The following is a 60133-nucleotide window of genomic DNA, read 5'->3' as shown; positions in this document are numbered from 1 at the left end:
TGTACCTGACGTCACAACAGCCATGTTGGTTGACAAGAACAAAAGTGTTTCTCTCCGCTGAGAACTAAACTGTTTTTAATCCAAATTCCACCAAATGTTTTTGTATTGTTTTGTTCACCAACATGGCCACCTTGTCACGTGGTTGCAAACCGAGAACAGACCATTTCCGAGTTGCCTCAAGCCTCTGTTACAAAGCGAGGCTATTGATATGAAAATGATTTTTTATTCTCAAGCAAATAAAACTCATTTTCACAAGGAAGATTCTTGCACTTAGCCTCGTTTAGAAATTGAAAGTTTTTGGAAATTAGAACTGGCCTGTTGAGGTATCGTTCCATTCTTCTTAAAAGGCCAATTCATACTTGGTTCCGAGGCTGGAATAAAACAATAAAAATAAAGTATTATTGTTTTATACCCATTGGCCTTGGAGCTAAGATTGAATTTTAATACTTCCAAACTGGCCTATTCCCAAGTATAACGAAGCTGTGAAACGATCCTGTTTAATAGCCCTTACTCTTGGTTTGCAACCACGTTTTAGGGCGGCCCTATTGGTGGTCAATGCAGTTATTATCTGTAAAAGAAATTTTATTCGCAAAATTCGCAAGGAAAGAGACAAAGGTTAGCAGCCGAGGGAAACGCTTTTGTTCTTGATCACCAAAATGGCCGCCGTGACGTCACCTGCAATAAGTAAATCCTTCATGACTTCATTGGTTATGGTCCATTAGCATACGAATTCACGTCAAGAAGGCATTGCGTAAAAAAAGAATCGAGCTAGTTTATCGTTGTGAAATATGGATTTTTAGCTCGTTATGTAATCTTGTATATAAGTTAAACGGCAGAATTTCTGGGTGGCAAAAGTGCCAATGCATAACATTAGGTAAAGAGTATCTAGTATATCGGGGGAAAAGTTTAGAAACAACTTGCTGTCCTATGTGGTATCAATGCTCCAGTTGGTATTTTTATAGTTTGCTTAGAGGATGATGAACATATGCTAATGAGACAAATATTGTAAGCAAGGATTCATAATCTGTAAAATGAATTCACCACTTTGGAATTGAGAGCGAAACTGAGCCGAGTTAACTTTCGCAAAGACTTCTGGCACTGTTACTAGGGACAGAGAAAAAAATTGGCCAATAGATGACCGTAGCTATCCCAGAAACAACTGCGGGACGCAATTTGGCTCCAGTTCCCTTTTCGTTTTAAAGTTGCGCATCATTTCAGTGTGACCTTAAATGATTGTAAAATAGTTGTTCCACTAAATGAGTAAAAGACGTAAGTGCTTTGTTCCTTTAAAAACCGGAGCTTAGAATTTTTATAAAAAAAAAAGTTTAAAACTTTGCAATGTTCAAATTCGTTAAATGAAAAAACAAATAAATAAATGATAATAATCAGAGTTTTACAATCCTGTGGTCCATTAGTCCTTTCTCTTTTTTTAAGGCCCTTTTTTCGTGCTATTTTTATGCAGTTTTTGGACTTAATCGCGCATGCTAACTATTGTAGCTGCGATTTATTGGCGATTTTGTTGCAGTGGTTGCTGTTGGGCGCATGTCAGACTAACTATTCAAGGTTTGGCGCGCGGTCGTGACAAACTAACATCGACTTACGTTCGGTTGGACTCCTTATGAAGCCCATACGATACACCAATCACTTGGTTTCCTAACCCTGAACACTTGAGGTTACGTTTACACGTCACCGCACGATTTTTCAACCAGCTTAAAAATTTGCCCGGACACTTAATTCACACGGAACTGGCCCGCGTTGTTCAAACGTTGGATAGCGATGTCCACCGGAAAAATCGCTTTCCAGCGGATAAGCATTAGCGAAACCAATTGCGTTATTCAATGGATAGAGATTTATCCGGTGGATAGCTTAATCTACCTTTTGAACAACCAGGGCCGGTTCAATATTTTCGCTCTGCCCACACGGAACTGACGAACCAGGATGAACTTTAACTTCTGCATATTCAAAATGGCGTCTCCCACCTGAGTTACCACGCAACCACGCCTTTACAGTACAAACATCTTAGGATTCACACGGCGTAAGCAAAAACCTTGATTTCGCAACGTAGACAATTGAATTCTGCAAAGCTGATTGGACTACGTGAAAATCAACTTTGTAAGACAACAACACGACACCGAAATAAACCAAAACAGAGCGGGGTTGTGGCTGTCGACAGCTGTTTCGCCATTCTTGTGGCTCATCAGTACGGCGCAACAAACAAAAAAGCTCTGCTGAAAATTACCCGCTCACTCTGATTTGTGCCCTGACATTGAACTCCAACTCGCAAAGAAAATACAGGTTGGCCAAACCAACCTTAAACCAAACAGTCTTTGGCATATTCGTTTGCGGTCCTTTGTAGTTCATATCTGTTTATTTCGAAACGACAATTCGTCATGAAATCGCCTTAAGATAACAGACCCTCCTCCCCCTTCCCCTTCAATACAGTAAACACCAGCTAAGTGCGTACCTTCTCTGAAGTCTGGCAAAATAGGTTCTTTCATTTTGGGGTACTTATTGGCAATTTAGGCTAAGTAGGTTCTTAATCAGTAAGGTTCTTAATTTTTATGAAGGAGATAATTAATTTAATTTCAAAATAATTAATTTATAATAGACAATTATTTATTCGCAATCTTATAATTATAACCTTAACAAAACTGATTACCGAATTTATATACAATTTAGTACACTATGTTCTTCCAGGAGGTTCTTAAGGTGACTCGACCCAGTTTTTTTTGGGGGGTACCATCCTAATTTGAAGCTCTCTGGTATCCCCACCTTTACTTTTATCGTAAGTCTAACACATAGAATGGATAACATATAGATCAATCTACAATATAACATAAAATTTTTGGCGATCGGACTAAACGTCACGTGGTTATAATGCCACGCCCCTTTGAGGTCTGAGTCGAAAATCTGCTGTTGCCAGCATTTTTTCGTGAAAATCTCTCGGCTACACATAGTGCGCATTAGTGCCTTGCGCTGAACAGAGTTTCACCAAAATCGCAAAGACCCAATTCGAGAAATTCAGCGGTTTCCAAATTTAGGTCATAATTTATGCGAAAATGATAAGCAAACTTTACACGGATTATATCTAATAAACTATGAGATTCATCTCTTTATTTTGGGCATCGTTATAACAGATGGGTCCTTGCAAGTCAGCAAAACGCTTTAGGGCCTTGTAAATGCGCGCGATTTCGAGCAAAGCAAACATATAGAAATCATAGTTTTCGCTATTTGTTGACGTTTGTAGACCGAGATATTCCCGTCACGAGTTGGTTTAATTATTGGCTTGCATTAAACCTATGAAAAAATGATATTTTTTTAATAGTAAGTAGATTTAGTGTGTAGCACTTCTTGATTTTTTTGCAAAGGCACAAGAAGCACGAGAATTGATTAAAAATTGTGACTTAAACCTCTATGTATCACGCGATGGCCTGTCTCACTGTACCAAAATTATTATATCTCGGTGAGCATTCGGAAGTCAGCCAAGCGCGGTCATTGCACGCGTGCTGAACAAGAATGCTGTATAATGACAGACTAGAAACAATAGACAACTCCCAAAGCACAAACTCAGCCAAAACGCTAAAAATCTTCAATGTTTACTCAAGTTTGGGCTTATAGAAGATAATGTCACAGTTTTTCAATGACCATGAAATTCAGAGTCCGGGTAGTTAGTTAATCAATTGTGGCCCTGAAAAAATTTGAAGGAAAAAAAACTACGAATTTTTAACAAAATGCTTTTTTCGTGAGAAGGACTCTTAAACGCTGACAAACGTCAACAAATAGCGAAAACTATAATTTCTATATGTTTGTTTTGCTCGAAATCGCGCGCATTTACAAGGCCCTAAAGCGTTTTGCTGACTTGCAAGGACCCATCTGTTATAACGATGCCCAAAATAAAGAGATGAATCTCATAGTTTATTAGATATAATCCGTGTAAAGTTTGCTTATCATTTTCGCATAAATTATGACCTAAATTTGGAAACCGCTGAATTTCTCGAATTGGGTCTTTGCGATTTTGGTGAAACTCTGTTCAGCGCAAGGCACTAATGCGCACTATGTGTAGCCGAGAGATTTTCACGAAAAAATGCCGGCAACAGCAGATTTTCGACTCAGACCTCAAAGGGGCGTGGCATTATAACCACGTGACATTTACTCCGATCGCCAAAAATTTTATGTTATATTGTAGATTGATCTATATGTTATCCATTCTATGTGTTAGACTTACGATAAAAGTAAAGGTGGGGATACCAGAGAGCTTCAAAGTAGGATGGTACCCCCCCAAAAAAACTGGGTCAAGTCACCTTAATCCACAGGCCTTATAAGCGGGTGTTTACTGTATCGCAGCGTTATACATACAGCTAATTCTCTAAGGTCGTGAGTGGACATTTGAGGCATCTGTTTCGAAATAGTTCCTTTAATCAATATAATTACGCGTTGAATTGATAATTTGAATTATTATACATTGTAGTCACCATCTGTTTTCTCATTGGCTAAAAGCCTACAGTTAATTCTGGGAAACAGCGCAACCTACAGATTATTCACTAATCTGTACCTACAGATTAGTGAATAATCTGTAGGTTGCGCGCACAATGCATGATTTTCAAGAGCAATGTCAAGTTCGCGGACAGCGAAGTGAGAATGGCTTCTATAATAAAAAAAATAAGAATGGCTTGTATAATAAAACAATTATTAGATTCGGTTTTTGTGATATCCGGAATAATCAAGGTCTCGGTTAGTGTTATCAGCCGAAGCCGAACCGGATATCACAAAAACCTCATCCAATAATTGTTTATAATACATCTCTAATATAACTAAGCTTATTTTGAAAATGTGACTGCATTTAAGTTCTTGTAGTTTCATCATTTTTTGTCTCCAAAGTATTCATGATAAAAACTAGAAATGGGATCATTGCTGCAATGTTCGGTAATTACGTTTTCAAACAGCCAGCTAATTTCATTTCACTATTACTAAAAAATTAATTTCATAATCCTACTATCTGTTCTGTTCACCGATACTCTATTTGGTGTTTGGTTGAAGATTAATGCTCGAGTCAGCTGCTTGACACTGCTTTGGGCTTAACTTGCAGATTAACTTGCTCTTTGTGAGGAAACGGCAGGGGAGAAATGAGGCGAGAGATTTGCCCCTTCAGCCATCAGGGCCTCTATTTCAGGCACTGTACGTGGAACGCAAGTCATAAGCTCCATACCGTCTGACGTCACAACAATGTCATCTTCAATACGAACCTAAACGAAAGATAAATATGAGAGTATTTGCACATGTATCCTGCGCGAAAGAACGAACCAAGTCCGTCTACAAAACAGGGTCCCGTTTCTCGAAAGGCCCGGAAACTTTTCGGGCCCGAAGGCAAATTTTAAAATCCAAACCAGATGAATAGTAACACAGTTCCTAGCCCACAAACGAGTCAATTTTGCTTGGTAAACTTATAGTTTCATTGCATTACTCTCAAAATTATTGAAACTTTGCTCTTGAATGCAAAAACAAAAAACGCAAAACAGCTTTCCGGGCCCGAAAAGTTACCGCGGGAATTTAAGAGAAACAGGCGCCAGGGGGCCCGTTTCTCGAAGGTCCCGATAATTAACGGGCCCGGTAAGCTGTCTCCGTTTACAGCAAAGATTGAGATTTCAATAGTTTTACATCTAACATGATAAAACTATCAGTTGATGAAACAAAATGGAGTAGTTTGCTATCCAGGACCGGCGCTTATATTCTTTATATTTCGAATTGAATATTTGATTCCGGGACCCGAAAAGTTACTGGGTCTTTCGAGAAACGGGCCCCAGGACCGAAATCGCCTTTTATGGGTCCCCACCCATGTATCAGGATTTGAGGACGCGCTATGATTAACCTGTTAAAAAAGCCATTGTGGATTTGCCAATCAGGATGAAGGGAACTTCGAAACGCATTTTCGTATTTCGTTGAGTTCGTTGGGGGCCCAGAACTAGGATACCCGCTTTTTGGCTGAAGTCACTTAAAAAGTCTGTCCCTGTTAAGCATTTGCTACTTAAGCAGTTAATCAGTTCTTTAAACTGATTGCGTAGCGTTATTTTAATAGATTAACACGATCTGACCATGAAACGAACCAATCAGAATTCGAGTAAGTATACAGAGTGGCGCAAAGTGTGGAGAACTCGTACGGTAACGACTCGTGAATTTTTTGGTTGTTTGTAAAAGTAGCGGAGACTTTCAACCAATTACAAACGTAGCAATGGAAAACCAAAGCATCAGGAATTCATTAAAAACCACTCTATAACATAAAAACCAAGAGAAATTCAGGTATTTTGCCGTCCCTGTAATTTACTTTTGGACGAAAGGAACATTTATAAGTACTCACCCCTCCAAAATTCCGGAATCGTTGCAGCATTTCTTGGTTAAAGAACCGCGCAGTTTCAGGGTTTTCTAAAGCTGGGTTTAAGGTCTAAACACGAAAGAAAAATTAAAAAATAGCAATGAGATTAATCAAATAATCGCACAAACATGAAGCCTAGGTAAAGATGATACTTACAGCGTCGATAAAATAAATCCCTGGTTCAATGGTGAGTACCATGCTCTCTTGAAGGACACGGGTAGTCCTAAGTGAGCGGAGGCCTGGTTCTTTTATCCGCTTGGTACCCTGGCAAGGAGCAAAAGCAAATCAATTTAAAGCCTGTGGTATGACCTTTCCCGCCCCCTACCCTCTTGGGGCTGTATGTCTATTCCCATCAACTCCAGCGAAGTACCGAAGTGAGCTTAGGTTGAACTTAAGGACGAAGCACTCATTCATATACATACATAAAACGATTACGGACACTCAGTTAATGCGGAAATCAGCTGAATCCCCGGACGAAGATCAATTCACGGCTCACAGGTGTCTGCAATAACGGGAGATAACTGTATTTATTATATAGATAATGATGAAATACCAGGATTTTTCCTTTTACTGAAAAATCATATCTTCATAGCGCGCAGTGAAGATACTAATTTTATCTTTCACGTGTGAGGATATTGGTGTCGCCACGGTTACTAACATAAATTTTGACTTTTTGGAACAGAAAACATAAGTATTATTGTCTTTATTTCTCCTTTATAACTTTATATCCGAGTTTCATAACATTTTTGTGACAGGCATTTTGCGTTAGGTGACCACTTTAACTGCACTATTTTGCTGTTTCGAAAATGACTAACAAAAAAACTTGTGTTTTAGGTAGGAATTTCATCAGTATACATAAAATAAACAGAACATTACATGGCCGCTTGGGGATACGAATTTTATCTTCTCTTGCTGAAAGTATCTCTCACGAGTGAGAGATACTTTCAGCATCTCGAAGATAAAATTCGTATCCCCAAGCAGCCATGTAATATCTTCTACTTAACTCTAATAGACCACTCACTCCAATCACCGTGAGTTAAAAGACAAAACTTAATAAGGTACCTCGGGATATCCACCAACATCATGAACATCGCATCCCATAAAATGGCCAAGACCGTGAGGCATAAAAACGGCCCCAAGGTAACATTTCATCATCTCGTCAACGTCCCCGTGTAAGAGTCCCATGTCCCTTAAACACGTCAGCTGGACGCGCTCTGCTAAACGGTGCATGTCGGTCCATTTGACACCTGCGAGAATATAAAGAGACGACGAATAAACCTAAGTCCACAGAACTTTGTACAATATTATAATTATACTTTGCTGTGTTTAAGACGTTAAATTCAGGAGTCAATGCATGCATCTCCCGGTAATAGACGCGCCTATTACCGCGAGTTAACGACCTCAATTAGAAAAGAAGTCCTCAATAACGAAGGTTTATTTCCGGCTGTCAAACCTTGTAACGTATTTCTGTCAGAGATTTAGCCGCAGTCTGTTTTATCTCTGTTTCCGTAATAGCGAAATGTCCGCAAGGCGAGAGTTGTTTTGCCGGCTTTCTACAATTTTCTTCTTTGACAGTCGGTGAAATATAACAAACTATTCCAATTTCCGAGATAATTTCCTCTTTTCTGCGAGACAAAGCCTACTTTATGGTCCTTTCACGTAGGATGTCTCGCGAAGCAACTCGTAAAGCGAGGGTGCTCTTCTCATGAAGCTGCAAGCGCCTATAAAAGGCGGGAGTTTTGGCGCGAAACTCACACCCTTCTGTGACTTTTGATTGGACGTATCATTTTTCACACACATAAAAAAGCATCGCTCGCGATTCTGATTGGCTAGAACTCATTTACGTATGAAAATTTACGACTTGGCTTTTCAATGACTATATCTTAAAAAATAAGATATTTTTAAAAAACATAGTACAATTTTAATTCTTTGGATGGAAATCGTTTAGTGTGACCATTAAAAGTGAGACCTCTTTAGTGGTACATTCACACTGTGCTAAATAACACATACTATGCATGCCGGCCGGCACTTACCAGGCTTAACAGCCGCCATTACAGCTCTACTGGCCCTGTACACGGCTTCATAAATGTTGCGTTGATCCTCTGTGAACTTGCCATTGGCTGGGAATGAACACGTGATGTCAGATGTGTAGCAGTAGTATTCTCCGCCCATGTCAAACAAGCTAAAGCAGAAGCAAACCCGTTTTACCATCGACAAACGGCTGGATCACTGACTGTATAATGTTATCACATGCTCAGCTGTTGAAGAAATTCAGGAATACTCACCACATGTCGCCATCATTGATCTTCTTGTCATTTGGTGCTCCAGCATGGCCATAATGAAGAGTAGCACAGTTGTGGCCACTGAAATACAACATGAACAAAAACAAAAAAAATTGCTGTGAAACCACTCGCCTTGACATGACTTGAGTTTTGAACATTCGGACGTCATTCAATCTACATGTGTAAAGACTACGGAAAATTGCTGTCGATTTGTTAAACTGAATTAGAATGGCAAAAATGCACTAAAGATGTTCATTTTAATGATGTGTAAGTCTTTCAGAGGGGTTAAGAAAGAACTGACTGTACTAAGATAAAACCAAAATAAGATACAGTCGAACCTCCCGTAAGCGACCACCCAAAATGCAAAGACTGAAGGGTCACGTACGGGAAGTGGTCATTTACAAGAATGAAACCACGCGGGGATCTCTTCCGAGAAGAGGTCCAAGCACATATACTTTATGGAAGATAATTTAGGATATGTGTAGTTCCATGTTGTAACTAAAGTTCTTCGTATATTCTAAGTCACAGTGCGCACACAAGCGAAAATAGAGATCAGAGAATGCGTCAAGTGGTCGCTTACAAGAGGTTAAAAACAATGGAAAATCATTAACCGTCATGCCCAAAAAGTGGTCGCGGTCGCTTACAGGAGGTGGTCGTTTACTAGAGGTTCCAACTATAAGGATTTGACTAAGAAAGTTTGCGTGTTTTAGATTGGCGGTCGCCTATGGAAAGTGGTCGCTTACGATAGGTGGTCGCACAGGAAGGTTCGACTATAATTACGAATGCAGCTCGTATACTCATTTGAGCACACTCAAAAGCAGGACTCTCATTCATGAAGAAACGACCTCTGAAAGCAAACAAGCTACAAGCATACGAAAGATGGCAAGGAAGACAGTCCACTATAATTTTAATATTCATGTGTACTTTCCCCCGACAACCACGTTACCATTCACCTAAAAATTTTGGACCGTTACACCATTTCTGGGAAACTGCCCACCTACCCCTCCCCTAAGACAACACTTTGCCCTAAGTGTGAAGTAAGTGTTAATGTTGGCCAAAGGGAGGGGTAGGTGGGCAGTTTCCCAGAATCGTATAATTCAAGACAGTCTTAAATTCTGGATTCCACAAAGTGGATTCCGACAGTGTTAGCAGGATTCCGGAATCCTTGAACTAAATTCCGGATTCAAATCCCAGGATTCCGATTCTGCAAGCAAATATTTTCCTGATTTTGGAATCCGGATTACCTATATTGTTATCGCCTTTTGGTGTAGTGTACTCCCCTATTAGAATTTGAAATGATTGTAAGTGTACCGGTTAAATTGTATTGCCTGGGACGCAGATGAGTACCTCCGAAAGTTCACTTGACTGTCTGAGTATAACATACCTTCCAGCAATGCATGTATATGCCACATGTCGACAACCACCTTGGGAATAACAGTAATGATGAAACAAACTGAAAAGAAACAGAAATTGATGTTGAATGAAACTCTCACACAGCTTTTCTTGGGTGGACTGAAACGCACTTGCGTGACAACACATATGGCCCTAGCACAGGCTGAAGTGTAAGAATAAAATGTATTTTTTAAAACAATTATCAAAATCATCGACAAAAAAACGCCAAGTGCGTTTTCCCTACAAAAATAAAAAAAAGAAGAAAGGCAATTTAAAAATACAGGGATTAAAAGATTTACGGACATTTTGGAACTGAACCTTACAAATTTGTTAAAAAATTGATAACATTATTGCAATAGTTAAAAAAACTTCAACTCTTGAACAAAACTAGTGTTACAAATCATGGCCATTCGTGCACATGCAAGAAAAAAACCGTTTTTCTGCAGTGTTCAGTCCCGCAATTAAATAAGCATCGTCTGTTGCTGGTCAACGTGAATGCCCGTGAACACAAGCTTAGGACAGCAGAAAAAGGTGGACGAGGCGAAAGTGGGGCTGCCGGATTTTATGAAAGAGTTACGTTGTTGCGTATTATATTTAAGATTTGGCCACAGCGAACTCTATATCAAACTGCACTGATGGAAAGGCTTAGTAGGAGAACGAATTTTCAAACCAAGTTTGTGCTGGGTATGAAGGTTTTGTCAGTCAGTGTCACGGGCGGCTCAAGAAAAGGCAGTTCTTCCAAAAGGAGTCAAACCTAAGATCTTCTGGTATTCTGGCCAGAGGGCCGTCACTAAGGGCGCGCGGGGGCCGGGGATTTCCCTTAGCTATTATGAGCATGACTCCCGGCTACTTTGAGTGGAAAATATAACATAAAGGCCTTCCTAGCTGTTCAATTTTCAATTTGCCGCTTACTGATTGCATATACCCGGCAAATGGAAATCGTAGTGACAACCCTTTTCTGGTAACTTGTCCAGGAGCTCTACGACTGAGCTAAAGTATACTCATATGCCATTGAATTAGTTGTCATGTGACGAACATCCTGGAAAATCCTCGAGTAGAATGTCACTAGGTACACTGTAGCATATTAACAAAGACGAACTCTGGGACCATAGGTCGACGTAACTTTTAGCCTGCGAGCAAGCTCTCCTATTCAGGCGAGCCTCGCGAGAACGCGCGAGCGAGGGGCCTTTCCTATGCCCCTCGCGGCTTCGCCGCTCGCTTGCGCGTTCTCGCGAGACTCGCTTCGCTCGCCCAAATAGGAGAGCTTGCTCGCAGGCTACGTAACTTTCGGCAAGCTAAGGCAATTTAACCTTATTTTGCAAGTACGCATGACAGCGAATTTCCAAGTGTTTGGTTGACTTTTTAGATCATCACTTGTCAGGCTATGCATATCGAGAAATCTTTAACTACTAGACGACAGGAAAGACTTAGAATTCTGAGAACACAACTGACTTCAAATTCCACAGTTGTAGTTGTAGCCGTAGTGATACTGACTCGTGACGTACTGAGACAAGTTTTTGCTAACGATACATTTACCTCTCCAATTCAAACTCTGTCATTCCTGGTCGAATGCGCCTCATCACCTAAGTAAAATGCGCAAAAGATAAGTAATTTCATGACTGTAGATGTCAAAATACGGTGTGGATTTTTTTGTCTGTTGTAATAGCCTATGTGGTAGAGTTAGAAGGGAAGGGCCCGGATTGGGAGTTCTGCAAAGGCGTGCGCTTACATGAAGTGTAAGCGAGAGAAGGAGAAGGAATGTCGCCTAAATTTTCCCTTTCCCTTCCCCTGTAAATGTCTGCAAAGCAGGCTAATTTATGAACAGATAAACTGAGGTAAAACTGATATTTTATTCTTATCTCGAGGCTAGCTTTGTTGATTACGATATTAGTTTCATTAGTTTAATTATATTCTAGTTTAATATTGTACATGATTGCCACTTGTCTAGGTATTTATGATTTTTTCTTTTAGTTGTTTTTTATTTCTTATTTATTGTGAATTTAGGTAGCCCTTCAGTGAGGGAAGTTGTTTTCTGTTCAGGGCTTTCCGGTCAATACTAAGTGTGTATTTTGTATTGCCAAACTATTAAAGTAAAGTAAGAGGCAATTTATTCAATTCTGGAAAGGCACATTTGCTGTAAATGGGTCAATGGTTTGTATCCTTGCTTTTTTGGCTTTGTTCCGGGGTGGGTATGTTCCAGGTCAGAATAAATTCACGTTAAAATGTTTTAAACTAGTTTGATTCTTAATTGCCTTTGTCTCCTAGCCCTAATTACTTATGACTTTTGGTTAGGGAACAAAGAAAATTAAGAATCAACCAAGGTTAAATAATTTTAACCTGAATGTAATTTTGACTAGTCTGACTAGTAACAGGTACACACTGCCTTTACCTTTTACTTATAATTTTTAGTATTTTTTTTTCACTGTGCAGACATTTTTCAACACCTTCATATGCCTGCTTTCATTATGTAGGCTTTAATACACATCCTGATACCCACATAAACACCTCGACATTTCCTCTGCATACAAACATGGGGACTCCAAAAATGCCCCCTAGGGTTTTGGCCTCTGGACCAAACCCTGTGGGGCAACAAATTACAGTAAGGCATATGAGAACTGTGTCCAAAATTTTTACCTCCTTGTGAGCTTCACTGCTTACTCTGTTTGTAAAGCGAATCACCTCTATCTCTTCAGGAGTCTTGAACACACGACTACAAAGACAACAAGAAGTACATTAGAAAGAGATGTGTGCAATGTGAATTTTTTATGTTATTTTCCAAAGAAAAAACAAAAAGGCCCCATGGTTTTCTGTATTTCCTGATAAGGGGACAACTTTTGTTTTTGTTTTTGTTTTTTAAAGTTTTCTATTTCCAATATAGTAAGTTCTATATTCATACTTTAGTAGCAGTGAACAGGACTCATAGAAAAAGTTTCAGCATACTAGCCTAGAGGCTAACACCAGAACCTTTATTAAAAACAAACAGAAATTATCACTTTCCATTCCAGTAACAGTGAGGAACACGCAAATAACAAAAACAACCAAACACACAAAAAGAAAAAACAAGTCATCTTACACTGTCAAATATCTTTGAAGAAACCATGGGAAAATTCAAACCATGTTCCTTCACAGATCTAATCCCATTTTTCAGTCCAATGTGTAATTAAACACCAAGTTTTGTCTTTTTTTTCTACTACACACTCTATCTTTCAAAGCTTTGGCTAGGCAGGCTGTATACAGCCACCCCCTTCACCCAAACTAAATCAGGGAGAGACTTTCCCTCTTCCTGATTTTTTTAGGGGAGCGGGTGGCTGTACACAGGCTATGGTGAGGTGCCTGGAAAGCCTTTAGTTCTGGTGAGCCCTTCCCTGCAAGCATAAAATATTACCTTGGATTTTTGTAATGTCAGTACCGCCTGGGTCACTTTTCGGATGAATAAGAACATGCGCCGCTGGAAACTAGAGCCATCGCAGAGCTCTACCGCCGGCATGCTTGCAAAGTTGAACATGAGTCAACTTCACAGGCATGCATGCCGGGGGTAAAGACTGGGATGAGCAATGTTGCCAACCACTTCTGTTCTCATATTGGAACATTATCCAGGCAGTACCAGTGGCCATGTCGCAGGTGCATTGGCAGCATAATATTATGAGAACCAGGCTTAAGACGGACACCTTTGGGAATGGCACAAAGTGTTTGTCTAAAAGTAATGTCCGTCTTATAGAGAGTCAAATAAAGGGAATAAAGAAAGGCAGGACCAATTCTTGGTGTCCGTTTTAGAGAGTTGTCAATCTTATAGAGGTGTCTACTAAGTGAGAGTCGATTGTATATCAAAATCACAGCAATGAAATATCTCACCATTCTGTAATCTCAGGATGCAAACTCTTGTTGTCTAATTTGAATCTAGAAACATAATAATTAATACACTTTAATACGAAATACAGATCTGGACAGGACTTGTTTAAATGAAGTGGTCTAGTACATGTGTATCCACCACAACAAAAACTAAACCTAACACAGGATAAACACCATCACTTCTAGATCACATTATACAGTGTGGGGGTCAAGCTTCAGGAGAATAATCATGCTCACTTGCTGATTCCATCAAATGCTGCCTCCCTACAGTATTGGCCAGAGTCAGTATTGAGACCTCGCTAAAAGAAAAAAAATTCCTGTGAGCAAAAAGGAAATTGCGTCTGCAGCATTATTTTATTTTAAGGATTCTTTGAGTACATGATAAGTGGCTGGGGCCACACTTAATGGCAAAGATACATATAGGCGTGGGTAATATTATTTGTTGCCTGGTCATTTAAAGACTTTTAATTTCAAAACAGAGACCCCAAAACTAAACAAGAACACACCAGCGTGAGAAGGACAGAAGGTGCTTTCTTTGTCAGTACATCAGCAATCTAAAAAAGAAAGAAAGAAAAGAGTTAGTAAGTTTATAAGTTGTTTAAAAACTGCAAAGTAAGCTCAAGTTAAAGAAAAAAATTTTCTTAAGATATTTATTAAGTCTAGAAAATGACCGCAATTAAACTTCTGGTATAGTTTTTTTTAATTACGCTGTTCCAAATAATTAAAACAACACCAGTGATCTCTATAAAGTTATAAAAGTTTTTGTTATTTAGACATTCTGATAAACCAAGCCAGTGGTGAGATTGGAGATGTCATTAAAATAAAAATTATTATGACCTTGGTTTTTGCTAATCAATTTAAAAATATTTACCTGGATGTGCACATGTAAACAGAAGGACTATTAAAATTTATTACCTCATCAGTAAAGAAAACTTCATCCACTCCATACTTCTTTTTAAAATGCTCAAGCTCATGGATTCTGAGATGAAAAATCACCAATGAACATGAGACTTAACTTGCAACCGAAACGGTAGAAGTTTGCAGATAACAAATGTCATAATTGGCCTTAATAAAACTGTTCATGTAATGTCCATTTGGAAAAACAGCTTGACTGTGCTGGCCTTTGTCCTTGCAACTTATTAAGACCTACACCTGTAGAAGAACTGTTTCACTGGACCTTGTGTGTAGGACGCAGTGTGCAAAGAAAGTAGTGTCCGATAACCCAGGACTAGTGGAGTTTGCTATTGGGCTAGTGAATTCTGTTCTTAACTTGCCCAAAGGGCAAGTGAAGTTTTTTGAGGAATTCAAATTACATAAGAACTGTGTAATCAATCCTCATCATCAAAAAGCTTTTGGGGCTAGCTGAAGTGACTTTTGGGCTAGCACATCCCAGCTACAGCTTTCCCAAATGGAAAGCTGTAAAACTGACCTTCTTTGCAACCTTACTGTCATCTACCTGCCTCTTTTAGTTAGTCTGGATAGCTGGCGGGATTGTTATGATTCACGTGGGGACTATTATTTTTCCTTATGTGTGGGGTAATTTTTTGGCTGCAGAACTGCAAGGGATTTTCCTAATCAATACAAGTGGACAAGTTAAAGAAAACCAAAAACTTACTTTCCCATCCAGATGGCATACCCTGGAGGAAGACGTGGAAAGAACAAGATTGAACGTGCAGTGTCTACTTCTACAGCTCCAAAACAGTCACCCTCTAATACACCAAATGTCCAATGAAAATATGATTCCTGTAGAAAAAAAGGAGATGAAGCTGGTATTACAAATCAATTAGACATATATAGCATTTGGGTATTAGCAGTTAGAGTGGTTTTCACTTGACTGTCGAAAGTAATTGAGGAATTAGTTTGGTTTTGGTTTTACTACGCCCTTTGGTTGGCTAGTGTATTTACTCTGGTTTTGGTTTTACGACAGTCAAGTGAAAACCACTCTAACAAGATCATTTTTCAGCCTTTAGGAGACAATACAGTCAACTCTGTAAGTAGCAGACACCTTAACATAATATAAGATGGAACCTCTGCATTTCTTCGGTCTTTTCTTTGACTCTATAATGTGGACACCTCCGTAAGATGAACCAAGAAAATCATTTTTTGCCATTCGGGGGAGCTGAAGCTAGCGTTCACTAGCCCAAACATCATTTCAACTAGTTCCAGGTGCTTTTTGACAAGCAGAATTGACTTCATAGTTCTTCTGTTATTCGAATATTTGCTCGAAAAACATCACTTGCCCGTCGGGCAAGTTAAGAACAGAATTCACTAGCCCGATAGCAAAATCCACTAGCCCCGGGCTATTGGACACCACTTTCTTTGCGTGCTGACTTATGGGATGTTCCAAACCAAGCCCACCTTAGAGAATGTTAATTTAAGAATTGTAAAACGGACGCTGTTATTATAAGAATCTTAACCGACATTTCGGCAATGCTGCCTTCTTCAGGGTATACAAGACTAAATGCTGTTAAGATTCTTATAATAACAGCGTCCGTTTTACAATTTTTAAATTAACATTTTTAAGTACTACGCTGTGCAGGTTTTTCAATCTTTATTACCCACCTTAGAGAAGTTGACTGTATTTTTATAAGGCTTAATGATTCAAAAGTCTTACACCAGTGACAACAATTAAGAGGTATGCGGCGATGTGAGGGGGTGGGGGGAGGAAGAGAAGGGGCTTATTCTTTCAAACATCATTGACTGGGGACTTAATAGAGAGGGGGGCCAACTAGAGAGGTGAGTTAATCTAATTTGACGGAAACAGTGCTAAATGCAAAGAAAAAGGGGGAGCCTAACTGCAGCCATGGCACTTTGTTACTGTTCTAGATCAGAGGGGAATGACCATCTATAGTGAAGATTTGAGAGAGGGTACTGGCTTATTAGAGAAGGAAGGATTTAATTCAGGGGAGAGGGCTCAATATAGGATTTATTTCATCTACCCAGCAGACCCCAGTCAACAAGTACAAACCTCCTGGCTCATACATTTAGTCCGGCTCATATACATTTGGTCTGGGAAAAATGAAGAGCAATTCTTGAATGAAATTCTCGGCAAGCTGGTCCTAAAGCACTGAACATGCCCAGAAGATGTTACAGGTCAAAATTAAATTCAGGTTAATTTTCTTTTTTATTTTAACCTAGGTTAACCTAATTGTCTCCTAGCCAGAGAAAAAGGGAATTGAGAATCAACCTACAAGTTAAAAAATCTTAACCAGAATTTAGTTTTGACCTGCAACATATATAAAAATAGTGAGCAAAAGAAAAGTCGCCAGGGCTTGTCAAGTGCTAATAAATACCTTGAAATAGCATTTAAGGATTATTTTTTATTTACCTGACGGAAAAGTACATCCCTATCAGTACAGTATAGCTGTTTTTGTTCTCCTCCTTGCAGAAGAACTATGGCTCCAGAAGGAACATCTTTTGCATTCTTTAGCCGCTCACAAAGACGCCTTCTATTGGTTGAATGGAGACTAACTGGAACAGCCAGCGTGTGGCTTCCAAGTTGATAGCAGGATCTGAGAATATATCAGTTGAAGAATATTTTAATGTTTACCCTCACTGATGTCGCAATAAAACCTACAAAATGTACATTAATTAATTAATACATTAATTTTGGTGAGCAGAAAAAATTTCCAACTTATCCACTCTTAAAACTGTTTGCAAAAAGTAACATTACTGATGATCATTAACATGTGGACAGGCCTATACAAAAATAATATGTCTTTACCGATACATACGTGCCCATTCTTTCTTTTTTTTTTCTTTACTTTATTTTCAATCATGATCAGCTCTGATTTAAAATTGCCTTTAATTTTCATTGGTTAATGGAACTTATTTAGTTATCTAGTCCCTGCAGTGTCTGGAATTTGAATGTTTGACACAGCCCAATGAATGCCTTTGAATCAGGTCTCATAATCCTTTCTAAGGTCTTACAGTGTAAGTATCGGCCTGTTTCTATGGCGAGTTTCTGATTGGTTAATAGCAATTTTTTACAGTTCAAGATTCTGTGATGCAGTGCTGTCAACTCTCCCAGATAATCTGGGACACTCCAGATTTTGAAGCATATCTCCCAGTCTCTAGATTAGAGTCTGAAATCTCCTGAATAATCGCCAAAGTTTGCCATTTCTTGTAGAATCGACTCTCTGACGATGAAATTTCAAATATTTTGCGTAGTTTGAGCTATTTTATTAACATTGAACATTTCCTTATAAACTCCCATATGACATTGAATTACAAGCAATAATGTGATTGGTGGCAAGTAAACCAATCAGGTCAAATGTTACAATTGCAACAACATCTTTTTAACCCATTTTTGGAGAAATTACATCATGTGTCATGCATTATGACATCATCTACCAATTCTCAATATTTGAAGACTTAAGGGTTGACAGCCCTGGTGATGAGTATTGGTGACCTGGCAAAGATAATCATCTGTGACATTTGTAATTGTCTATTGTTTTGAACTTTTAGGATGTTCTCATTCTGTTATTTTGAACTTTTAGGATGTTCTCATTCTGTTATTTTGGTCAGAATCTCTTTTAATGTTGTTACTCATTTCACTCATCTAATGTTACAGCTTGATATTCTTAAGCCTTTGCCATATTGTGTCTTTAATTCCTCATGAGTCCATATAGGTCCCCTTCTCTTCTCTCTATTTCCTTTCTAATCATAACTATATCAAATTCTCAATCTGATTGGCTATCAGCTGCCCTAATTTCAGCATAAGTCAGAACTATAACAGAATTCTCAAATCTGATTGGCTATTAGCTGTCCTGATTTCAGCACTAATAGGACAGTGTAATAGGACAGTACACATCATGCCTGTATTTGGACAGTATTTGACATCACATGCACTTAAATGTTTTTTTTGCTTCACTGTTAGCAAAAAAACTCTCTCACTTTCTTGTCTTTTGATCTAAAAAAGCCTAAAATAACACAAATTTTGCTGTAGTTATGATTAATTTATAACACAACTTCATGGTGTCCAATTCAATCTGTAATCATATTTGTGATTAAACAAATCGGATGATTTTATTTACCGGTATGACTCGTATGATTACAAACCACAATAGACTCCTCTCAGTCCGAAAATATTAATCAAAAAATCTAATTGGTCAGAACACTCAACACATCATCCCTAAGTAACTGGACAGTACGCGCCAAAAAAAGCTTAAAATATCACAAATTTTGTCATAGTTATGATTGATTGGTAACAGAACTTCGTGTCATCCAGTTTGGTCTGTAATTATTATATGCCGTTGTCTTATTTTGTAAATCACTCGTATAATTAGACACTCATGATCAGTCCTATTACTAATATAAATAATATCCTCTCTATTAACTTCAAAGGTAGAAAGAGTTACTCAGGCTAGAATAACCGTCTTTCCCGTGAAGCTTTACAGTGGTGATCATTGTGTTTTATTAGAGACCTTTAGATTCTAAGACGAGTGCGACTACGAGTACGAGATTTTCTCAATACTAAGTAGTGCTCGCGCGTGAGTCAGCGTCATTTTGGCGGGAAAATGTGGCAGCCGTCGTCACTCTACTACAAGTTTTAGCGAGAATGTCGAAGTGGCGGGAACAAGTTATCAAATGTTAGAAGTTTTATCATTTTGCGATCAGGAGAGCGCGTAACCTCCTTCACTAAAGATAACAATGCTAACTTTTCCAGTGAAAAATGGTAAAATGAAGAATTCCGGGGAGTCTATATTTTGAAAATACGCAAAAAACTTTAAGTCAAATCTCGTACTCGTGGTCGCCCTCGTCCTCAAATCTAAAGGTCTCTATTTTCTATCTGAGGGATGTGATCAGGGACCCCACCCTACGAAGTAATCTTTACATGGCCATCCTGTGGCATACAATTAGCACCAAAAATCGAAGGAAGGTAAAATTTAGCAACAAAATTACAATTTAAAAAAAACGGAATGAAATACAGTTACAATACGTGAAAAAAGGTTGACTGATAAACAAAAAGGCGCATGAGAAGTGACCAAGACTGCTGGTACTAGTGGGAGATGAAGCGATCGAGTAACACTGCGTTAAATTTTCACTCCAACGACATCTTCCGTTTCCCGAGAGCAGTATGTTTAAATACTTACGGTACATTTGCTGCACTCATCCTTTGAAAGATTTCGAAAGCGGGCAATCAGATACGATGCACAGGCCAAACAAACGATGTCCTTTCCGGGACGGAGCAAGAACTGCTTGTATGAGGTGACGCTCGGGCGTGATCGTATTTTATCGGTTCTTATCGTCATTACTTCGAGTCTAGTCTCCAGTCTCTTTATTTCGCTCCTAAGTACTTGGAACATGGAATAGCTTTGTAAATTTGCAATTTATTGCAAATTATGAGTAAGTTCTCCTTACGGTCTTTGTCTTCAGTTGATAGATAGGTTTTATAATCTTTCTTGGCCATGGCTGATGATATAGATGACCTATTAGACGAATGTGAAACGAAGTTTTGCGGGAATTCAAAATCTTCATCACAGAATCATCCGAACAAAACAAACTCAAGATCGTCAAAGAAGGCGACACGAAACGAGAAAATTGGAACGAAAAGGTTTGTAGTTTTTTTTAATAGAACTGGTATACTTAAGCCATATCTATTACGTTTACTTTTTTATAAGGGCAGCTCTGCAATTCTTGGGGTCTTTTTAGTTCACAGACCAAAAATGTTGAACGCGATGAACTCAATGACATGATCAACGAGTGCATGGACGATGGGCCTGAAATTCCGGAAGTTCATGAGAAGGTAGAAGCATATGTTACGTATAGTTTACTTTGGCCAGCTTTTTAAAGGTAAAGAAAATATTCCTCTGAAAGAAATGTCAAGAATGTTTTTACACGTGGACATGACTCTTTTGGTTCAAAATTAAATAAAAATACATTCGTAACAGTGGTTGCCAAGGCGCCAACAGTTACATTAGAAAAACAGAATTGAAAATTAGTTTACTAAGCGAGCGTTTGATCAGAAAAGCTACGAGGTAATTATCCCGTTTTCTTTTCTTTTTTTTTTTTGTTTGTTGGGTGGGGGGAATTATTTTTACGGTGGAAGCCCTTGAGATTACCAAATTACTGCCCCCCCTCCCCCCCTTCCCCCCTCCTGCCCCCATCACAACCCCTAAATCAAAGCAAACTTTGAAAAAGAATCCTAGGTGATGTGCAATAGTACTAGATTCTCCTTCCAAAATTGCCAAATATTTGTCTGTGAAATGAAAGGAGAATTTGGCATTGTATCAAGAATCACTAAAGGCCTTATTCTTAATCATATTTATTTATTATTTGCAAGAATCATCCACCCTTCTCTCTCAACTGCTACCTGTACACCTATCAAACATATCACACATACTCTCTTAACCTCTGATTACTCCTAGTTATGTAATTAAGAATTTATTATTATCGCAGACTGATGTGGATGGTGGGCTCATTCCTCCCCATAGGTCTCTTTGTCCCTGCAAGCTTACTGCGCTTTTCACAAACATGCGAAGTCTGAAGTTCAAAAGCCAACTGATGATTCCGTTTTTTGCTGCCATCAATCATCTTAACGGACCTCTTAGAAAACAAAACTTTACTTTAATCGGTTCAAAAGGTCAAGGTTTGTGATTTGTGATTGGTGGATTTCGATCCTTTTTGTGTGTTTCTGTGTTTCCAGGTTCGTTGCTTGTGATCGTAATTATGGTTGACAGCAGCGAAAAACGCTATTGTGAAGGCGGCTTTTGAACTTTAGAGTTCGCATGTTTGTGAAAAGCACAGTAATATTTGTTTTTAAATTTTTACTGGAATCACAGAGGGAGCCTCTGCAGGGAAGAGGAGGTGGTGGTGGTTGGAACAATTAACAACAATATACCTTTTTATTTAACAATTAATGAATGAGGCTGAGTATCTTATGAAGAATTATGGAGATCGAGAAGGGTATTATCCATCATGGCCATAGGCCGAGGCGGATAACACCCTCCGAGATCTCCATAATTCTTCATATGATACGAAAGCTGAATTCAATAATTATTGTTTTATTATTCATTCAAAATAATTCCTAGTCTAAAAACATAGTTAAAACATGCTTACCTCCATCGATCAGATCGATGTTAAGTTCATCTTCGATAGTGCACATTTAGGGTTGTTCAGCCCCGCAAATATTCTCCAAATAGCAGATATCGCCCTTCGAGTTGTCTTCTTGCTGTTCTTGTCATGTTTTTAGCCATTATTTCACTTAATTCCAGCCGTAGTTCTTACTCTTGAAACGAGTGAAGTGTCCGCCATTTTAGTTTTCAGAACGAAAACAACTCAACCTCGTCCCCAGGTCTTCTTGGTTAACAGTGCATTAATCTGTAGAAGGCTGCATTTTTGATGTCAGTTCCTCGTCAAACACAAAATTCTTCCAAATTTGGTCATCAGTAAATGGTTATGGTGAATTATGCGTGTGCTTCCAGCCAATCAGAATTGGGGAAATATTTTGAATGAATAATAAAGGAAATTAAGGCTTCATGAAATTAACATTCGTGTTAATTGAAGTCCTGTTAATTTCTGTAAATGTTAATTTCCCCACCATTAATTTTATTAAATGGAACGTTTATTTCCGCAACCTTAATTTCCATTGTTTTGGCTCCGAATTCTCGATACACTTTTGACATTCTTGACACCTAAGAAAGAGGAGTATTAGAGGAGTATTTTTATCAGGATGGAGATCTGCCAGTATCAGTGAAACTTTCAAACTCTTGAAATGGCCAGATTTCTTCGCTTGTCCCCCTTCATATGTTTAGGGAAAGTTCCACTAACAAAGTTTCCATTTTGGGTTACATGTTTAACTTTTATTTCTTTGTCTCAACAAGTCTTGTTTCTTTGTGAATGCCCCATTAATTTCCGTCATTTTAAAATGTTACCCTCTCTTTCTTGTTAATTTTCTTTATTTCAAAGTCGTTATTCATTATGTTGCATTAATTGAAGTTGCTTTAATTTCCAAATTATCTTAATTTCAAGGAACAGTAGTTTCCTGTAATAAGATATCTGGAAGAATTTGCTTGAAACCTGACTTGGGGGGGAGGGGGAGAGTTTGATGGATCAAAGCCTTTTGGGGGTCTAAACTTATCCTGGAGGTTAAAGTTAGCTGCAGAAACTTTTACTCTTGTGTTGTCTTTCTTACTGTTTTTCTTGTCTCTGTAACAGCTGTGTTGGATTTTCATGCAAGGGAAACTGTTGCTCCCGTAGCTGTATGGGGGAGGAGTCAAGAGGGGCACTGCTCCCCCTACCACCAATTTCCGAAAATTGTGGTAATTTTTGGGAGAAAATTTAATAAACGTTCAGAAATAAACTAAAAATGATCACAGGCGGTGCACATCAGTCAGCAACAATTTTTAATGGAATTGTTTTACCCTAACACATGATTTTCGATTTTGTTCTCAAGCATTTGACACAGATTTCCTCTTCAAGCCAAAAAGATTCAAGTTCATCAAGGAAGAGATGTGTTAAGGTTTTTCTTGGAGGCTCCAAGTTTGCAAAGGGGCTCTCCACTGGCTCAGAAGAGAGGTGCTTATCTGTCATTCAAGTTTTTGTGTGTTATTAGTATTATAAACAATTATTAGAGGTGTATTATCTTGTCATGTAAGTATAAGAGCACGCCTTCCTTCCTACAAATGAAGCCAAAAGAAATGTGCATTTTTGTGGCCCCGGAAGTTAAACGTGGCATTTTTTCTGACCAAGCAAAGTAGTCACTAAATTGTTGACGTTATATTATACCAGCATTTTAGCTTTTGGTACCAAAAGAGTTACCACTTTTTAGTTGAGAAATGCATAAACTGGCAAACTGAAGGTTTGAAATTTTCACCATTCAAAATACTGAATGCCCTTGACAGCCTTGGCCAAAAAAGAATGCAGGGTGCAAAGAAAGTCAGTTTTACAACCTGCCATTCAGGCAAGCTGTAGCTAGCATGTTCTAGCTCACAAGTCATTTTAACCAGCCACAAAACCCCTTTTTGATTAGTAGGATTGATTACAATCCTTCTGTAATTTGAATTTCAAAAAAAAAAAAAAGCACTTGCCCGTCGGGTAAGTTAAGAACAAAACTCACTAGCCCGATAGCAAAATCCACTAGCCTCGGGCTATCGGACACGACTTTCTTTGCACGCTGGAATGAATATTCCAATGCCATGATATTGAAGCCTTTTTTAAAAATGGATCAGAATAAGGGTAACTAGCAGAAAAAGGGAGTTGGTGCTTTTTATTTAACTTTGATAAAATCAGTGCTACTTGTTAATTCTCGTTCTGAATTGCCTTGCATGTTCCTGTGAACCTACTGGAGAATTTAATTGTACATCAATGCAGTTAAGAAGCCTGCTGAAAAGTTGATACTGGGTCTTTTGGTATTTAGAGCGTTATTTAAATTTGTCTATAAAGTTGTCTTCTTTTTTGTTTCTAGAGTGTGCGACAAGCTACGTTGTACATCGTGCGACTTCAATGTGGTCATCCTTAATGACTATGAATGGCATGAAGACTGTGATTATTTATTCTTTAGAAACAATATACCAGACTTTGATAAACTTAAAAGCAAGCTTTCAAGGAAACGAGGTAATTGATGACATAAAATCTTCCATCCTGTTGCTCTCAATCACAACAATATACAGTCGAACCTCCCGTAAGCGACCACCCAAAATGCAAAGACTGAGTGGTCACTTACAGGAGATGGTCGCTTAAAAGAATCTAACCACAGGGGGTCTCTTCCAAGAAGAGGTTCAGACACATCTACTTTATGGAAGATATTTATTGAATGCAATGTCTACGTTACGCCATGTGTAGTTCCATGTTGTCACTACAGTTCTTCGTATATATTCGTAGTCGATAGTGCATGCAGCAAAACGTAGAGATCAGAGAATGCATCAGGTGGTTGCTAACAAGAGGTTAAAACAATGGAAAATCATCAACCATGAGGCCCAAAAGTGGTCGCAGTCGCTTACAGGAGGTGGTTGTTTACTAGAGGTTCCAACTGTAAGTCTTTGATGGGAAAAATTTCGGTATTTTGGATTGGCGGTAGCTTATCAGTAATGGGAGGTGATCGCTTATGAGAGGTGGTCACAAATGGAGGTTCGACTGTATTATTTTTTGACACCATCAAGTTGTAGAGCATGCATCGCATCCATACATGAATAATTATGTTGTCGGTAAAGTCCATTCTAAGGGTAAACCATGACCTGAGAAATCATCCAACATTTTGGGACACCACCACTAATCCCCTCAAAATGACGTCTGAGAAACAAACGCAGAAATTCCATACTGATGACATGTCACTACTCAGATCTGGATAGTGCTTCTGATTGGTTGGAAATCTGCTTAATCCAGTCAGAAGCAGAACCCTGCTCTTGATAGTGACATGCCATTGGCATGGAATTTCTGCACTTGTTTCTCAGACGTCATTTCACGGGGAAACTACCAGTGGTGTCTCAGGAATTATGATTTCTTCTCTGTTCCACTATTTTCTTGCGATCAAGTATAAAAACCCAACTACCAGTTGCTAATGATATATTCAGCTTTCTCATGGTAGAAGCTCACTATGATTTGATTTTGTAGGTTGTTGTGCCTATGCCTGCCAGTGTTCATGGAGATCCATTGTACAACTCACTGAGCTTTGGTCTGGCGATCCACACCTTAAATGGGTTTGTGGAAAGCACAGCTGACAAAGTAAATGGGCCTTAGTTTTTAGTGTATTGGTAGGAAAGAAAACAAATTAATATAGGCCGGGACAATGAAGGGAATAGACTTGATTGAAGTCTGTAAATGGCATTATTTAAGTTTTTTGGAGAAATTGCAGATAGTTGTCATGTAAATAACTAAATATTTCAGACTCTTTGAAAGAAAGGAAATAACCTTGTTCTGAAACACATTTTTTCTGATCAAGTGCAATGCTTTAACCTTGTATAACTTATAAAAATATTATGAGCAAAAGAAAAACATGAACAGTGTTAACTTTGGTTTGTTCTGTATTTAATATGTGAATTTTCCTAGAGGAACTCTCACAGTCACCTTCATCCCCCAGTCAAAACTTCTATGATAGGAACATCGAAGGAAGCTTACGTTAAGGGACAAACTCAATTGTTCACATTACAAACCTATCCACAGTTTTTTTAAACTTTTGGCATGGACCAGGTAGGTAAATCCATCAATGCGACTGGAAAGAGCACCTTAAATACGTGTAATTGCCAAGTTGTGGGGAGGAATGAAAAACGAGCTCCCCTAAAAACGCCTGCGTGGGAGGCTAAGTTTGAAAGTGATTTGTTGAAAACTAACCATTATGTAGCTCCTCGCCATACAAACAACTACAGGGGCGGATCTAGGGGGAGGGTGCAGGGGGTGCGCACCCCCCCCCCCCCCCGAGATTACCTGCGGTTTTCTAATACAACTGGTATTCTTCCAAAAAAAAAACTTTGTGGTTTATTGGTGTTGAAGTAGAGCAAGAGACGAGTGCACCCCCTCCTGAAAAAAATCCTGGATCCACCCCTGAACTATGAATTATCTCTCCTTTGTAGAGCTACCTTATCTTCGCTCCATTAAGAGCCATCATTTTCAAACTTGGCAAGTTAGCTAATTTTAAGGCACTTTTTCCAGCAGTGGCAAAAGATTTTCAGTGTTAACTGATCCTTATCAAAACTTGAAAAAAAATGTGGAAGGGTAGAGGTACAGCAGAGCATGTATTGTGTTTGGCATCCTCATCAGTGGTGCACAGGACTGTCTGCAGGGTTTTCCCTCAATATTTTCCTTTCGGAGTCCCTAAGACTCCGTTAACCAAAGGTTGAGGGTCCCAGAGGGAACAGTGGGAGTCCTAAGGTTAGCATTGTTTCAAATTCCAGGAAATCTCTGAAACATTTTCGGGTTCCTTGTAAAAAAAACAGAAGCATCACTACAACTGTTTGCAGCCTGAAGTTCCATTATTGGAATTTATCAGCAGCATGTTTTTCTTAGTCATAAGATACACTTTTTTATGCTGAACAATGTGCCTCCTTGTAATTTCCAGGGTTTGATTGTCGATGTTCTTTGCATTTGAAACTGTCGCTTGAAAGCTTTTTCTAAGCTTGAGGTCACTGATACTCATAATGTGATCCTTAGATTTTTGGTGCCTTTCCAGAGCCAACTTCTGAAGATTGTTATAGCCTACGAGCGTTTCTCTTACCTGTTGACTTACAGATATCGCAACCAAGTAAATTCTTTCAACCAAGCAGGATAAAAACGCCTGTTTTTCTTAACGGGCTCACTGGGCTGTGATTCCGAATCCGCCATGTTTTTCCAACTCACTTTCTGTCCCAGAATGCCTCACAATAAAACATTAGTTCTCAAACCTCTGCAAGGAGAATCAATGTGGTTCCCCGATCGAAACATCAAAAAAGTAAGCTTGAGAACCATTCAAAGTGAGTATGGCTCTTTTTAGTTTTAAAAAAGGAGTCAGACAAAAATATAAGATAAAGAAGTCTTTATATTTCATTCTCAAAAAAGATTTTTGCAGATCTAAGTTCCAAACTAATTGTTAGTAAACTATCGCTCTAGAACATGTGCGTCCTAGAGGACCGGTTCTCTTTGGTGTTTTGCGTCCTTTTTTTTCTTTTTCGACTAAACATTGCCTGCGTGCAGACGTCTCCTATTTCCTTTGTTGCACGCGGAAAAGGGACGTCTGCGTAACGCCGTCGCTAATCGTGTTCCAGCGTCCCGCTGGCAGGGTATTCTATTTCGCATAAATTGTGAAATAATATCCGGTTAGAAATAAGAGTTGACAGGCCAAACAAAACATCATAAGCTCGTGATACAGGCGAAACGTGACCTTGAGAGTCGGCTTGAACAGAGGTTTTTCTTCTTTTCTCTCTCGCGCGAAGATTACTAGCACTACACAGTGCATGTAGCATTCTAACCTTTGACTGAGTAAATCTCATTTTTGCCGCGCTAAGTCTTCCACTTAGAGGTCATGAAGCAGGTTTGTAACATTCATACTGAGTAATCATTTCCTGTGGTTTATGCTTCTGTGGGTGTTCCCGATAGGATTTGATTTCAGATGCAGTTGTAAAGGGTTTAAGTTTTCTTGACCTCTGTTTGTTACGGCTAAATAAAGATTTTAGTTTCTTTGGCTGGCTTTCTCCGAAATGCCTGCCTGGTGCGAAGTTCACGCCGCTTTTGTAGTTTTCTCAGACACTGTTTACAAATATGATGTGATGTGTCGTGCACAGTAAATTGTAAAGAAATAATTTCCTCGTACACGTTAAATTTTCCGCGTCCCCGAACAAGATTTCGATCGCTCTGCTTTTCGATCGACGAAAAACACAACACACAATCGCACATGTTTTGATTTGTTTTGGTTAGAAAACCCCGCTTACATAAATCATTTAAATCACCGCATACATTATCAGACCACATTCGATAACAACCAATCAGCGTTAAGTCAAACAATGCGCACTGTGTGTCAGCCTATCACAGCGTGTTCTCAAGATCTTGGGAACCCAGCAGGACGCTGGAACACGATTAGCGACGGCGTTACGCAGACGTCCCTTTTCCGCGTGCAACAAAGGAAATAGGAGACGTCTGCACGCAGGCAACTAAACAACGCGTCTCTGGCGCGTATTTGCACGTAAGGGAAAACCCTGGTCTGTTATAGAGAGGTGTCCATTGTGAGAAATTTGACTGTAGCTGCTACTACTGGCAATATAATGTCAATAGAAAGACCCTAAATTGGAACTGTAAAATTCTTTGGAGTGCATCTGGTACAGCTTCAGCAAACACTGTCCTAAAACTCGGTGTTGCACAAGTGTGTATGGTGTAAAGTAACAAATATCATAGTCATCATATGGGAAAATAAACCTACTGTGGTGAACTGGGCTGATGCCAAGTTTGCTTACAACCAACCCAACATAAGTATCATCGATTCTCAATGGTTTTTTCACATCAAATAGAGGAATTAGACACTGGACAATGTCATTTGAGAGAACATACCCAGCTCCACTGCAGTAGCTTGGGTAAGTTGAACCAGAGTATTCTTCCTTGCTGATGTTGAATTTCCCATAACGACGCACCTCAGGCCTAAACTGCACTTTGCCCATGTAAAGTCTCTTCAAGGGTGTTGATGGGTTTTGCAAAAGAAGAGTCAAATCTTTGGTGTTAACATACACATCATCATCTGCCTTAAGCAAAAAGGAAAAATTACAGTATCTGGCTGCCCACTCAAATCCCATCTCTATCTTGAAACTTTGGTTCCAGTAATGTTCATAATAATCACCACGAATTATGTCACCATAATCTTTGGCTTCTGTTTCAAGCAAATCTGAAAGTTTCTGGTTTCTTATTTGACCAAGAAGAAAGAATGTCCGCCATTGATTATGGCTATCTGCAGCACCCCAAGTTTGGCGAATTAAACTCCTTCGATCAAAATTACCAGGTGCAGATGACACCAGTATGAGAAGAAAGTAATCCCGTGAGCAAGTAGTATTGGTTATTAAGGTTGATAAGTGCTGGAGAGTTTCTGTTTTCCAAGATTTACATTCCTGATTGATAGAAGTCACTGCTATCCCAGTGGATCTTTCAAAGAGTAACATAACGAAGGATGTAAATATTGAAGTTGCTATTATTCCAGCAACGAGTAAAAGCTTCGTCAACTTCATGGTCAACAATCTCCCCCAAAGTTGCCTTTTCAAAAACAACCTCATGTTGGTGAAAGAGTAACTTTTTTGAGTTGGCTAACAGAGGAGGTTTTTGAATTAGGCGCTTCCTACAAATCAATGAAGGCAGGATTTTAAGAAAAACACTTGTAATAAAACTATGATGATAGTAACGAAATATGACAAGTGTTGAAAGCAAAGATGATGAGTGAAATTGCAAATATAACAGTGACGTCGACAACGATGATGATGATTATGATGATTATTATTATTGTTATTATTATGTCGTGAACAATGATGGTGCCCCTAAAGACAGATATTCATTTCCTGCACCAGGCTCTCTCGCCATGAGGAAGAGTCCAGCTTAAAGGTGATGTTACACGAGACGTTTCGCAACGCCGATTTTTAGCGCAACACAGCGTTGCAACATTGTTGCGATGTTGTTTCGAATTTTTACAACATTGCAACGCTGCGTTGCGCTAAAAATCGTCGTTGCGAATCGTCCGGTGTAACATCACCTAAAGAGTGAATGTCCACTAATATCGAGAGACGGGTGGCACACGATGAAAGATCAAAATCCTTCATTTTTTTTTTGTTCAGAGATACCTTTTAGTAGTCCTAGAAACGTGGTGTGATTTTTTTTCCTGAAATGGTTTTTAAAACCCGAAAATAATAGGAGAAACTTGTTTCGGCCCCACGCGTCTCAAAACACCGAAAAAAAAAAACATGTCTGACACCTTCTAGTAAACTTCGCTCTGTATAATCGCATCATATGAATAACCTATTTTGAGCTTAGGAAACTGATTTTGAAAAGTTTTCAAGGTATTTTAGTCCATTTGTAGTCCAGAAGATATCATTTTCAAGGCGATGACCGTGATCTGCCAAAAATCACTACAATTCGCTTGCCGAAAATTCTTATTTTGGTGTACTTTTTCAAGAAATAATTTCTTTGCCCGGTAAAACACCGAATCACCTAACTTGATTCTGAAAAAGCAAACGTTGCACTAAAACAAGATACTACGATTTCTTCCGGGCTCTTTATCAGCGCCGAGTGCCAGCGCTCTCAAAATCCCAATAATCACAACTTTTTAACCTCTAAATAGCTGCAATACAATAGGTATGTATATCGCGAACAAATACCGAAAATTTTGGAAATTTCTTCTTGATTTCCCCGTTATTTCAATGAGAACTACATCCCTGCAATTAATATTTTGTGCTTACCTTGAATAAGGTATTGCCTGAATATAAAGAGTCTAGTATCGTACTTATTTAAGGTGGCTGAACACAGTTTTGCAGGCAGCCAGCGGTAACTTGCGGGACGGCGCGTGTTTTAAATTAGACAAACAAACATGGCGACGAAAAAAGCAATGGTACACAGAAGACGATTTCTCAAAAACTGCTCATTAAAATTTTCTAATATTTGGCACAATTTTGACTTTTATCGTATTTTAAATAATGAGAACTTTAAAACGGAAGTTGAACAAACGAATATATCCATTTAATAATTACAATAAAATTATGTTATTGATTATTTAAAAACCCGTCTGTTAAAATTTGGTCAAATAAGTTTCAAATGGTAATGATTAATTATAGTAAGCTGTGTGCAAGTTTATAGGAAAATCTAATGAGCGAATTTTATTTAAACTGAGCAAAAGTGAAATTTTAAGGTTGCATTCAATCGTTCATGTTGCCATGGAAACAACGAAAACGTCACATTTTACCTGTCGATCAAAATCTTTCATCAGTATATTTTTCACTTGCCAAGTTTCAGCTTGTGAACTGCAACCTTTCTCTTGCCATGATTTGACAAACGACATATACTCACAAACTGCTAAAACTGTGTTCAGCCACCTTTAAATTGTCACATGTTTCTCTTTGTTGACTTAAGGTGGCTCGACTGGATTTTTCTGGGGGGATACCTCCCAAGTTTGAGCATTAACTATGTCGCCATGAATAAAGATATGGAAAAAAAGTTACCATAACTGTATTATATAAAGATGAAAATTTCTTATGAGTTGGGTTTTATTGCAGTCGGAGTCGCCATGGCAACGTAACGACGCCATCACGTTTTTTATTTAACTTTGTATTTCTCTATACTAGGAGTTTTTTTAAGGAATCGCTTAAAGGAGTTTGTACCTGCCATAATTGCCTCAATTATGGCAAAGTTTGAACAAATTTTGTGAGAGCGTTTTCGAAATATTTTGAAACGAAGTTTTAAGCATCATAAAAACAGTGAAATAGCAAGCTATCCACACAATTAGCTAATTTTTTTAAGAAAATGATTAGCTCTAGAAACGCGGCTTCATCTCATAGTAGTTTGATTCCATTGAAAACTGTGTACAAAAAGAGAGGGGAATTCCTCTGGGCGATCGCTAGTAAGAAGAATTTTATTAACTTGCATTCAGCTGCTTTTGTTACAGTTTTTGCACGTAATTTGGTCCATGCCTACAACTCTCGCATTTTTAAAAAAACCGCTAGATAAATTTTTTTATAAATTTGACAATCCCGCGATCAATTGTCAATAAATATACCCTTCAAGTTTCAAGAACATCGAAAACAAGGAAGGCTTTTAAATAGGGCCTCAAATATGACTAATTTTTCCCCCAGATTTTGTGTTTACAAGTGAGCGTCCTCATTATTCACTGGCATTGTTTTCAAGTTTCAAATGCACGTGCACATTTGGCAAAAAGAAATAAATTTGTAGGCAGGGACCAAATTACGAGCAAAAACTGTAACAAAAGCAGCTGAGTGCAAGTTAATAAAATTCTTCTTCCTCGTGATCGGCCAGAGCAATTCGCCTCTTTTTTTTGTAGGCAGTTTTCAAAGGAAACAAACCACTATGAGATGAAGCCGCGTTTCCAAAGCTTATCATTTTCTTTAAAAAATTAGCTAATTGAGTGGATAGCATGCTATTTCACTGTTTATATGATGCTTAAAACTTCGTTTCAAAATATTTCGAAAACGCTCTCATAGAATTTGTTCAAACTTTGCCATAATTGAGGCAATTATGGCAGGTACAAACTCCTTTAAGCGATTCCTTAAAAAAACTCATGGTACAGAGAAACACAAAGATAAATAAAAAACGTGATGGCGTCGTTACGTTGCCATGGCGACTCCGATTGCAATAAAACCCAAATCATAACAAATTTTCATCTTTATGTAATAAATTTGTGGAAACCTTTTTTCCATATCTTTACTCATGGCGACTTAATTAATGCTCAAACTTAGGAGGTATCCTCCCAAATAAATCCAGTCGAGCCACCTTAATTGATATTAATATGGCAACAAAATCAGGAGCATCGTCAGCGGCAATCCTCTGCTTATGCATTGAGAAGTAAAATACCTACACAATATTCTCCACAGTCTAGAAATTAGTCGTGTAAGCAACAGAGTACTTGTTCACTCTAACTAAATTTGACTAAATTTCTGTGTCGCACGAAGCCAAACCCCGCAACTCACTCAGTGAGTGTTTTGCTCACGCGATTGCCATAACAGGTGTAAAACTTGATTGAAAGATTTCTACGTTTCGAGGAAGTTCTTTAAAAAGTCCGGTTTAAAGCTGAATAACATTAATGCATAAAAAGGGGTTATGAATTTAAGGGTTAACCTGGAAATTTATTTCACGATCGCGCGTGAAAATATTTCATCTGTGGTCAATTCAATAAAACTTAATAAGTGTAGGTATTGTTTTCAAACTCTAAAACAATAGCTACACTAGTAAACTACATAAACACTTGTAAAAGTTTTATTATTGACCCCTGGGTTTTCCCAAGAGAAGCGTCTGGGACAGTTACCCCGGTTTCACACCCTGATAATTTGCAGGCGGCTGTCTGAATTATGTTTCGCTGTGTTTGCGGTATTACGGCTCTCCCTTTTCTGTTTTGTCTAGGACTAGTATAGGTTGGGGTTTTTTGACTAATGGAGAATGAAGATGTTTGGAGATCTAGTTCTTTGGTTTTCTCGTTCTTTTCTGTGCCTTATTTGGGCCTAGGCAGCGTTATGTCTGGGACAGGAGCGGCATCTTTCCATAACTTAGTTCTCCGTGACGGGGTAATAGGTGTGCAGTGAGGATATTTTACCAGTCATTCTCGGTCGTTACGCTTCCATTTCTGCGTGTAAGTTAAATTTTAAATATATATTTAGGATTTATTTAGTTCAGTTGATTGATTTCAAAAATAGCCCTCAACTCTATTGAAGTTTGATCTACGTTCAATGAATTTATCTATATATATATGATGTATATATTTTCGTTTTATTATTGTTATTTTTTCGGCTTCGTAGGAAGGTCGTGGAGTTTTTTGGGCTTGGTTCCTACCTAGCTTTCCTATATTTTTTTCCCGTCTCTCGCGGGTTTTTTGTAGGGGTTTTTCCTGGCCTCCGAGTGTCTCTTGTTGATACGTATCCAAAACTCCTTTAATTTTCCTTGATGTATTCTGTGATGTATTCGTCACAGTTCTGTTTATTAGGCTCCGTTGGTCTTCAATAAAGCGTAGCGGCCTACTAGTTATTTGTGTGTTGTTGGGAAGACTGTTGTTAAGAACAGAATGATTGTTCTTGTATTGCCTACAACTAATTATTATGCTTAAAGTAATTAAATGTATAAATTAGAGGGCTGGAGAACAAATTAATGGGTCTTATTATTCATTCGAAATATTTCCACAATTCTGATTGGCTAAAAGCACACGTTAATACACCATAACCAGTTACTGATGACCAAATTTGGAAGAATTTTGACTTTAACGAGGAAATGACGTCAAAAATGCAGCGTTTTCGCAGGTTAAGGCACCGTTAACCGAGAAGACCTGGGGACGAGGTTGAGTTGTTTTGGTTGTGAACTTGAAAAATGGCGAACATTTCAATCGTTTCAAGAGTATAAGAACTAGGCGAAAATAGCTTAAAACATGGCAAGAACAGCAAGAAGGCAACTCGAAGGGCGACATCTGCTATTTGGAGAATTTTGCGGTGCTGAACAACCCTAAACGTGCACTATCGAAGATGAACTTAACATCGATGGATCGATGGAGGTAAGCATGTTTAGCTATGTTTTTAAACTAGGAATTATTTTGAATGAATAATAAAACAATAATTGAATTCGGCTTTCGTATCGACGGATACCACCCTCCTCGTTCTCCATAATTCTTCACAAGATACTCAGCCTCATTCATTAATTGTTAATTAAGTCACTGTGGGAGTTTTTTGTGGGGGGTGGGGGGATGGGGTGGGTTTGTGGCTTATATTATTGAACATGGGTTATTACACACTTCATGAGAAATCATGCATTCTGGAAATAGAAAACTAAAAAAGTAATATCTACGAGACAATTTGAACCTCTTTAAGATTTTGATGATTTAAAGTGACTTAAGGCGACTGAAGGCGACCTAAGTCGACTTTAGGCGATCATACGATAGTGACTTTTAAAGAGTGCTCAATACCCATTTTTCAGATTACTGATCGATATATGATAACATAAACAATGACATCATACCCACATATGGATATGACACACATAATTAAAATAAACTATGGCATCATCATACCTGAAACATTGAAACATCATCATGGCCACGTAGGGGCATGATATCACTTTTCTACCTATACATGATCTATGATCTCAACACTTTTTGATGACATCAACCCCTTGGTATTGTGACGTCACTTGCTCCTTGCCTACTGAAAATAAACTATGACATCATCCTATCTTAATGAGATGCATGGCATCATCGGTGTTTGTTTATGCCACTGAAAAGTTTTTGGTTATTTAGTTGAGGAATGTTGAGGCATGTGTCAGTTGATTACAGGTTTATAGTTCAAGTTTATGGTAGGATAAACTGATGTTAATAAGCCTGAAAATTATGCCCTATGAAAGCACACATATTGACCTACTAGCTACAATCATATCTCTGTTCTTTTGTCACACAACGTTAAACATTTGAATAGGCTTTTGTACTAAGTAACGGTAGATACTAATTCAAAGTACAAGAAAGAACAATGAACAGTAACTAGTTGTTCGATTACAATGTATCCTTATCCCTTGGCAAAGTCCACTGTTACTTAGCATGATATATTTTCCAGACTAGACTCCACAAAGGTTCCATTCATAATATCACATCCTCATCATGCACATGTGCTCGTCTTTTTGAAGTACACCGTCCTTTCCCAGGCAGTTCTCTTAGAACTTCGGTTCATTCACAACAGCGTTTTTTTTCTCCTTGCCCACCCCCCCCCCCCCCCCCACCCCTCTTTGTTCTGCTTGGAACCTTTGTTTAGCTCGTTCAAGTCCTCCTTATGCTCACTATATATTTAGCACGACCAGAACGTATATCAAGCAGATCATTATTTTATTCCTCTACATCTATATATGTATCTTCCAATCATTTATATTATGGTATTATCCTAGGTCTCATTCCTCCATTAGGTTCCTGGGATGTGAAACTACTGTCTTGCTTCCCAGTAAAAGCAGTGGCAGTGAAGTGCAACTCCTGGCTGCACTCTACCCGAAAGTAAGGCTTAGCCCTTGGAGAACAGGGCCAGAAAAATATCCCCTCAAGGGTGTGGACCCCCGGTCCCACCTGATCTGCACTCCACCCAGGAGGGCCACCCCTCCTTGTTCCCCCTAGTTCCTAGTGACTGGGGGATATGCGCCTCACCTCCGGAGACTGATCAGGACTCCTGTCCAGGGTGGCTACCCCCGGTACCACTCGTTCTTGTCTCCCCCCAGGGGGGCTTCTTACCCCTAGATTTAAGCGCTTCCCTACCACCAGAATTTTGCCCATTACTTTTTGTATGTGTTCTGTGTGGTACCTGGCATAGCACCTTTATGCGAAACCTCTGTCAATTGGAAGAGTTTATTAATTGTGATTCAATAAGGATTTCAGAGCGTTATTACTCTCGGTTCCAAGAAAAAGCCCGAAACTACCTTTTAAACCTTGTTGTAGAATGTCAATTCCTCTTAGAAGAATTATTACTTTCAAAACATTTGGCGTTTTACCGGGTAGGGAAAACGACTCTTGAAAAAGTGCAGTAAATAAGAATTCTAAGCAAGTGAAATTTCTAACGGCGTTGTGGCGTTCAAAAAAATATTTCACGTTTCTTGGTCTACCATAGGGTATCTCTGGACGAAATATCAGGAAATATCATGTGCCACGAATTTTCGATTCGGCTCGATCTTAGTGGACATTCCCTCTTAAACTTCTAAGCCAACAGGAAAGTACATGAACAGCTTCGTTTTTTCCAAATAAAGCCAATATTGCGATCGAAAGTTCTTTAACACAACTGAAAAAACATTCATTTCTTCAGAGTTTTTACGGTACTGAGATTGTTAAGAAATCAATTTCAAAATGTAGAAATCCTAACTTTGATAAGGTCGAGTTCCGTTTTATGATAAAACTAAGGAAGTAAAGGCAATAAATTAGAATATCCGCAGTGACACCTGTATGAAAAAGCGTCGATGGAAAAGCGAATCAAACAAGATGGCGTACCAAAGCGAGTTTAGTTCAGACCTTTGTGCCTCGTCGAATGCAAATATACAACATAAAATTGGCAGCCTACCAAGTTAAATTACTTACTGTAGCTAAGACAATCTTACTTGTTTTGGGGGCTTCGATGTTGAGTCTTACATTCTTCAAAGCCTTGTAGTTAACTGCTTTGATTGTCCCTTGTGTTAACTGTAAGTATTGCTGTAAGCCCCTTTGGTTCCCAGTCTCCATTTTAATACGTTATCGAAAAGAGAGGGCTCTGGAGCGAGCAATCAGGACGAACTCGCCCCCTCAGTTATTTGAGACCTGGAAACCTCTGATGAAGTTTAAGTATCCTGTAATATCCTTACTAAGGAGTACTTTGGTGGGCCTAGACAGTTTCCATAAGAAAAAGATCTCTTACGAACCTGTTAGGCCAAAACTTGCCCGTTAGGCCCCCTCTATACAAGACCCTTTTCAGCTTAAAATTTGAAACATATTCTTATTTTCTAAAATCTACAAAAAGAGATCTGTACAATTGGCAAATAAGATGAGTCAACATTCAGGATCTTCTTTGGATAAATAGGTGCCTTATCACTCCAACTGTAATGTAATGGTATGCAGAGTTTATCTAAGGAGTAAGCTGACTACCACTAAATGATCTTAGCTGCAATGTATTTTCTTCTTGAGAAAATAGGAACCTGTTAAGAACCTAATAGCTTAAATTTGTGCTGATTACCATTTATGTAAGAACCTGTTTAAGCTAACTTGGGAGAATGCAGGTTCTTTCTCGCGGGTTTTTCTTGTATCCAGAAGTGAACTGACTGGTGGAAAAATTCAAAAACTGGATTTGTCAACTGTCAGAGTTGAAAAAAGTCACCGTAAAAGCATTAAAAAGCTGAAGATTCGGGCGCAAGCCCTCCGTCAGATAGCCTGAATTTCAGAAGATTACTTCGAGTCGTTTTTACTCCCGCAAGTCAAAAAGACTCCAAGTAATCGTCTGAAATTCAGGCCACCCGTCAGAGCGATTACTGCTGGTTACCACACGCGCTACAAGTAACGGAGGCAGTATGCACATTCAGGTCAATTTGAGATTGAGGTGGACTGCGTCGGTGAGTAAAGAATTTAAACAATGGGACTGTTTTGGAGACACTATCACTTTTTTCATTGGCTATTACGGAGTTGCGTAGGAACCTGGGTAAAATTCATCCCTCAAAACAGTCCCATAGTGCAATAGACCTTGTCACGGTTTTCGACGCCATCTTGACGAGTAGGCAAACGCGTGAGAAATTACGGTGTTGGTATGAGAATCTAATGTTTAATAATGGGTGTTTCTTGGTGTTGCGGAAACTATTGTTGGTTACCTTTTGTGTTGTGGTGTGGGTATTGTTCAGTGTCTTTTCAATCTTTTGTATTACGTCATTGGTGTCCGCAACACCAAGAAACCCCCCGAATAATTGCCGTAAAACGGCTCTTCTGGAAAAAATATGAATTGTAAACTAATGCTTCACTCCTAAGGATTCTACTGAAAAAAATTGAGGGTGTTCCATGAGCTAAAAGACCTAAAACCACTTTTTGAAATTTTCTATACATTTGTCTGTAAGAAAGTCCCGGGAAAAAATTAAAGACTAATATATGGAAAATCTAAAGCACGCGTCTGAAGAAACTTAAGCACAGTTATGCCCCCCAAATTTTTTAGTACAATCCTTTGCTTTGTAGCTTTAGTTTATAATTTATATTTTTTTCAGAACAGCCGTTTTACGGAAATTATTCGACATAAGATTCTCATACAAACACTGTAATTTCTCACACGTTTGCCTACTTGTCAAGATGGCGTCGAAAACCGTGACAAGGTCTATTCTACCCAACACTGACCCAGTCTCAAGAGAAATCTCAAAACGGGCTATTGGCGGATTCATCGTGACGTCATTGATTACATTTTCGATCATTAGCATACGAATTAATCCATAGAAGATGTGATCGATTAAGCCCCGCTACTCGAATAAGCGCCGCACCTTTATCAAAAAAATTTACAAGCGCCTTTTTCGAATAAGCGTCGCGGCGCTAATTTGGGTATTTACGGATTTACGCCTTACCTTCCTTACGGCGCTTGATATAAAGAGATACCAAAACCATTTGGCTTGAGAAATAAGACCTCGACCAACTCGTGAATTCTATGTACGGAAACCCTTGAAACCGGGTTCATATAACCACAGGTAGCCCAAGCTCGACATATGAGTATCGGCGAGCATCGGCATTGTTACGTAACATTCGCAAGATAAGGACTTGCATGGAAAAAAACCTATCGTTTCTGTAACCTACGAAAATGAAAAGATTTCAATAAAAAACAGCTTACCTTACTTAAAATTTGTATTATCTCTATCCTGTGTGCTCCACGGGCCAATTTATGGCCGTTTTATGGGTTTTTATGTAAACGCTTTTCTCTCTATATTTATGGCCATTTTATGGGTTTTTATGTAAACGGTTTTCTCTCATAGAGAAAAAACTGTTTACACAAAAACCCATAAAACGGCCATAAATCGGCCCGTGGACCACACAGGAGACGTAATACAGATTTTAAGTAAGGTAAGCTGTTTTTTATTGAAATCGTTTCATTTTACGTAGGTTGCAGAACCGATAGGTCTTTTTCTCATACAAATCCTTATATTGCGAATGTTACGCAACAATGCCGATGCTCATATTTCGAGCTTGGGCTACCTGTGATATAACAGTTCGAGGTGTGGATTTTATATTAAATTGTGCATACCTAGAACGCGCTTCGCTTCATTCTCTCTACATTCCCCTCAGTACCCGTAGTGAAATAAGCGCCGCTCTCGAATAAGCGCCGCGGCGCTGAATCTTTTATTTGCGGTATATACCAATTAGGTTGAAAAATTAAAAAAGCTGGTTAATATATGTTCTTTATTCCCTATTTTTGCACTATTCCCTCATTAATATTCATATTTTAGATTATCCGGACTCTCGATTATCCGGACTACTTACTCGAGTCCCAACGAGTCCGGATAATCGAAGTTCCACTGTAGTTTGTGCGCGTTTTAGCCCTTTGCAATCAGTAACAAAGAAAATAGCAACAATTAAAAACTGGAAAATTACTGGGTGGCAAAATGTTAATGACCTCAAACATTCTTTGTAAATTTTGGGGTTTTTCAAAGAGAATTTCTCCTAAACAATTTGGTATATCGGGCTCCAATTTTCAGAGATAAAAACATTGCTATGCTCTTTCAATATTAAGAAATTTCAAGATTCGCCAGCAGCATTTGGTAGACTTGCATAGAGTAATAATTGATCCATATCCGATAAGGTAGTCTTGGTTTGTGTAATATTGACTTATTGTAACTTAAAGATTTCTATTGTTCTTACTACTAGAGGTTACAAATTGTAAGTATAACGCTGCAAACAGATGCCGAGCTGTAAGACATCATCTGAGAAAAGACGAACTAATACACACATTTTGCTAATTACAAACCCTTTTTGGGTCAATTAATAGTTGTGGGATAAAGGACCACACGTGAGTCCCAAAATCACGGTACGAGTTCTTTGCTATTTGGGTCTTACGAAAATAATTCGAAACTGGTTGCGCGCACCACAATATGCATCCTCCGCAGCAGGTGCTTGGAAGTAATGAAGGCAAGAATATTACCTCCAAGAGCCTGGTACGCAGGCTACAGAACACGCAAAACGTAGCGCAATTAGAATAACGCACCATGTGTGTTTTGATTTTAAATTAAGTTATTATAATACCGCTGGCCATTTCTGCTAAAAATCATCCTAACACATAAATCGAGATTGTAACGCCTATATAGCTACAGGACACCCAAGGAATCACGGAACACCCAATGATTAGTGTCCTGCTCGCCTGGAGGAGCGCAGCAATATGAATAATATGAATAGTTTAGTAGAACAAGTTCGTGGAGAGGCTATTTCATATAGGTGGCTCTGCCACTGGAACAATCTTCACTTACAGAGGGAGGCCTCCAAAATAGACTTGTAGTTTAATAAAAGTCAGACCAAGTCCAGCAGGTGTGGTTCGTTTAAAGGACAGTTGTAAATACAAAGATATAATCCTTTAGCTCTCTTGACATTTATGTCATGCTGTGGAATATTTAAACAAAATACTGTATTAAAACAAAACATCCGATGAATGAATGATTGAATGATAACTTTATTTAAACACGGTTAAAAACATCTGTCTAACAGAAAATTAATTAAAAATTCTCAAAAACTGTTTACATATTTGCCGCGTGGGAGTACTGATCTCGTGGTATATGAGTCAAGCGTATTTTCCGGGCATACACACGAGCCTTTAGGTGAGTGTGTATACCAAGAAAATACAAGTGACAAGTCGCATATTCCATGGTATACAACTCGAAAGCGTTGCATAACTATTTAATACCATGCCATAGAACTATTACAGTTGGCAGCACAATAAATTCGACATACGCGCAAACATCATTATGAATGGCTTTGAACTGGCTTCCTTTTGTCAAAGATGATGACGTTTTTAAAACTGCATTACTAACTAGTTATAGTTGACACTACAGCTGCCCCCGTTCTTTATATTGTCGGTCAATAGTATTCTTGCTGGTTGTGTAGCTCTTTGAAATATACCGATTCATAATGACGTGTTTCACATATATTCCATACAATAGGTGAGATAAATACAGGAAACGCAAGGTTCCATGCACAGTTTCAGCTCGATTTACACAGCTTTGATCAAAACATTCTCAGTTTCGAGAATAGTTTATTCTAAACCATGAGAAAAGATTTAATTAGAAGTTGAATTTTTCGCTATTTCTCTTTCCCTTTTTACATTCAGTTCATTTGATTTGCCGGAAAGTAAGCCTTAGAAATTAAAAGGACGTTTGATCGATTCACGCTCGCGCATTCTAGTCTTATTTTAAACTTCATAGCGGCAGAACATCTGTGAGCAGGGAATAAGTCAGCACAGAATTTGATTGTCGGCGAATTTCTGTAATCGTCCATCGTTTTGCTGGTGATAAGCTAGCCGTTGATCCACTCGTCTTGCTTGTTTTGGGCTGAGTCTTATTCCGGTCAAAGAGAGTGAAAGAGTGTCTGGCAAGGTTTCCAATCAAAGATTTGTGAACTCATGTCATTTCAAACTCTCCAAGTGTTTATAGTATACATGTATATACACAGTTATACGCACCTTATAACTTCATCTGCGCTTACGAGTGTCTTTTTGTCCATAACTTTCAAAACAACTGCTCCACAGAATGTCACTGATAACACATAACGCAAAAGAGCATCGAAGTATGACTGTAAAATAAATGTTACAAAATCTACCTATCGTAAGCGGTCCCTTCGGGATTTTCTGTCTTTACGTCATCCTAACCATCTCGTACTTGCGGGCGCGAACAATAGAAACGTCATCATTACCTACCGATTCCTTGCGGCCCCTGTTCAAGCAAATCGAGATTTTTTCTGGCATACTGACTGTATATTTCAACTGTAAGTACTTTCCTCAATAGACGCGCGAGTTACTAGAGTGCCTCGTCGGGATTTCGCCCAGAAGGCGAAATCCCTGCGGGGGCAATTACTTTCGTCAAACGCTTGCAAAATTCATAAGCTCACTGAGGATAAAACTCTTCGACGGAGGAAAAGAACAGAAGATTTAAAAACGCTCCCAAAATGTTAGTTGATTGAATTCATGAAAGAAAATACAAAGAATGTAAGTCAAAAAGTTAACGTCATTAACATAAAGGATTGCAAAATTTGGACAGCGTTTTAAATACTAAAACTGAGACGAAAAAACTTGAGCGAGGTGGCTCCTGAATGAACTTGACAAACTTACTAACATCCAAATTTTTTTCTTTACTGTTCTTGAGTTTCTTTGTTCTTCAACGAAAATACCAACTTCTTGATTCGTCAGCTGTGTTTTGTCGCTTAACTTTTCATTTACTGCTGAGTTTTCGGCCTCAAAATTAACGCAAAAGGAAAAATTTGACTCACACAATACTTGAAAAAAAAATTACGGCAGGAATAAGATTGCAGCGCACGATAGGGAGATTGGGTGTAATACCGTCGATTATTATTCATTCAAAATATTTCTCCGATTCTGATTGACTAAAAGCACACGCATAATTCACCATAACCAGTTACTGAAGACCAAATTTGGAAGAATTTTGTGTTTAACGAGGAAATTGCGTCAAAAATGCAGCGTTCTTGCAGGTTAATGCACCGTTAACCGAGAAGACCTGGGAACGAGGTTGACTTGTTCTGGTTGTGAAAACAAAAAATGGCGGACATTTCACTCGTTTCAAGAGTAAGAGCTAGGCGAAATTATAGCTCATATCATGACAAGAACAGCAAGAACATGACTCAAAGGGCGACATCTGCTATTTGGAGAATATTTTCGGAGCTGAACAACCCTAAACGTGCACTATCGAAGGTGAACTTAACATCGATGGAGGTAAGCATGTTTTAGCTTTGTTTTTAAAAAAGGAATTATTTTCAATCTCCTCGATCTCCATAATTCTTCATAAGATACTCAGCCTCATTCATTAATTGTTAAATATACAACGGCTTTTCCGTATTCTGATTGGCTGTATTTTCTATGGCATGGTATAAAATCGGAAAACACTGATAAGTAGCAATTACAGGATAGTAGAAAAGGCTAAAATAGGGTGCATCAGCCACGAGACACAAAAACTCGTAAAAGCAATATTGACACGCTACATGACAAATTGTGGCTAGAAAAAATTAATATGGTTAGCGTTAATAAATGCCATGTTTTTTGCCTAATTACTAAATTTTTTTTGGCTGTTTTAAGGCTAACGGTTATTGCCACTGAAACCATCTTACGTGGCAAGCAACTATACAAATTTATTGAAGCAACAGAAAGTATTTGCATATCCAGGAAAAGGATCACAGACTCCCAGAGGATTGGGTTGAGAAAATTATTTTATTATTAATTTAAGTAGCGGCACAAAAATACTGGTTTTTTATTAATCATTGAAATTTAGGATTCTACTTGATTTTAAATTTTGTGTAATTTTAATGCTAGAATGGACATTTTAACAAAAGTAAGCAGAAAACATTTGTACCTTTCAACCAATGAAGCTCTCATAGTGGTTGCTACTGCAGAAGGTTGAGCGTCTCCTAATTTAAACACACTTTCTATAACAGACAGTTCAGTACTGGTCGTGTCAAGCCCACAAAATGCACTCCAGTCATTAACAACCATACCTGCTCCCACTAGATCACTACCTCTGTTGACAGTTCCAGCCTGTAAAACAATGCTACAATATTATTGTTTAATATTGCTGACAATTTTTAGGAGGTGCAAGCAAATCTGTGAAACTGAGGTCAAAAAGAAAAGCTGAGTCATATTTTTAGGCTTAAAACAGACGTTCCTACTATTTCCATGCTTTCACAGGTTATTTCTCATCAATGAACAAAGCACCCTATGTCAGGGAATCCAATACAGTCTTGGCTTCTGAATTCCACACTAATGATTCTGGAAATACAGGTACTGAATTCTGGATTCTTTGTCAGTGGGACTTGGATTCCAGATTCCAATCGTTCATGGGATTCTGGATCCAGATTCCACAGCCCAGGATTTCGGATTCTGCCAGCAAAAATCTCTGGGAATCCGGATTTTCTTACATGGGGCAAAACAAATGAAGGTTGACCGATCAGATGTACATACCATAAGAGGAACTTGTAACAGTGACGACAACTCATCTTGATCTTCAACTGATGTTCGAGGATGCACCTGCAAAAGATGAAAATAATAACTTATTTTAAATTAATAATGCCTGTTCCTTTACGAACAGATGTACAGATTATAACAGGGCTGTCATTAAGAAGCGGGGACCAGGGATTTCCCCAGGCTGCTATGAACATGGCTCCTGGCTACATTCATAGGTAATAGAAGAAAAATAGTATTTACCCAGCAATTTGAAATCTTAGAGACAACCCTGTTATAACACTCCTACAAACACGTAGGACACTTTAGAGGCTAGATCACAAGGGAGGGGTGGAGATGCTCACTGACTGATCCAGTTGAGGAAATCCTGTTTTGGTATAGCCTCCCATTTAGGCATTTTTCCTCCACCCCCATGTGGAAACATGACTCCCCTAAAAATGCCTTTGTGGGAGGCTAATTTTGGTATCACTTAGGGTGAACCTTTGTTAGTGTTGTACATGGAAAAATATAAAAAAATGTTCTTATACATTCACAGTACATGACAAATCATTGCACTAGTGCTCTATAGGAATAACACAATGTGGTATCTAGCATAGGACAGATAAAACTACATCTAGATGGTCTCACTTAGGAGTTTACGATGTACTTTAAATTTACTGACTGAGCGAGAGGCATCCCCACTCTGTTCTACTCTCACTGGTTTCTCAACTGGAGCCTGTTTCTAAAAAGTCTTGGAAACATTTCTGGCCCAAAATCAAATGTTCAAATCAAATAATCTCAAGAATCAAAGCATGGGACTCCTAGCTAACAAACCAGTCCATTTTGCTTTTTTTAAACTGATGGTTTTATCATATTATCTAACGTACACCAAAACATGGGATCCTGGTCTAAAAATGGATGAAATGATTAGCAAGTTTTTTTCTCATTTCAGTAGCAGAAATGTCTTTGACATTCAAAATACCGGTAATACTCAAAACAAGCACCACTCCCTTTGTCTCAGATTCCAGAACAAAGGAAAATAGAAGATAAACTAAACTGAAAATCTTTAAATCAAAACAAAAAAATATATAAATGAAGGTTAAAGCATATAAATATACATGTTTATCAACTACTTCAAGACTTACAAGGCCTCCTTGATTGCTTAGAGCACAGTAGCTCCCTACTAAAACATTCTTCGCAACTGTCTGTCGAAACACTTCCACTTTAAGTACGTCTGCCAATATCTCTTCTGTTTCCTGATAAGAAGAGTAATATCAACTTTAAGAGAACTCGTTTGTATATTAAAACAGCAGTACATTATTTCTAGAACAGTGTGCTGCCGGCAAGATATCACCATTTTACGATAAACACCCGTTACTTCATTTGAAACTGGAGCTTAATCAGGCTTGCTGTTGACTAAGCGAGGTTTAAATTCACTGTCTCCATTGTTTTCTTTGCCATATTTGTATCTAAAATTGTCATACCACAACTGACTGTTGCATGGGATTACATGCACATGTATTTAATGTTTAGTTTTAGGCCTGGCATTTACATTGCATTTTGGGCCACTAAGATTACTACGGAATGTGCTTTTTAAAATGTGTATACAGTCAGGCCCTTTCACAGTAGCTGCCTTGAATAAAAAGTAAAAAGGTTGTTGAAGAGAGTTGTCCACTGTGATGACATGCATTTCATGGCTTTGCGAAGGGTGGAAAACATTTTGGTTTTGAGATTTCTTCATATTAAAAAGACAGTGAATTTATGGCAGTTAAAACAGATACCAAGTTCTAAACTACAATCATGGACAAAAGTCCTTGGGACAGTATTGCAATATACATATTTTTGTGTCGTTCTGGGTTCTCTCATAAGATAATGCATCTTTTTCAAAATTTTGCACAGTTCTCCCTTCCCCACCCTATACAAATTGAAACTCGGAAACAATTCTGAATACACCCGTCACACATTGTTTGTGGGGTGAGGGGAGGGGTCGGGCCTGTGAGAATTGGAAAACACCCCAGAAATGCAAAAGTGTCCCAAGACATATGTCCATGATTGTAGGTACATGAAAGGGGGGACCATTTATCAATAGAAGGTGTACAAAAAAAAGGGCTATAGATAAGTTTAATCAACAATAAAAATAATTGTTAACTTTAAAATATGTCGCCCGAAATGTTTCTTGAATTTTGACCATTCAAAAACTCCTTTTTCCTATACAGAAATGCCCCAAAGACTGGGAACGAGTAAAGGATGAAAGAAAAGCCAATTTGGGTCGTTGCTTTGTGTTCTGTGGAATTAAGCAGTGTACCAAAGTACATACGAATGTATGTTCAGGAGGCAGCGTGGCTGAGTGGTTAGCATGTCAGACTTGTAATCTGGTGGTCCCAGGTTCGAGTCTGGCTCTGGCCACCTGCTGGATTTGTTCTTGGTTGGACATCCTGGGTTCAAATCCTCTGCCACACCTTTAAATAGCCAACTGGTTGCCTCCTGCCAGTTGGGATTTTTAATCCTGTTATGTTCTATTGGCATTATTTGTTTCAGAATAATTTCAGTGGAGTGCCTGTAAACTAGCTGGATACGCTAATTATAAGCACACTCTCCACTAAAAACAACCCTTTACCTGACTGTAACAGAGGTAAAGTAGAGTAAATAAAGATTCTGAAGATGATTGGGGAGTTTAAGGCAAAGAAAATCTTTCATATTTGCCGCCATCTTCTTAATTGTTCTACGTTCTTACAAATAATTCTACGTCATACTTGTCAATTTGGCCAAGCAAAAGAGCAGACATTTTTAAGACAAATTTGCATGTTTCAAAGACAAAAAAAATAGGTCTTGCCAGATTATTGAGGAGTTTAAATTCTGAATATAATTTTACACATATTGTAGAACTAAAATATGACCGAAGAAAAATTTGTGTCACATACACTTTAAAGGTTAGGGGTTGGACCCTGGGAAGATCCTCCCTTATAAAATGTTGTTGAGTAGTCCCCCAGGTATGATGAACAAACTGTGGATTTTTTGGAACTGAAAAACAAATCTTCAGAACAAAACTGATCACAAAACAAAGCAAGTTGTTACGCTTAATTTTTTGCTCTAAGACATTGGTACAGAAAATGAGACTCAATATGGATGAAATGAAACTCTAAAAATATTATTGGTTTTTGCATCAAACACATTGCGCAAAGAACATGGATTTATTGTGGTGACTTCCACCTTGTCTCTCATATTGTAAAAATATTCATCAACAGTTAACTAGAAAATTTTTTTAAATTCCCATTGACTTACTCTGTCAAGGTCTGGATGTGTTAGGGCCACATAATCATTACATGCTATTACATTCCCCAGTGCAGACAACCTTTCTTCCACTCTCTGTAATTTCACAGCATCAGGCAATGAATTTCGAATGTGTTGCAGTTCCTATAAAATTGGGAGACACATAAAAAAGGAATAAAGATATTTTAATAATCAATGTAAGTGAATCAATCAAATTTGCTGTAACTCCCCATCCAAAAAGAACACATAAATAATAGCATGTTATTGTTAACAATAATATCATACACATGTATCTCTCAGAATGAAAACTATTTGGTGCAATACTCGATAGCTACTGAACTTTTTATTAAACCCATCAACAATAGACGCGGGCATGGGAATAGTGCTCGAAGAAGGTAGAGCCACAAGACAAAGAAGAGCCGAACACGTAGGGTATCCATGACAACCCTGTGAGCAGCAACCACCACGCACAGTCACACTGAAAATCAGTGGAAACTAAAATACGTACCACATACTTAACATGCCAACATGGATGGGCAGAGAAGGGGTAAAATCATTGAGAGGTGCCCAGTAGTGAAAAAGAAGCAAATGCAGAATGACTGACATCTTAAGCCAAGGTGTAAACACGTGGGCCCCTGTAAACAACCACCAGCCACCCCACATACCAACCCTTGGGGGAAAACTGCTGGCCAGTTTTTTTTTTGTGTTTAAATTAGCCTAAATTAGATTTAGCCACATTAAAAGGGAAATTTCGCTAAGGAGGATAATTGTTTGTTTTTGTGCTCACAGTCTACTTTGGGTTGTGAATGGACCCAACAGTTTGAGTCACATTTTGACAATCACTTTATACGTTTTAATTTTTTTTCTTGTTATGGCAATGCACTTAATCAAAATTCAAATGAATGAATCTTTGCTTCTCATGGAAATGCACTGCAGTGCGCAAGTCAGATCACTTGAGACCGTACAGAAAACTAGGCACTAACCAAAAATTCTTATCAAACATAACATGGTCAAAAACTGTAACTGATTAAAGACAAACTAGTTGCTGGCTAAGAAAAGCATGACCAAGGGGATTGAACTAAGGATGACCAGATAAACAAATCCAGCTAGCTAGAGGAAAAGTGAGCTTTGGAGAGCTCAAGTTACACAGTTTAGAAGTGCAAAATGTGCAGTATTAAAAAATGTGGGATGGTAATGCCTCAAGCTCTTGAAAAAAATAAACATGATACCAAGACACTACGCAGAATAGAATTTTCAGCTTCATTCGCACCTGATCTGTTGTTGTACTGGGTAGAAGAAGCCCATTTCTGTTACCTACAATGAATAATTAAAAGACAATAAAATGTTATGATCTCAAATTCAGTCCATAAAAAGCATTTTAAATTTCACTAAGGATAACAGTAGGAGTATACATACTGCTTCTCCCCAACTACCCTAAAAACACAAACTAACACCATTTCCCCTACAATAGATTGGAGACCTTAACCTGATTTGAAAACAACTTTGAGGACAAGATTTGACTTCTTATATAGTATTATTTCTCAAAAAACTGACATCCCGGAAAGCTTTATTTTACCTTTTTTCAGAAGAAAACTTTGCACAGTTATATTGTTTTTGTTGAAGCAGGTTAAGCCCTTTTCCAATCACAAAATGATAAACCTTCTTAAATTTTTGATAACTTGTTTCCACATCTCTGACATTCTCGCAAAAACCTATAGTTAGTAGAAAGATGATGACTATTGCATTTTCCCACTGAAACGATGCTGGCTCCTGACACACACTACTTGAGAAAATGTTGTCCTCATAGTCATTCTCAGTATAGAATCTAAATTGGATTGGATTGGGTATAATATATTTTAAAACACTTTAACACTGCACCACTGTACATCCTGAATAACAAGAATCACTTCGTGAATTTTACCAGGGCCACTTTTGTCTTGGCAAGCCACGTGGAAGGGTCGTTTTCATCAACAAGTTTGTCATGCGACATGAAAATCTTTTTTATTGCAAATATTCTTTAGAGATGAAAACAAGGTGTAATGAATAATGTCAAAAGAGAAAATGTTAGGGAATCTCCCATTTTGAACAGTTGAGAGTTTTCGCATGTCGCTAACGTAAATATTGCGTGACAAAGGTTCAGAGGAAATAGGAGAGATCAACCGCATTGTCGAGCTGTGATTTTGCATAAAAGGTCTAATTATTACTTCATGATGATCAGTGTTGTATTGAGTAGGTCCTGGATTCTTCTCAACATCTTTACTTAGTTTGAAATTCAAATAATTGGTCATATGACTCACACAATTGCAAGAAAACAATGATAAATATCGACGTGCTTTACATTTTAGTTTCATTATCCTGTGATACTGCCTGCTAGTATAGAAAGACAACAAATAAGCTTTCTTGGGTATAGCAGTGGAATTCTGCTCGGTTCACGAGCACGTCTAGATCGCCTTGTAGCACGTCTTTTAAGATGATATAAAGTTAGCTTTGATAAGTGTTCGCATTGATTCTCGATACATTTCATGATGGAAGGTTCACTCAATGTAGATAACTTTGATAAGTCGCTTATTTTCTCGATAAGTTTCACGATGAAAGGTTCACTCTTAAGCGATCGCTCCTAGTTTGTCTCTCCAAATATTCACTCTCAAGTTTTTGTTGATAACCTAGTACATCGTAAAGGTTGGGGAACGTGTCGTTCCCAAAAAGCTATAATCTCAACGTAATCTTCCTCTTGACTCTCCTCCATACCTCGTGCTTTTCAAAATGGCGGATAAGATTTCAATGAACCAGCGATATATCTCAGCGAACACTCCCAAAAGTAACGAGCCAGCGATATATCTCAGTCAGCAATATATCCCTAACAATGTAACTTTGAAAAGACAGAAACACGTTGCATTTTATGACCGGTGCCAACCTTCAGCTAGGCCCCAGTAATAAATAATTATTTTATTAGCTAATTATGTAAAGAAACTTTCTTTAAGTAAAGCTAGGAAACAAAAACTTTATATTCCTGCTAAGATTTGTCACAATCTAGGGCTCACTTTTTTGTAATAAATGAGTTGAAATTGCTATCTGATAATCTCTAACCATCAACAACAGTCGCTTGTGACTTGATCGCGGAGGGTGACAGAAAAACATACCAGTAACTAAGTCTACTGTACACTAGAAATACTGAGATGATCATTTCAGAAAAAAGAAACACGTGAATTTACAATAGAGAAGGACAATCTGTTTGGCAAGAACCTGGTCAAGTAGTTTTAAGTGTCTGACTGGTATTTCCTTTATGTAAAAATTTGGGCAAAATGAATTCTCCACTAACTTGACTTAATGAAGAGGAACTAAGCAGTATCATGTAATTCCTCGGTGTTTATGTTATGAATCATCCTTGCATTGGGTGTAAACTACATACATGTAAATGCAGTTTACACCCAATGCAAGGATGATTCATAACATAAACACGGAGGAATTACATGACACACAAACTAAATTCAATGCTTGCTCAAGTTTGTCTCAGATGGTTCATATCTTTATTGTATAAATCAGCAAACTTTGCCTGGAAGGATCATCAAAGGCTACAGATTCATCACTAAAAAGACTGTTCATACATATGCTTCCCTCTTACTAGTAACCCTTTGACACCTGGGTTTTTCACGAATTTTCCTTAAAATTTGACACGTTAACACAAAGTAAAAATAAAGTAAAAATATCTATAATCATATACATTTAGTTGTAATAAAGACATAACAGCATTTCCAAAAAACTAAAATATATGAACTTAAAGTTTGTTTGGGCTACTGTTTGCTGGAGTCTTATGGCTGATGTTGGATGTCTTGTGGCCACCAGCCTGCTTTCTTTCTTTCTTCACTGATTTCTTGACCACTATGAAGTGCATGTGCACATTTCATCTCTAAAACTCTTGCCAGAATGTTTGGTGGCACAATCGAACTAATCTTCACCTGAATCATTGCTGAAATCTAGTGTTTTGAATAATTATGATTTGGTAGAAATCATCCAGGTCTGATGCCATTTTCAAATGTTCTCGTAAACACATCAAGGAAAAAATAGCATAAGAGTTACTGAAAGATGGCGATAAACCAATTGAATGTGAATCATACTATAAATAACCTCATGTAAGTGACACAAATTGTCATTTGACACAATATAAAGTCCTTACGACCCTTTCTTGGGAGAAAATGTTCGCAAAATGGCGCGCTCAGGAGTTAAAGAAACTCAGTTTATTTAATAAATTTCTTTACAAACCCTAAACAAGGGTTGCAACATTTTTCATGTGCAACAGTGCAATAAAAAACAGTAACTACCTCAAGTAAACAATCATTTTTACATACCTACACAAAGTCTTCCTATGATTCTACATCCAGCAATTGAAGCATGAACAACTGGAATCACATCAGCGAGCTCTCCTTCAAAAACACTACATAAGACCAAAAATAATGATCATTTTTAAACCTTTAAGCCCCAGAATCAACATGCATCCTCTCCACACTGTTCTTCATACATTTCTTACAGTACTGCTTGAGAGAATTTGTTCTAACTTAACATTGATCACAACTTTTCATCTTTGGTGATCATTTGATGAATTCTCATTACCTGTCTGTTTAAACAGGCAGTGTTATTGTTGGGAGAAATTGGATGTGGGTCACTATTGTGGCTTAAAGGGTTAAATAATATTGGGTGTGGGAAGGTGTTCAGACAAACTGAGGGAGTTGAAAGTGAGCTCACAAGGTAACCGTGACAACCCTGTGAGCAGCAACCACCAAGCACTGCTCTTCTGTGAACCAGAGTGGAGAGTTTCACAGCTACTTCCCTTCTAGAGGGAAGGGAGGGCTGGCAGCAAACACAGCTTAAACAACTGCATACAAAGGCAACATGAGTGATATGATTAACAGTGTAACGTGGCAGTGTCTGAATGGGTACCACTCGTAGGGTTGTAATGGTTACCCTCTACACATGGTTGCGCTGTATCTGGCTCAGTGGGGTACATCCAAGTAGGGGGGGAGGGTCCAGAATGGAATTTAGGCTAGTAAAATTAATGGATTTTTCAGTAAAAAATCCACACTGCATAGATTGATGGCAGAGATCGACGATCTGAACAACAGTAGTGAGTAGTCTGGTGTTTTCTTTTAGAAAGAATGTTATTGAGTACTTTTAAAAATAATATTTTCACTGAAGATTTCTTAGACTGGTAAATACTGCATTAACTTTGACTAAGAAGCCCACCGTTACAAAATAGGGTGCTGGAAAAATGCAGACAGATTTCCAACACATAACCAGCAAGTGACCAAATATAGTTAACCAATTATTTTTAGCTGACAGTCGGCGGACATTCTTTTGATTAAATCGCAAGAACTGTTGGCCACTTTCCAGGGGACTGTTGACCATTTGTCATCCAAGAGATTTCTGGGGAAGATGTCCTTCAATGTTAGCGAATTCCCATGGGATGTGGGGTAGACATAACAGCTCTGGATCTCTGGGTGGAGGGAGAAGTCCAGATAAGAGTTCTTCCTCAGGGGTCATTTTTAGCCATTTATTTGATCAACAAGTAACACTACTTTGCGTTTTAGACATGTGCTTAAGACTTCTATTAAAAGCTTACAGTTCTAGTACTAAGTTTAAGCTAATTAACATTAATAACGATATTGGTGGTGTTTAAGTCAATTTTTTTAAAATTTTATCTCTACAATATTGATTGCAGATTTTACATTATAACGCAAAGACGGCTTAAAATGTACAACGTATTGCATATTACGTAGCTTTCGGTTACAAGGTTAAGAGGGAGCTCACCTGTAGAAGTTCTGTGCAGCACCGATTCCCACGAGGCAGTATGCATTCGTTAGTACAGCGAACACTCCAACTTCGTTACTGTTTTCAAACTGCGCTCTAACTGCCATTGGAGAAACCTTGAGTTTTTCACTAACCTTGAAGACTGTTCGCAACACCGGATACTTTTTTCATAAATCGAAACTTATCATGGAACAAGACTCAAATTACACCTTTCGGTCGCAACCACATGAATTGCACAATAAAACGCAATCGGTCAGCGGTTTCTTAGGTCTACGCAATGTACCTCATATATGTACTGAATTTAGTTTTGGGTCGGGGGGCGGGTGGGTGGGGGGGTCAAATATTTGCACTTCATGGCCATGGCCGGCCTCCGAATCTGAGTCACCCATCATCAGAAAATCCCTACGGTTTAACAGAATTTTGTCTTGCGCTGTTCGTTTATAAGCGGCTCTCGTAAGTGCTCCATGATGGCTTTGTTTTGACTTGTTTTGTTCAGTAATCAGCTCCTGTTTTGTTACTGTTTTAAAACCACGCTTGAATTGCATTTTGCACACTTCAGCTTTGTCGAGAAAAAAATTCTTGGTTTTTCACACGCGGCTGGAAAAGCCCTGAGAACGAGTTTTTTCAATGACCAGGAAAGGTCGCATGTCAATGTAAAAGTTGATGTGCGAGGTTCAACTTTTACCAATACGTTCAAGCGCGACCTGTATCAGACAGTGCCTCTATCATGTTGCCGTAAAGTTTACGTGCGTGAATAAAATAGAGGCAATAAATCTGGAAACCTAAACGATATAAAAGTTGAACATTAGGGAGCTTACGAATTGACGACTTTCGCACGACGACGCCATTGGACTGCGTGACAGGCTTACTGCGCATGCTTATCTGGGCACTTGCCGGCGTCGCGCCAAAGTCGACGCCGTTGTTGACAGTGATTCGCAGGAGTCCTAGAAAAAGCAGGACGTGAGACTAATTTTCAAAGTTTTCCCTACATACTTCAGCGGAATTCCCAGATAATTCAATTATCACGTTAGGGACATGTGCTTACATATGTTTTCGATTTGTTTGTCCGTTTTCATTGGAGTAACGACCCAAAGAATCAACACCATAGCTAGCTGTAGACAAACAAAAATTAACACCGAGTGAAACCATATTGGCACGGTGGTACCAAAGCTACAACTAGACCATTGCAAGCGGGTCTCAATGGGGTTAACCGATAGGCGTAAAACGGCCAAAAATTTAGCCGATAGCCTTAAAATTGAAAAATTTTAACGTTAGCCGTAAATAGGGTAAAAAAGAGTTAACCGTAAAAGAAAGTCTTTCCTAGATTTGCCACTTTTAAGGAAGGTACTAACCTCACTTATGGTTCCGTTTTTTATTTCCCGACTAGTGTGATTCTGTACGCACGTTAGGCGAAGCGCCTTAACCAAGACCTAGGCTCCATCCGGCGCTCTCTCGGGGAACTAATTTTTTCCATAGCGAAAGTGTGGCTTCTTGCTGGGGATTAATATTTGCAATTTTCCGGAGGTCGTGCCCTCGAAACACTAATGAAACAACAAGCAGAGATGTCACTGTTTGTAAAACACGTTGCCGATAAACAACATTTCCCTGATTTTCTCTGACGCTACGGTAGACATTGCCATGCCTAGTCCCTGCATGTACGGCGTCTTCCCACGCAATCTCGGTCAAGGCATTTCGGTGGCGAACTCGCTCGGACCACGTGACCCGAAACACATTAGCCGCACGGAATAATGTGGCCTACGGACAAGGCAACTGCAGACAGTCGTTCCGTACAGTCCTTCACTACCGTTAAAAACACTGGACACGGAAATTTTGTGATTGGCCGTTTTCACACTAGAGCTAGAAATGGATCATCCGTCTGAGACTAGCCTGTGTACAGTCGCGTCCTCCCCACAGACACCCCTTCTCCGAAATTTTCTGAGTGGAGGGGGCGGCTGTACACAGGCTATCTGGAACGGATAATCCCGTCTTCAAAAGTCAGGCGGATTGTTCATTCAAAATTAAAACTATTCCATTTTCAAATTAAGACGTATTACCTATCTGACGCGAATCATCAAACGGATAACCCGTCTCACACGAATAATCCTTTTCTAGTGTGAAAACGGCCATTTCTGTTATAATGAACGTCGCGCCCCGGCCTTGAGTTGGGCGTTCGCGTATCTGCTTTTGCTTTTTCACAAAGATTATTTTTAAATTGACTATTGACATTTCTAAGTGTAAGATAATATTAGAAGTGTAACACTTTATAAAAAGTATGATCTATCAAATGTTAAAATTTTTCAAAAGAATAGCTTATTTCATCCCGAGATGATCCGAAGACCTTTATTCAAAAAAATACAGTTTAATTAATATTTAATTTTTTGAAACAAAAGAAGTTAATTTTTAACTTTTTCGTTAACCGTAACTGAAAAAAATTAACCGATAGCCGTAAAAGAGCCAAAATTTTAGCCGATAACCGTAAAGGCCACCACCCCATTGAGACCCTCTTGCAAGTGGTTATCTCATCACAGTAACTACAGCTGTTCAGCAAGTTTATAAATGCCCTTCCTGTATATAAACGCGCCTTGCATTCGTCCTTTGTTGTCTTGTCTAAATCCGTAGTTAACTCTGAGTTTGTTGACGAAACGCATAAAAGTACAAATACAGTGAAATACTCGGTCCTTTATAACTCGGTTTCCTTAAGCGTCTGCAATACGAGCTCTCGTTTCTCTCACGAATTTAGACATTTTGGTTGAACAAAAAAGCTTACTTGTGAAAAGAAGAAAACAAACTTCAGAAACGGCGGGAAAATTTGCCTGCCGTGCACACAGACGTCGTCGTCTTTACTAGGAATCGTAAATTCAAATTTCTACAGGACGGCAACGCAGAGCAATCACGTGACCCAGCGGCGGCGTTGTGAGAAAGTCGTCGATTCGTAAGCTCCCTTGTATCGCACAACTTTTACGTTTACGAGCGTTCTTTCATACAATGCCTAAAGCTATGTTTTTTACGCACCTAAATTTCACTCTCGTAAGCAAGTAAAAATTATGCGACTGCAGTGGAAATCTACCCTTAGGAAAACTTTGTCAAAAGCTTTACCAAGAGAGAATTCTCTCTTGGCTTTACATAACGCCCGAGACAGGTCAGCTGTCAGCAGAAGTTAGCCGTCTGTACCGTGTCAAACTAAGATTAGGTATGGTTTATAGTGAACTTATGCAACAGGATGAGAGAACAAAGAAGACGGCAAACCTTGTGTGGCAAGAGTGACAATACAAATTTTGTTTGAATAAGGAAAATTTGCCTCAAACTTCACCTTCCTTTAAAAACAACCGAGATAGATTATTACTGAAGATTACAACAAAGCATGCAAGTAATAGACCTGTCACGTGCGTCACACGCAAGCGTTTTGCCGTCCTCTGCCGTCCTGTTGGGTGAACTCACTCATGTCGACTTTAAGCTTGCGTGGTAGGCGAAAAAAGGGAGGCGGATGGGAGGGGAGGGGAGAAAAGCACGAAAGGGAATTGGAAAGGGGAAGAGCGCTTTCCTTTTCTCCCCAGCCCCCTCTCCCTTTTTCCCTCCCTTCCTCTCCTCCTCCAGCCACGTGATACGGATTTCGATTACTGTCGTACTGACACAAACAAATGATTTTGCTATGGAGTCTCTATTGAAAAACCTTCAGAAGCACGTAACGTGCTCGATTTGTTTGGATACGTTCACAGAACCCAAGACAATAGCCTGTCTCCATACGTTCTGCCTCAAATGTTTGGAAAAACACGCTCAAACGAGCTCTCGAGATGGAAAATTTCGCTGCCCCGAGTGTCAGGCAGAAGTGGCAGTCCCAGAAGGACTTCGCTTTGACAAATTGCCCACTGGTTTCCTTCAGAATAGTTTACTTGGTCTTCTCACTGTGCAGCAAAGCGGCGATGGACGCGAGATTAGTTGCAGCAGCTGCCGAAAAAAGAGCGCGGAGACAAGTTTTTGCTTCGAGTGTGGCCGATTTATGTGTCCGGACTGCGTCAACGCCCACGAACTTCTACGAAATGTCGCGTTTGACGGACACAAAGTCAGACCGATAAGAAACTTCAAGACCGACGATTACGAGGCCCTGTTAAAACGAAAATCGTTTTGCCACGAACCGTACCACGAGCGAGAAGTGACGAGGTTTTTCTGCCTCGCGTGCCAGTCGTGTGTGTGTCAGGTTTGTGTGATCACTGATCACAGGGATCATCGAGTGGAACCCCTCGACAAGACAGCAGATGCGGAGAAAGCGATAATCATGACTGGTGTGGATTTGATGAAACAGAAAAGTCAAGTTTGTGGTGATGTGATTCGACAGTTTGAGCAAACAGTTATTGATCTGGAAAGGAACGTGACCGCTGCAAAACGTGAAGTTTCTCACGCGGCAGAACAGATGATTGCGAAGATAAGAGAATGCGAACTCGACGCCATCACTGACCTCGAGGACACGCGCCTGTTCAGAACGGAGAAATTAAACTCGGTGAAGACCCAAGTGCAGTCATTGGCCAAGCAAATTAATCAAGCAGTAGAATTTGCTGACAATCTGGTACAAAGAAGTTCAAGTTCAGTTATCATGGAAAACAAGCCATATTTGCAACAACGCTTTGCAGATCTCAACATGACTCAAGTTCCATCAGTTCAAGTTAGTCCACATGTGAAGTTTGTTCCCACCTGTACGCCTGAGAATTTAACCCTGGGTATCATCGAACCAATTGTACATGGGCTGACTCAAGACTTCCAGGCTGGTCTAGAGTCATCAATTGCTATATGCCCAAAAGTGAATATTGACGTTCAAGATAAAGATAAAAAATTCCAAGCGGAAGTGATCGTAGAACCCTCTGAGCTAGTGGGAAGTTTGATGACTCGTGGATGCGAAGATGGAAAAAGGTTTGTGGTCAGGTTTACGCCCAAATTATCAGGCGTTTACAACGTCAGCGTCAAGATAAATGGAAAAGCGCTGCCAGACAGCCCTTTTACAGTCCCCGTTAGGGATAGAAAGTTCCATATGCTGGGAGAATTCGATTTAAAACAACTCGAGGACCTTCAAGGGCCATTTCGAATCGCTGTGAGCAGGGACGGGCTTGTTGCTGTGGTTGATTGCGACGGGCACTGTATCCTGGTCTTTGACAAAAAAGGACAGTTCTTGCGAAAATTTGGCCGTAAAGGGAAGAATCGCGGTGAGCTTCATGCTCCAGCTGGCGTGACATTTTTCAACGACGACGAAATCCTTGTGACAGATTACCTCAATCACCGCGTCCAACTTTTCAATGTGTATACAGGATCCTGCGAGTTAAGTTTTGGAAAGTACGGCAAAGAACTAGGCGAGTTGCATAACCCAGAAAGCGTTTGTGTGGATGACGAGGGTCGGGTGGCTATAGCCGACTGCTTCAACAATCGAATGCAAGTATTTACAGTGGATGGTGAGCCCCTGTTTATATTCGGTGACCGCGGCTCAGGAAAACTTAACCGTCCAAGTGGTTGTGTCTTCCACAACAAAAGATTTATTGTATCAGATACATGGAACCATTGCTTAAAAATCTTCGACCATTCAGGGAAATTTCTGGGTAAAATTGGAGAGCAGGGACAAGGGGTTGGTCACTTCAACTGGCCCCAGGGATTATGCCTCGATAAACAGGGAAATCATTACAATATCCTTGTTTGTGACAGTGGTAATGGACGGATTGTGCAGTTAACAATGGACGGCTTTTTCACGGGAAAAACTGCCATCAAGCTTCAAGATCCAATTGCAATAGCTAGAACACCGGATGGCCCGGTTTTAGTTTCTGATTACGAATCGAAAAAGATATATGTCCTAAAGTAAACTGCAGAATTACCCTGGGTTCCAGAGGATATTTTTTTCTTAACGATATTGATGGTTCGCGGCAAAGCCGCGTCAACGAGGCGCAAAGCGCCGAGAGAAAAAACATTTCTCCGTCTAGGGAGCCTTATCAAACCGTATGCACGGTTTATATCATATTAGGTATTTTGAGAACGGACCTGCAGAGTATAAACCGAGGCAAAAAGTATAGATTGATTATCACTTACTGATAAGCGGAAACAGCTGATCGAGGTTACTTCATAGAGCGGAATTTGTCATATATAGTTTCATTAATTCGCCTATAAATGTATCTGATACCTCTGTATCGACAGTTTAGTGATTTTCTAATTCAAACAAATTTCTTGAATACTGCAACCAGCAGTCCAGTGTGTTAAGCCAAGGCGATAGAAGTCTCATTTCTAAAGTTTGCATGGTGCGTTTCACGCTTAATTCACGAACTTAGGCTTTATTCAGTTTTTCTCCTTCTGGAAGTCTGTTCTAGCAAGAGATTTTCTCTTGGTTCTAGCTAGTGTGAAAAAAATTAATCAACGATTATAGTTCTATAAATGAGGGCCCCCAATGCAATAGTAAAGGCTTCTGC

General features: G+C 38.9%; 5 protein-coding genes across 5 annotated transcripts in view; 2 read left to right on the top strand and 3 right to left on the bottom strand.

The window, feature by feature from the left end:
* Positions 1-4884: 4884 nt before the first annotated feature.
* Positions 4885-20116, bottom strand: LOC140928204 (xaa-Pro dipeptidase-like). The gene is made up of 16 exons (XM_073377917.1): positions 19986-20116; positions 17219-17402; positions 15506-15633; positions 14806-14869; positions 14397-14444; positions 14128-14189; positions 13894-13938; positions 12676-12751; positions 11578-11624; positions 10034-10102; positions 8653-8730; positions 8401-8549; positions 7430-7614; positions 6524-6631; positions 6353-6436; positions 4885-5243 (listed from the first exon to the last, which is right to left on the bottom strand). Exons 1-16 carry the CDS (start codon positions 20003-20005, stop codon positions 5088-5090), a joined length of 1503 nt encoding a protein of 500 aa, XP_073234018.1. The 5' UTR covers positions 20006-20116; the 3' UTR covers positions 4885-5087.
* A 50-nt stretch (positions 20117-20166) lies between these two features.
* LOC140928205 (cilia- and flagella-associated protein 418-like) lies at positions 20167-25844 on the top strand. The gene is made up of 5 exons (XM_073377918.1): positions 20167-20446; positions 20545-20638; positions 23288-23409; positions 24299-24447; positions 25444-25844. Exons 1-5 carry the CDS (start codon positions 20301-20303, stop codon positions 25548-25550), a joined length of 618 nt encoding a protein of 205 aa, XP_073234019.1. The 5' UTR covers positions 20167-20300; the 3' UTR covers positions 25551-25844.
* A 2633-nt stretch (positions 25845-28477) lies between these two features.
* On the bottom strand, positions 28478-29612 carry LOC140926801 (beta-1,3-galactosyltransferase 5-like). Its single transcript, XM_073376491.1, has one exon. The coding sequence runs from the start codon at positions 29550-29552 to the stop codon at positions 28563-28565; it is 990 nt and encodes a 329-aa protein (XP_073232592.1). The 5' UTR covers positions 29553-29612; the 3' UTR covers positions 28478-28562.
* A 10250-nt stretch (positions 29613-39862) lies between these two features.
* LOC140928202 (eukaryotic translation initiation factor 6) lies at positions 39863-53938 on the bottom strand. Its single transcript, XM_073377915.1, has 8 exons — positions 53700-53938; positions 52244-52329; positions 49168-49211; positions 47910-48041; positions 45773-45883; positions 44649-44714; positions 44044-44225; positions 39863-41071 (listed from the first exon to the last, which is right to left on the bottom strand). The coding sequence occupies exons 1-8, from the start codon at positions 53804-53806 to the stop codon at positions 41062-41064; spliced, it is 738 nt and encodes a 245-aa protein (XP_073234016.1). The 5' UTR covers positions 53807-53938; the 3' UTR covers positions 39863-41061.
* A 3352-nt stretch (positions 53939-57290) lies between these two features.
* LOC140928201 (E3 ubiquitin-protein ligase TRIM45-like) overlaps positions 57291-60133 on the top strand; it is a 2992-nt gene continuing 149 nt past the window's right edge. Inside the window, exon 1 of the mRNA XM_073377914.1 lies at positions 57291-60133. This exon is cut by the window's right edge and continues 149 nt beyond it. Within this exon, the coding sequence (XP_073234015.1) occupies positions 57349-59535 (2187 nt within the window). The 5' untranslated portion in view covers positions 57291-57348 and the 3' untranslated portion in view covers positions 59536-60133.

This window comes from Porites lutea, chromosome 2 (genome assembly GCF_958299795.1).
Source record: "Porites lutea chromosome 2, jaPorLute2.1, whole genome shotgun sequence".
Taxonomy (NCBI): Eukaryota; Metazoa; Cnidaria; class Anthozoa; order Scleractinia; family Poritidae; genus Porites; species Porites lutea.
Note: the sequence above shows the minus strand (reverse complement) of the source record. Positions and strands in the feature narration are given on the sequence as shown.

Excerpts from the sequence above, each read along its gene's own strand:
- LOC140928205 (XM_073377918.1), top strand. The coding sequence starts at position 20,301 with ATGGCTGATGATATAGATGACCTATTAGACGAATGTGAAACGAAGTTT. Across the intron at positions 23,410-24,298 it reads TCCACTGGCTCAGAAGAGAG|AGTGTGCGACAAGCTACGTT; the intron begins GTGCTTATCTGT and ends TTTTGTTTCTAG. Across the intron at positions 24,448-25,443 it reads CAAGCTTTCAAGGAAACGAG|GTTGTTGTGCCTATGCCTGC; the intron begins GTAATTGATGAC and ends TTGATTTTGTAG.
- LOC140926801 (XM_073376491.1), bottom strand. The coding sequence starts at position 29,552 with ATGAGGTTGTTTTTGAAAAGGCAACTTTGGGGGAGATTGTTGACCATG.
- LOC140928202 (XM_073377915.1), bottom strand. The coding sequence starts at position 53,806 with ATGGCAGTTAGAGCGCAGTTTGAAAACAGTAACGAAGTTGGAGTGTTC. Across the intron at positions 52,330-53,699 it reads GCTGCACAGAACTTCTACAG|TGTTTTTGAAGGAGAGCTCG; the intron begins GTGAGCTCCCTC and ends GGTCTTATGTAG. Across the intron at positions 49,212-52,243 it reads CATAGGAAGACTTTGTGTAG|GTAACAGAAATGGGCTTCTT; the intron begins GTATGTAAAAAT and ends TATTCATTGTAG.
- LOC140928204 (XM_073377917.1), bottom strand. The coding sequence starts at position 20,005 with ATGAGTGCAGCAAATGTACC. Across the intron at positions 13,939-14,127 it reads GCATTTGATGGAATCAGCAA|ATTCAAATTAGACAACAAGA; the intron begins GTGAGCATGATT and ends TTATGTTTCTAG. Across the intron at positions 11,625-12,675 it reads GCAGTGAAGCTCACAAGGAG|GTGATGAGGCGCATTCGACC; the intron begins GTAAAAATTTTG and ends CATTTTACTTAG.